The sequence below is a fragment of the Aquila chrysaetos genome, chromosome 14, assembly GCF_900496995.4.
Source record: "Aquila chrysaetos chrysaetos chromosome 14, bAquChr1.4, whole genome shotgun sequence".
Lineage (NCBI taxonomy): Eukaryota > Metazoa > Chordata > Aves > Accipitriformes > Accipitridae > Aquila > Aquila chrysaetos.
In genome coordinates this window covers 12,512,501-12,584,589 of record NC_044017.1, presented here as the reverse complement: position 1 = coordinate 12,584,589, position 72,089 = coordinate 12,512,501, and the positions used below count along the sequence as shown (strand labels likewise).

Below are 72,089 nucleotides of genomic sequence, written 5' to 3'. Positions count from 1 at the left end.
CAGGTTAGTGGAGAGGTAATTAAAACTTCACTTATATAAGTGTTATCCTTCGTATACACTGATATTCAACAAGTCAGCTTCTCATTTTTCTGTAATTTTCAAATAAATGGTCTGTATAATACAGTATTTGTCACTCCTTCATAAATGGACTACAACTTTGGAACAGATAGTCTAGTTTTGCAATAATTTGGTCTGTATCAGTTAGACTGAAAAAGTAATTTGTTTTCTTATGCCTTATCATGACATTGTTCATTTTTTGTGAGAAGTTTTGCATGGTTTTTCATTGCACTTTTTTAAAATGTGTCCATTGACATTAATTTAATGTGTTGGCCATGTGTCAAGTTATAAAAAGACATTTTATTGGAAACTCTTAGCTAACTCAATGTAAATAACAGTCAAATTTATAAAACCAATGATGATGAAAAATCACATAACTAGACAGTTTCTTAGAATGGTAAAAATGTACAGATAAATTATTGTGGATCCATTAGGCTATAAATAGAAGAGGAAAACATTATTTTGAAGCTTCCACTTTTTCTATGTATTAGATTAAAGTGGTCCTTAAACTATTTTTTTTTTGAGATTTGGCTGTACATCATAATGAAGAGCTAATTTGAGTATCAAAACTGGTACAGCTGCATCTGCATGTGTCGTCTGGAGTAAATAGACATGATGAGAAGCACAATAAGCTCTGAATAGGAAAGAATAGGGATCATCCTAAGGAAAAATATCCTTTAGGGTCATATTTTTAGGGTCACAATAGAAAATATGGATAAAAGCTACATTAAAAAAAAGTCCCTCTTGTCCTTCAAAATGACAGCATGCTTATATTTACTTTAGTTAACCACAGAAACTAATCAAGGCTTGAGCTGATAGGCAACCTAACAGTATACCTGCTAAATTAGACCTCATAGATTATATGATGTCAATTTCTGAATCCTTAGGTAATTCTGACATCGATAAAGGCAAATCTTTAAACACCCTGTGTTTGTTCAGACTGGCTGTTAGTGTTCTTAAGAGGAAGTAGGGAGGAATTTACCTACAGGCTTAAGAACATGATTCAGCCCACCTACTAAGCAAGACTGCCAGGTCCTGGAGATACTCACATTTAATTGGCACTTTGCTTTTGTTTCATGAACACTTACTCATATACACACTCTTCTGTTTAGAAGCATCACAGCTCATGCTAGATGCTTACTGCCTACACTTTAATATGATTCAGAGATAAGTACAGAAGTATGAAAAAATCTCTGTAATTCACTTGTGGGTCTTGACATGATAGGCATGGTCTAAAAACACTTAATTCACTCAGACAATAGTAACTTCAGCTCAAAACATAGCCAGAGGCACAAAAAGTAGAGCTTCACCACAACTTACTGTAAGAATTGTGATATATTCTAGTTGTTAGAACACTTAATCAGATTTGGGTTTTGGTTCTCCTAACTCAGTGGGGTGAGCCACTTTCCAGTCCCCCAGGCACTTCATTTTGTCAAGTGTCAGGGAGTGACCAGCATACTAATCTGACACACCCTGGCACCTTCTGTTTCTTACTGTCTTACCAAAGAATTGCGGTTTTTGGTGAGCACTGAAGAGTTTTACGAAAGCACCTAAACCTGTTCTGCAGTAAATACAGAAAAGGAAATACCTCACTTTAGCGATACTATTCTTCAGATTTTTTTCACTACTCCCTGTAACTGCAGAGGGAGCCAAGGTCCTGACTCGGTATTGTATCAAATTAGATGTACAGCTGAACTGTTCCCTGGGGCAGCAGAAGAGTAGAAACATACAGAAAAATAGGCAGATCCCCTGCTGCTTATTTTTCTATAGGGGAGATAATCTTCCAGTAACAGGATAGCACAGTAGCACATTTAAATATTACAGATATGTCTTGCAGCATTGAACTGCCAGCAGTAAGTAGTATGAATCACTTGACTGACTGGTATATGGTTTTTATATAACTTAGGCTCCTATAGATGCTTTCCACATAGAGCATAGACCATAGAGTATAATATTGGCAGAAACTTGACTGAGAACAGAATACAGATAGGCCAGGAGTTAGATAGTTAAAAAAAAAAAAAAAAAAAGGAAGAGTATGATCTTTTTAGGTTTTGAGAATCTCTATATAAATTTTATATATTGACAATAATAGTTTTTTATATTTAAAGATAATCTCTAAAAGTAAATTCTTTGGTACAAAGAGTCTCTCAAGTTTTATTACACTGTACTGAACACATGGTCAGTGTGTTATAGCCTTATAAATATTTCTTTAGATTTTTTGTTAGTAATAATTAATAAAGAATGTTGACTGTTCTCAGTGTAAACAATAACATCAGAGCTTTTATTCAGAAAGACAAAATTGCTAGGAAGTTTACTAAAAGACAGGTTCAAAAAATGGCACTCTGACAACAAGAAGTCACTCAGTGCAAAAGATTGTACTTATATGATGCAATGTAGTTTGACACTTCAAAGTTCCTCAGCCATTAATCACTCTCTTTAAGTTTTTTCCACAGATCACAGTCCACTGGACAACAGGTTATGGAGAGGAGCTGAAGACTATTCACTGTTGTAATTCTGACATTTCTTGAAATTATCTTTTTAAATTAAAAAGAAATTGTATTTCTGCAGATATCTTGCCTATCAACCATTTCCACCACTTTCTAAAACTCATTCAGATGTAGAAGACCAGGCTTAATACTGAAAATATGACAAGGATGACAGTGATAATGGTGTTTAGAGCAGCTGCTTTTTTAAATAAACAAGTCTGGTATTCTTGCCTGTAGATTAATTAATATCACCTGTGAAATGTCTCAAAGGAATTAGGGCATGTTCCTTTAAAAAGGTGTCAAGGTGGATAGCCCAACTGAAGTGCCTCTATATCAATGCATGTTACCCAGTAACAAACAGGAGGAGCTGGAATCCACTGCACTGCTAGAAAGCTACGATCTAATCGCTATTGCTGAAACGTGGTGGGATGAATCACACAACTGGAGCACTGCATCGATGGTTGTAAACTCTTCAGAAGGGACAGGCAAGGAGGGAGGCGTGGCGGGGTTGCCCTCTACGTAAAAAAATGGATTGACTGCACAGAACTGTCTTTGAAGAACAGTGATGAACAAGTTGAGACCTTTGGGTAAAAATTAGGGGCCAAGTCAACAAAGGAAACCTCATGGTTGGTGTTTACTACAGGACGCTTCTACTTAAAAAAAAAAAAAATTTATTTATTTGAAAGTCCCACTGCAATACACAGAGATAAATGGATATTCCAAAAACTGAGCATGTAAAAATAAACATTGTCTCACAAAATTAGCAACAGTCAACATAAAGCTTAGACATCCAGTAGCACATCCAGGGAAAAAAAAAAAAATTATTATCTTCTGCTAAATAATAGAAGACAAAGAGAGATGATCTTTTATAAAATGTAGTAAGTTTAAGGGGTTTATGGTATCTTTGTTTATTCTATTTTTTAAAAATTATTATAACCATTTCATTATATTTATGTAAATTATGCATCCAAAGCTCATTTTTAATAGAGTGGCTTGGTTTAAAACTAACTGCCGAAGATGATTTAGTATGTTGAATATGAGTTACAGATATACAATACTGACAAGTCTACAAAGTTCCCACTATTTTATAACACAGGTTAGTGGTTACATTTAAATATAAGTCCTAAAGATTTTTAATTTTGTACATTAAGCAACCTAAAATATTGTAACAAGCATTTAAATAGCATCAAATGCTTTGCTTTTTTAGATTAAAGAAGCTTTTGAATTTCAGTGGGAGTATCTCAGTATATTATAAGTTGACTAATTCTTTCTTTTATGTTCTTTATTATTTGATAGCATAGTAATAGGCCTTAGGAGACATCCTACTACTGCAATCAGGAAAAAGTGAAATTATTTGATTAATCTGTATGACGGATTTTAATTATAGAACAAAGGTAACATGTTCCCTGTATTCTAAGGAGGGGGAAAAAAAATGTATTACAGTTTAAATTCAGAGTGCCATCTAGTGCTGAATAGAAATGTAAAAAAGTATCCAAATTTAAGGTGAACATATACATCTTTTAAAACAATGTACGTCATCAAGATCTTAAAGCTCATAAAAATAAAAATTAAGTATGCATATGCTTAACATAGTACATTATAGGAAATAATTTTTAAAACTATTATATACTGGCTCTTAAAAAGGCTGCAAAATTTTGTCTGGAAAATATCTAATATGCCACTGTGGTTACACTTCAAAATATCTGACAGCACAACATATGGAATTCAAATATTTCCTTGCCAGTATGCAGAAACCACTTCATATGAATTCATTATGATCTCATATTTGGTTTTCCTTCATTGATCACCTATATCAGATTGTATTAACTTTTTTTTCTGTTGTGGAACACAGTTGCTGTTATGTTGAGTTTGTTTTTTTTCTCCCAGTATCAGTGAAAGGCATTGAAACTATCAATTTCTCTTATTTGGTGTATCTGATGATAGAATTTCTTGGTCAACAAAGTAGATTTCTTGGGAAATCCATATGTAGTGTTGATAAAAAACATAAGAAATCCTCAAGTCTTTGACTGAAATATATCAGTAGGATTGTTTACATTATTTTGTTTGTTTGTTTGTTTGTTTGTTTTAAAGTTTGTTAGTCAAAAGCTATAGCAGAATCCAGGATTCAGAAAAGAAACATTTTTCTGTAAGGTCAGTCACAAAATCTAAAAAAATAGCCATCAAAATATTAGTCTTTCCCTTTTACCAGAAAAGCTCCAAACTAAAGGAATAATGTGTTTGAAAATATCCTCCTACCCTAACGGTGAAGTTTTGGCTGTCTCTCATGTCCTCTGGAAATACCAAATATTCTACGAGCTAAACAGCTGTCATTCTTTCCTGTTGACATTCCATTTTTAATAAGACACCTCAAAAAAGCACTGAATGAAGAACTAGATCTTTTATATATAAAATCCTGCTTTACACAGCTGCAGCTAAATACCATGCTCAACAGATCTGTCTGTAGTCCTTAGAGCAGCAGTTTCACTTTATGAACTTCTCCCCCTTCTGCTTTCCTTCCATTCCTCATCACAGCTCACCAACATGTGCAGTTTTTGTTAAAAATACCTCAAGTTAAAAAGATACAAAAGAATTATGGGTATGTTCTCCATACATTCTACATTTAACCCAATAGTTTACTCCAAGCAAATAAGCAAACCATGTATATTTTTCAAGGAAAATGAAGTTTTTACTGGAAGGATATTTTAGATCACCAATAAGTAAATATCTTGACAGAAATTTTCTTTATTGTACAGTTACGAATGATATCTCCAGTTTAGAACAGCACATGTTTATCTGGAATCTCTTACGGAGTAAATAGACTTGACCAGCACTGCCGCCTTACTGTTAGGAATATGCATTTCAGACTTGATCACACAGCACTATTTACTTAATGTAAAAAGTGAGTGGTCAAGGAAGACTGTAAACTAGGTGCTATAGGAATCCCACCAGAAGAATTTTAAAGGCAGATGCAGTGCATCACTGAATCTGTTTCATAACATTTCTCTACCACTTTCCTTCCTGCACTTGCGAACAATTTATCCTGGTGGAAAAATCCTGTCTCCAAGCAGACTGCCTGTTGGGGCCCAATAGGTGATAGATAATTTGGTATTTATTTATTTTTTAAGTAAAAAATGATAACAAGTGACCTATAGGTTAAACAAACAAACAAAAAAATCTCAAATTAAGACTTTCTTCCATATGTTTGGAACTGATTGCAAGGGAATTGAAACACTCCCATATGATTATCTTCAGCATCAGGAGGAAGTTGTACAGATGGGCTCTATAGATAAACCAGCTGATCATTTCAACTCTTTGGCTCTTATTGCTCCTGTTGCTTGAGAAAGATAAATTACTTCCAAACTGAATCCAATTAGTTTTCAGTGATAAAAATAGTCATTAGTTTCATAATTTCTAAATGGAAAACATCCTCTCCCTCCAAAATACCAAATGGATGTATTTGTGTAAACCATCTTCTCCTTCATCACTCAGCTTGTCATTGTTCATGTAAATAAAAAACAGGAACAAGTTATCCAGTCTTACATCCACCTTACAATATGTTTTATCACAAATATTTTTGTTTATTTTATGCAAAATGCATTTCTTTTCCTCCTAGGCCTCCCGAACACTCCTGATTTCCCATGAGTCGAGGTGAAATTCCTTTTCTGAGTTAAAAAAAATTAGACACCTATTCTCCATTTGGAACATTTGGAATTCTGTTGATAGTCATAAAGAGTTAGCAGCGCATTTATCAACTTATGTTTTAAAATGCCAGTGCGGTAGAAAATATTAATTTGGTAAAAATTACTATTTATATTTAAACAGAACAAAATAATTGATACATAGTAAAATTTTCAGAACTATGGGGGAGGGAGAGTTTCTAGCATAAATTAAGCATGTTGAACATTTGATGTCTAGTCTGGTATTCAAACCTGATTTTATTGCCAACAGAGAGAATTAGACAATTCCAGGTTGCAATTCATTGCCTGAATCTTCCATAGGTATTAACTTTAGAAAACTAAAGCTAGTGAGTTTAATTTTTCTGTAGACATCTTGCTGCTGACTTCTAATAGTGTATGTATCTAATTTAAGTGAAATGGTTCTCATTTTGGAGGACTTCAAAAGTGACAATCATTAATTCTCTCTTTTTAGTTACTGACAGACACTCCAAAGCAGAAGTCTGAGTGGTTGTGGAGTCTCAATCCTTGGAGATATTCAGAAGCCATCTGGACATGATCCTGGGCAACCAGCTTTAGGTGACCTTCCTTGAGCAAAGGGGCTGGACAAGGTGACTTCCAGAGGTCCCTTCCAACCTCAACCATTCTCTGATTCTTTGATTCTGTGAAGTCACCATGCTATGTTGGACAACCATTTTGTGATACGATGAATCACCCTATGAAAATTCTTAGCTCTCCCTACTGATCAAACAGGGAGACTAGGTGGCCAGTTAAGCATAGAAGTCTAGTTTTATCAGGGCTAAAATTAAGTAAAATAATTCACACTCGGTGCATGGGGATTACTATCAACAATACTGGAAAAAGCCACCATTATATACTGAATAATCAGCATATAATGAATGTAATCCAGCTAATAACTAATTATCTATTGAACTAAGAGTGCAGTATGAAACTGTAGGTATTGACACTATCTTAGCAGTGACTGAAAGATTGCATGAAGTACATATTGTATTCCTGGTTCTCCAACCCATATCTGTTTAAGTGCACCATAATCACTTCTTCCTCTAAGGAAGAATAAGGATGTGTGAAAGCAGGAGACCCCTAATGTACATCACCATGTATCAAGGAAGAGATGAACAGGCAGCTGGAAAACACTTAGGGTTTGAAAAGTTTAGATGCAGCCAAAGTTGATCTGGGATCATCATAGACATCCTCTAACTTCTGTACTGGTTTTGGCTAAGGTAGAGTTAATTTTCTTCATAGAGGCTTATATGGTGTTATGTTTAGGATTTGTGACCAAAACAGTATTGATAACACAGGGATGTTTTAGCTATTGCTGAGCAGGGCTTACACAGAGTCAAGGCCTTTTCTGCTTCTCACCCCACCCCACCAGCGAGGAGGCTGGGGGGGCACAAGAAGTTGGGAGGGGACACAGTTGGGACAGCTGACCCCAACTGACCAAAGGGATATCCCAGACCATATGACGTCATGCTCAGCAATAAAAGCTGGGGAAAGAAAAGAGGAAGGCGGTAACATTCAGAGTGATGGCCATTTGTCTTCCCAAGTAACTGCTACACATGATGAAGCCCTCCTTTCCTGGAAATGGCTGAACACCTGCCTGCCAATGGGCAGTAGTGAACAAATTCCTTATTTTGCTTTGCTTGTGTGCACAGTTTTTGCTTTATCTATTAAACTGTCTTTATCTCAATCCATGAGTTTTCACACTTTTACCCTTCTGATTCTCTTCCCTGTCCCACTGCAGGAGAGTGAATGAGGGGCTGTGTGGGGCCGAGCTGCCAACCGGGGTTAAACTACAGCAACTTCCAAATGTGGATTGCTAATACTGAACACATACAAATATATACAGGGAACTTTAGGTAGCAACAAAATCTATTCTGCTGATAGCCCTTTCTTTTACCCCTGAACTGATCAGGCTTTTTGCATCTTAGAATAAGATTCTTTCTTTCTTTCTTTCTTTCTTTCTTTCTTTCTTTCTTTCTTTCTTTCTTTTAAAAAGGGGGATAAAACAGAAATAAGAAACAGAATTTAAAAATTCCCTGTTGTTCCTGCAAAACTGATCCCAAAGTACCAGACCTGACAATCTGCACAGTGTGAGTTAATTGGGCTGTCCTAAGCCAAGAAACTTCAAAATACAAAGACAGCCTCAAAAATGAACAAGAGTATCTTATTCTTGGTGCAAAAGAATATATGGCAGAAGTCAACAAAACATCTAGAAGTGGTTTACAAGGCTGCTGCCTTATTCCTCAAACACATTGAGACCTCAGACTTTTTCCAATGAATGACATTTATAAAATAGCTACATTTTTTTGAAGACAACTTTTTGATAAATCTAAAAGTTGGGTGTTTAGATTTTTTTTTTTTAGTCTTTGGCATATGTGACATCTTTGTTATTCTTACCTGTATAGGACATTAGGGCAAATGTATTTGTTGGCTGTAATGAAAGAAAAAATAGAAGACAAGAATGTCAGTCCAGTCACGTTGACAGTACAAGGAAGAGGAAATCTTTCCAATTCCCTGTTTTTGATGTTAATATTGCTGGCAGTTCATCTCTATTCCTCACAATTATCCTGAAAAGCAGACATAAGAAACAAAGTCAACCAGTAAATTCTTTTCATTCCTGTACAGTCACATATACACACACAGAGATATGCTGACATATTGGCATACATATTAATATATGAATTTATATTATAAATTTACTGAAGTAAGAATAGGCACTTATATTGTTTTTTGAATAGAAGGATTCCTCTTCATTAATTTAAAAGTTGCTTGGTGGCATTAATATGAGCCCAAGAGAAATAACATGTTCCAATTAATTTGACTTAGGTCACTGTTATTTTTTTCCAGCCCTTTAAGTACTGCTCAGGTTAAGTAATAACTAACAAATTTCTGCTTCCTTCACTGTCTACTTAATAGCTGGCATCTGCCTCAAGGTAGTAACTAACAAGCTGGTAATTAAGAGTCCAAATTCAATGAAAACATCAGTTTCAAAGTCTGAACAGAATTATATTTCAGGACTGCATAAAGGCCCCAATCTATGTTGTTACTTTTTTAATAAATTAAAAAAATGACCATACAATGACAATTTTTATTATTTTCTCAATAGGAATTACTGAGCTCTGCAATTACTTTACATTCATTTGTCATCTTGTGAAAGAAACTCAAGTAATATTCCAGAGGTTTTATGTTTTTGAGTCCCATAGGACAATTCATTAACCAAACTATTTTTTTCTGACACCTACAATTTTTCCATTGAAATGCTTCATATCTTATAAAATTAAAAGTAGGTAATATTTTCAAAACATAAAAGTCACTTAATAGTTTACATCTTATTATTAAAAGAAATTGGAGTTTTCAGTAACTTTCAGCTACTTAGACACATATTTATTTAGGTCATCTTTAGCCATGACAAAGTTATTCATCTGAGACAGGGTCTAACTCACCTGTATTGAGTATCTTTCTTAGATGAGGAGTAATCCGTTGGAATTGTCTCTCTTCTCTCTCTTTCTTTCCCCTAAGGACAGATTTTTATCTAGAACGCCTAGGCTTCTGAGGGATAAACTTCATTCTAAGCCTTCTGCTTACCATCACCAGCAAATTTTGTCATCAGTGATAACCTGTAGTTTTGATAAAGAACAATGAATTATGTTGAACTCATTAGCTATTTTTAATCAGGGTTCAATGTACCTGATTTAAAAAAAAATCCTTTTTAGCATCCACATAGTCCTTCTGAGAGGCACTAATTTTTATTTTTACTTCCAATTCTTAATTGATGGAGATAGTTGACCTCCTATTCTGATTTTTTTTTTCAATTTCAGCTTCCTAGTTTATGTTTCTGTTTAGCATTTTTAAGTATTAGAGTTATGATGGTTGATCTTACTATTTGCATCAGACATCCAGTTCTAGTAGAAGCATAACTTTCATCTAACTTTAGTTCTATAAAAGCCTAGACTTTTAGACTTCCTGCACAGTTGATGAAATCCTTCTGAAGAGCAAAGAATCTATCTAACAGAGTGAATTGTTCCTTGTAATTGTTTATATTTCAAAACTTATTCATTTCCTGGCAAATACATTCTGTGGCACATCCCAGAGACTCGATGACAAAAGAAGAATCCTACTGGAGTCTGTTGCAGCTCCCAGCATGCTGAGGGAAACTGCTTTTCTTTCCATGGAAATCAAAAGAAAGATGAAGGACTGATGCATAAGCAAGTTTGTTCTGATGTTAATTTGGAATACAGACATTATATATGTGTAGGTGGTTCAGGAGGTATGAAGCTCTCCAAAGCCCCAGCATATAGGCATAATCTATCTATCCAGTATACACATGCCTACTGCATCTGAGCTATTCATCACATCCTCCCCTTAGAACTGATGAAGTAAAATAAGCTTCCTCACTGTTCAATTCATTTTAGAAGCTAAATGCCCTAACAATGCCTATTTATATGCACTGAGTAAAAATGAAGCCTGGAGTGACTACCTCTGATGTAGATATCTACATTTAGTCAGATGAATCTCACTTGTAATATGTAGAATTAGGTACTTAGATGTTATGAGTCCCACTTTTAAATTTCCTTAGTAATCTATAGGGAATGAACCTCCTACAGAAGTCTTCTAGTCCTGAGAGTCATTCAGAACACCCAATTTAGAGTTTTTCTGTGTATTGGTTTTCAGACCCATCAAGATCTTCCAATGACTACTAATTGACAAACAAAGGCCCAGAAATTTTTATTTACAAATAAAGTCATTCTGTTACTGGCCAAGGGCACCGAAATTTTTAATTTAAAAAATGAAGTCATCCTACTGTAGCCTCTGAACATTCTACAGGATGAATCACTCTACTTACCATTACAAACCTACACACTATGGCAGATCCCCATGCTTTAAAATATTTTATAATATTTGCAGAAATAAAAATAGTTGTTCAGTGTAGTTTTTCTGTAATTTCTTTTACGATTCTTGCATCCAAGATGTCACATCTATTGATTTGAAAATGTTCAATTTTAGCAGACTTTTAAAGCCTTTTAATTTGTTGCAAACATTTTCTATCCTATTTGAATAACATATGATTGATATGCCATCCTGTATTCTAAACAAAAATGGTGTTATATGATATATTTATAACATCCATTTAATTTATTTTTCATTCAACATCAAAACCACCTACATATTATCCTGACCATAGAATGATGCTGGTTTCATATTGATTTTCTGTGTTTATAAATTCCTAGCATTTAACATTGAATAAGATTTTTGTAACTTAAGCAAAATTTTTGTATTTAATGGAGACTGGAACATTTTTAATTTTTTAACATCTCTTCGTAGTCACCTACATTCCTAAACTCAGAACACAAATGTATGCCTTTATAGATATGTTTTCTGAGATTGTGCTTTTGTATCTCTATCTAACCAAAATAGCTATTTTCCTCACTATAAGGGGAGATTATTTTTTGTTTGTAAGGTTTTGGGGGCAGGGAATAGAGGAATAGATGTTATTTCTGTCTTTGAATGGAAGATCTGTGGAATCATTGGGTTTAGTGGAATGTCTTTCACTATTTCCAACTTTTATTACTACTTTTTATCTTATAATATATGGTCTTATGCTATGCTGACATAATTCTTGAATTTTAAAAAATAAATTAAACCAGGCTATGATTACTTAAAACTAAGTAATGATGTAGTGGGTTGACCCTGGCTGGATGCCAGATGCCCACCAAAGCTGCTCTATCACTCCCCCTTCTCAACTGGACAAGGGAGAGAAAATATGACGAAAGGCTTGTAGGTCAAGTTAAGGACAGTTTAATAAAGCAAAAGCAAAGGTCTCGCATGAAAGTAAAGGAAAACTAAAGATTTTATTCTCTACTACCCATCAGTAGGCAATGTCTGGCCACTTCCCGGGAAGCAGGGCTTCAGTACACATAGCAGTTGCTCTGAAAGTCAAAGGTAAAATCATGAATGCCCCCCACTTCCTCCTCCCTTTATTTAGCTTTCATAGCTGAGCTGACGTCATATGGTATGGAATATCCCTTTGGTCAGTTTGGGTCAGCTGTCCTGGCCATGTCCCCTCCCAAGATCTTGCCCAGCCCCAGCCTGCCAGTGAGGGGGAAATGTTGGAGAGACAGCCTTGATGCTGTGCCAGCCCTGCTCAGCAGTAGCCAAACACTGGTGTGTTATCAGCACCTTTCTAGCTACCAATGCAGAGTGCAGCGCTATGAGGGCTGCTATGGGGAAAATCAACTCCATCTCAGCCAGAAATTAATGCTGTTTTTTATGTCAGATTAGAGAAGTTCTTTGATTTACTTTGTTTACAATGCCAGAATTTGAGTTAGGAAACTTTTTCTTTCTTTGTATTGTATCAAGTATATATTGTTATTGTCAACATGAGTTTTCCAGAAAGTTTTCCCATGTCTTAGAGACCACAATATAATTTTTTTTCCCTTCTACATGGCAGATAACAGATGGCCAGTGAACAACTTGGTCCTATTTTAGCAAGATAGGGTGGTTAGGAATGTCTGTATAATGCTGTCCCATTGTTGAACAGAACCTGATTCCTCAAACATTTTAATTTTTAGAAAATAAAACAAATAAGATTGGTTTTCATTTTTCAGAAAGGTCCACATAGCTACACATTAAGAGAAGTATTTTCTTTAGGTTATTTTGATTTTATCATTTTCTAGTTTCATTGGAAAACTCTCAGTTCTTGTAACAGAAAACTTAATAAACCATCATTCTGTAAACCACATTATCCATGCCACCCGTTTTCTGACATTACTGCAATGCCTCCCCCCCTCTATGCACTTCCTTTATCTCTTTTCCAAGTGAAGTATACTTTTATATTTAAAAATGAACTTATTCATTTTTCATATGGAAGCTGTTTTGCATCATCACCTTTTTCATACTTCTGCATACAAGTGTCTTCTTCAGTCCTGCTATAGACTTTAAAATAGCATAAAAATACTTTTTCTGTTCTGAATTACTTCCCTAACAATTCCCAACATCTGAATCTTTTAAGCACTACTGCATTGATTTTTTTGTATACAATATATAACCTCAATTATATATATATATGTGTGTGTGTATATATATATATATATAACAACTAACAATTATAACCTCAAGACATAATTTAATATGGTAATCATCGACTCAGAACCGGTTACTGTGTGTAAAAAGATGGGATTTTTCCACATCACTTTACACTTACCTTCATTTACTTTCATCTGCCATTGTTTTAAGTACCCAGTTGGTATTCTGAAGATATTCTGCAGTTCTTCATAGTTGGCTTCATCTCTGCCTCTTTAATAGCAGCAGATTTTGTCACTTCAGTATTCACCACTTTTTGTAACTTCTGCAGTTATACTGAACAGCCAGACGCAAGAATAGAATCATAGAGTCATTGTTTGGGTTGGAAGGGACCTTTAGAGATCATCTAGTTCCAACTCCCAGCCATAGGCAGCAAGATCTTGCACTGGGTCAGGTTGCTCAAAGCCCCATTCCAACCTGACCTTGAACGCTTCCAATGATGGGGCATCCACAACTTCTCTGGGCAACCTGTTCCAGTGCCTCACCACCCTCATTGTAAAAAAATTCTTCCTTATGTCCACTTTAAACCTAACCACTTTCAGTTTAAAACCATTGCCCCTTGTCCTGTCACTACAGGCCCTGTTAAGAAGTCTTTCTCCTTCTTTGTTATAAGCCTCCTTTAAGTATTGAAAGACCACAATCAGATCACCCCAGAGCCTTCTCTTCTCCAGGCTGAACAACCCCAACTCTCTCAGCTTGTCTTTGTAAGAGAGGTGTTCCAGCCCTCTGACCATTTTCATGTCCCTCCTCTGGACCTGCTCTAACAGATCCATGTCTTTTTTGTACTGGGGGCCAAAGCTGGATGCAGTACTCCAAGAAGGGTCTCACAAGAGCAGAGCAGAAAATAATCACCTCCCTCACCCTGCTGGTCATACTGCTTTTGATGCAGCCCAGGATATGATTGTTTTTCTGGGCTGCAAGTGCACACTGCCAGCTCATGTCCAATTTTTCATCCATCAGTATCCCTAAATCCTTCTCTGCAGGGCTGCTCTCAATCCTTTCCTCTTCCAGTCTGGGCAATTTGGGTTCCCACCTGCCTTTTTTCCCCTGTACTTCTCTGGGCTTCTGGAGATTGGCCTTCGATAGGCTGATGGCTCCCGTAATTAGTTTAAGAGTAGCCAGAGTGGGATATTATTTGGGCTCTTCTATCTGCCATTGTTTCTCTGTGCTTCTTTTATGGATGTGCAGATGAGCTTTTATCACATAATCTAATGTAAAATGCAATTAATTATTGAGGGATTTAATCCTTCACTTCCTATAGGATTTGGAGTAAATACCATATGGCTACAGAAAGATGTTTCTTTTAACTTTTTTTTTTCCTTGATAATTTACTGACCAGAAAAATCTCCCTCCCCAAAAATGAAAAAGAAAAAAAAGTTGCTGAAGTGGTAAAACTTTCTAAGTCTTGTTCCTTGTGAGTAAGGATGGAAAAGAAATACTTATACTTTTTTGCTCTGACTTTATCTTCTCTGAACACTCCTCTCAGGTTTTGATCATCTACTGACCTTATAAAGTTCCCATCAAGCTTTGTTCACCTGATCTGCTTGAAGAATGACTTACTGTTATTTTTTATGCACTCTTCTAGCATTTCCTCAATGCTTTTTTGTCCTGACTTATTGTGTTTTTAAATTTAACCTGTCAGCTTTTAAAATCTTTTATGATTTTTTTAAACTTGAATTTAATAACTTTCTTTCCCTGCTATTTAACTGCGACACTTTCCTTGACACATTTTTCAGACCTTATCCTGAAGTAGTATAAATTGCTTTTGAACCTCCAGTACAGTATCTTCTCAAAGCTCCTGACATTTGATAATGTTTTACTCTTTCCTACATTTACTTTATTGTCTTCTTTATGAGCTTCCTAATTTTCATGCAGTGCACAATTTTTTCCTTGAAATTAAACACAACAGACATAGGGGTTTCTGGCTTTTGGTGATCCTGGAAAGTCATTGACTCTAAGTGCATTGTAGTCACTGTTATAGATGAGATTTGGACAGTAATATTATAAATCTACGGCATTGCCCAGGAGCAGGAACAAATACACACACACACACACACACACAAACATTTGCATTTTCAGGTATCTATCTGCTCCATTCACGGACTGTCTAAAAATTCAGTCAAATTGTCCTTTCTTAGTTTCACCATGTTCACATGATGGTCATCAACATCTGACACTGTGTTTCCTTCCTCCATAGCATGGATGATCTCATTCAGATTCAGTGTGTCACAGTTTCTGTTACAGTTCTCATTGACTAGCTCATAAAATGGTACTAGTATTACTTTTTTTCCTAATTAGGACAGCAATTTAAATGTTGTTGACATGGAATACCCTTGAGCTTATTTTTATAAATAGAAATATTCTTTCACCAGCCAAAGGAAGCTCTTTCCAGCATATACTTTTTACCTAGTGTCCTACAGATCGTGTTCTATATATCATTCTTCAACAAAGTTTCTGTTATATTATGAAGTCATCATCTTAAAACTAGGCATCACAAAATGTACTTCTGTTGTTTACTGGCAGTGTGTTCAGGTGTTTCAAAAAGCCATTCACTTTTGGATGTGGCTGATGTAACTTGCTGGTGTTTCAATCCTAAATATGTATAAGCTTGATAACCAAACAAAAAATGTTCCTGCCTTTTGGCAGATGATACTCTCAGTGCAAAGGGATGTGTTGCCACTTTCCAACAGAGAACATTGACACTGACACTTCAAGTCTCCTTGAAGTTCTTTTCACATGAAGTTGGGTATGTTAGCTTGGAGACAAGACTGTTCCATTCACTGAACATTTCCTTGATGAGTTTCTGCATCTCCCTTGCTCCTTCCTCAGGAGCACTGATATTGTTCTAGATGTTGGTCTGCTGAAATGCATCTTTTGAGGCATTGCAGATCTACCTCTATAACTTCTTGAGCTCCTCTTGATCAGCCACCCTGGTCTCAAGAGTTAGTTCCTTGTTTCAGAAGATATAAGCTAGTTACCTGGGTTCACCTTATTTTCCTGCAGAGAGAATAACACTCATACAGTAACTTGGAAGCATTTCACCTAACATTTAACACCTGCCTGGAATGTTAACCACATTTATTAGTTTAACCTCCTTTTTACTTTCTTGTGTCATTCTTCAGCGAAGAACATGTATATAGCTCTGTAAAAACCAAAAACTCTTTGACGTGAAGTGTCACTCTATTGCCCTCTTTGACTGGGTCCTTCCTGAGGAAGTTGTCATCACAAATACTCATATTTCTTTCTTGTGACTTTTCTTTCCAAGTTTTCATAATAACAGTTAAAGAAGAAATATGTATTTTTCTTTTACCTTGTTTATAATTCTTAGGGTAAGAATATGCTTTTTATTGTATTTTATACACAGTGAGACTGAAGACAATTTTTTTAACTACTATGTAGGAACTTTATATAATTAAATTTTTAACCTTTTGTCAGGGGGTGAAAAGCAGGGCTGCACCAGGAGGGGGAATAAGATGGGAGCTGATGGTGACCCCAGCACAGGCAATGCCTTCACTGACCAGGGTGAAGTCCCACAGCAAGGGATGAACCAGGGTCCAAGTGTCCCGATCCAATGTCGGGGAAGGTTTCGATATGATCCCAAGAGCAAGATTAAGACACAAACGAGGTCAAATGCTGTATACCCAAAAGAGCTTTTATTATCAAAAGCTTCAAAAGTAGAAAATAGTAGCGATAGGATAGAATGGAAGAAAAGGCAGAAATCAAGCAAGCAGTCGGGATAGAGTTGCAAGAATAGTCACCACCATGGATCCAGCGGCGTCCCATTGGTCCTGTCTGCAATTCTTCGGTGATGGGTGCACACCACAGCTTGTCTCCATGGTCTTTTAGAGGGCATAGTCCAATGATGCATGCACATACGTACTGTTCATGCACTGTTCACGTGCTGCAGGTTTTGTCTATCACACGACCTCCGCATGATCAACACCAGAAACCAGTATCTTATCTCAAAGACTACAGTTTCCATGAGAATGTTAGTCTCCACATTCTTCGCTGGCTCTGGCCTGTCTCCTCCCCTGGATGCCTCCGTGGCCTGGAAATCGTCCTTATGGACAGAGGAGTGCCCTGCTTAAACAAGCCATCTCTGGGATAAGTGGCTGGAGATAAACGGTGCACAGTTCAGTCTCCCACAGCAACCAATCTTTGAGACAGATAGCTGGAGATTACAATTCAGTCTCTCACACCAAGTCAGGCTGGGAGTGGCCTGTCAGGAGTGGGATAGAAATGGGGCCAGAGACAAGTTGTGGTGCAGGCCCAAGGGGCTCGTTCAGGAGACAAACTCCTCATGGCACTGGGCGCAGGCCTGGCCAGAGGCAGGGCCAGAGATGGGACTGGGCACGGGCACCCCTGGAGCATCGCTGGGGCCAGTCTGGAGGTTGACTGATCCTGACACCTTTCTTTGAGCAGTGAAAACATCAAAGTCTCAAAACCAAAACAATCTGAAAATACAGTAGACTAAAAGCTCCTCTGCAATTTAAGATAACAATACCATATAAATAGGACCAAACTTCATGAATAAAAGAACTATACAACTGTAAACTATTATTATCTTCAAAACCACCAGCTTTATGCTTCAGCAATGCTGATTTTTTCCATCCTGTTTATAACAAGCGGAGTTTGCATTAATTCATGAGGAAGGATACCATCTAACTCATGGCTTTAAGTGTAGCTCAGATATTAATCTCATGTTGCCTACATATAATTTCTAAAACCTGGAGGAAAATGTTCACTACTTTCTTCCAACTCTGAAAAAAAGCTGAATTATTAAAGGAGTAACATTTATTTTACTGTATTTTGGGTTTTTTTCCAATAACAAAGAAGTTATTACAGAATGCTTGTTAAATAACATGTTAAGAATGATGGAGGAATTTAGATTTGATTTCACATACTAGTCCATATAATAGTAAGTCAGATTTGAGCTTCATCTCAGGTAAAACAAATTTGTTATTTGAAAAAAAAATGGGGGGATTGACCTTTGCTGGCTGCCAGGTACCCACCAAGCCTATTTATCGCTCCCTCTCCTCAACAAAAGAGGGTGAAAAAAATATGATAAAAGCTTGTGGGTCCCAATAATAACAGGGAGATCACTTATCAATTACTGTCATGGGCATAACAGACTCCACTTGGGGAAATTAATTTAATTTATTGCCATTGATTGTAACAGAGTAGGATAGTGAGAAATAAAACAAAACTAAAAACACCTTCCCTCCCCACCCCTCCCTTCTTCCCAGGCTCAGCTTTACACCTAACTCTTCTAGCTTCTTCCCTGAGCGGCAGAGGGGGATGAGGAATGGGTGTTGTGGTCAGTCCAGAACACTTTGTCTCTGCTGCTCCTCCCTCTTCATGCTCTTCCCCTGTTCCAGCGTGGGATCCCACCCCTGGGAGACAGTCCTTCATAGACTTCTCCAATGTGGGTCCTTCCAACGGGGTTCTTAGAAAACTGCTCAAGCATGGGTCCTTTCCATGGGGTACAATTCTTCAGGAATGGACTTATCCAGCATTGGTACCCCACAGGGTCACAGGTCCTGCTGGAAAACCTGCTCCTACATGGGCTCCTCTCCAAGGGCCACAGCTCCTGCCAGGAGCCTGCTCCTGCATGGGCTCTCCACAGGCTGCAGTCTCCTTCAGGGCACGTCCACCTGCCCCAGCATGGTCTTCCCCACGGGCTGCAGGGGAATCTCTTCTCCAGCGCCTGGAGCACCTCCTCCTCCTCCTTCTGCACTGACCTGGGGGTCTGCAGGGCTGTTTCTCTCACATTGTACTCACTCATCTTTCCCCCAGCTGCTGCACAGTGGTTTTTACCCTTTCCTAAATATGTTATTATGAGGCACCACCAGTGTCACTGATTGGCTCAGCTTTGTCCAGCGGCCAGTCTGTTTTGGAGCCTAAAGGAAGTGGCTGTGTCCAACATGGGGACAGGTCCTGACCTCTTCTCACAAACCAACACCTGCAGCCCCCTGCTACCAAAATCTTGCCATGTAAAGCCAATATAATATCTTAATCACAACATTCAATGGATGTATTTTAAAAAACTACCTATTTTGTCTATAGTATTATATATTTATTTTTTCTGTCTACAATACGTTTTAAGTGTAACATAATGTTCTACTTAAAAGCTATAATGTGTAATACTATCCACAGACTATAGGTATAAGATATTATTTATTTTTATATATATATGTTGTATCTAGAAATGCATCTACAGGTAGGAACCTTTGATACTAGATCAAAATTAGACCCTGAGTGTAAACCAGCCACCACCATACTGGTCTGCTCAGAAGGGATTCAGCTGCTTACACATAAGTGCCTAATGTAGTTTGTGATACTCTAGGCTATGCAATATGCCTGAACGGGACCAAGCTGTATGGCATAGCACTTAAATGAAATCTGCACCCTTGTGAAGCAGAAACTTGGAGGTCAATATATCCTACAGTACCTCAAGTGAGGTACTAAAGTACCACAAGTGAGGTGCCTAAAAATAGGCACCTATATTTATGGACTTCAGTTCCACTTTTTCTCACCAATAGCAATAAAGAAAAAGGTCCGATGTGCTAAGTCAGATTACACATCCAGCTTTCAGAGGTTCAGAATTGGTGCCGATGAATCCTCCCCTCCAGGATTTGGTCTATCTTAAGATAGAGCAATTCAGTCTCTAGAAGTCCTTCATTCCACCAATTGTTCTTTCTCCCCTAAGTTTAGGTAAAAAGGATAGAATAGATGCTAAACTAGTCAGCCTATAGCCAAAGCTAGGTGACAAGAATCCAACCCAAGAGAACAACTTGTGGAATGAAGTACTACTGCTTGAGCAAAGGAATTGGAAAATTACTTTCACTGCACTTGCCTATGATGCTGGTGTCTATAAGACAAATTTTCAATCTTCAGTTGGGCTAAACTCCTATTAAATTAGAGTGAGATTATGCAATAACAGCTGAGAAAATAAGAGAAAGAGAGAGACTGACTGAGGAAAAGAGTTGATAAGGATATATAAATTTCCCTGATTAACAAACATCCCGTACTCTCTTTTTACAAAATATACTCCATATCCTTTTGAGGGTAGGAGGAATGAGGGATCTGGTACAAACTTGCTCCTCCTTGGAACAGAAAATATAGCAGATTAGGAGAAAAAGTATGACTTATATTCTGAATTTTTGTAAAATAAAGAAATCAGACATTTATTGACAGCACATCCTTTAAGGACTATTTTCTGGAAATTACATGGTTGCTCTCTAAGTATTCAGCAGCATTCCTATGCTTTGTGTAATATGAGAGCCACTTTCAATTATTTTCAAACTGGAATTACCTAAAAATGACAAACTTTTTTCACTGCTTTGTTCTAAGAAAAAAATTTTTAAATGTATCTTAAAGGTATGAATTTTCTTTTAACAATATAGCCATTTGGGGAGGGGGAGGATGCTTAGTCTATATTCTTTTAAAACGTATCAATCATCTGCCTCTTTCCTTATAGTAAAAGGAAAGTATGGATAAAAGGGGTGATATTACTTTAATAAATACTAATTGCAACCTGTGGATACCATCTGTGGCAGGGAATAATACAGCAGTTTCATTTCTCATGCTGTAATGAGCTGTTAAAGGTGGAACAAAGCTAGTTATCACCAGTTTTTTCAACTTGGCTAGCTGCCAGTGTTTTTGACATAAAGTAATTCAATCATTTAATAATCTGAGGTTGCAGTCTGCTTAAACCCAATCCATTTTAGGGTGGGTTTTAGATGACTGAGTCCAAAATAACAATCATTTAATCTGTCTTCTTTTCAAGACTTCCTAGATGTACAGGCCTCTAATTTCATTGGACATTTTCTTATTTAGCCCGAAAGTTCACTGAACATCTAACTGTAGTCACACATGACTGTTCTGGAGAGACAGATGCCAATATTTCAGTTGGAGCTGACCAAAAGGTTTGATGTGGTTAGGGCTACAGCCAAGCTTGTGACTACTTTTTAGAGAATAGATTCATGGAAGTGAAAGAATTGAATCCTAGACTTATCTTCAGGAAGGTTGAACCTACATCTTCTACATGTTAAAAAGGTGTCTTAGCTACCAGACCATGAAAAACAATCTGTCTGCCTCAGCTGCTTGAAGCTGGACCATTACAAAGCCAAGAACCTGAAGAACAGCAGGCAGGCAGAAGGGAGAGGTTGAGAGGGAAAGGGAGAGGAGAGGAGAGGAGAGGAGAGGAGAGGAGAGGAGAGGAGAGGAGAGGAGAGGAGAGGAGAGGAGAGGAGAGGAGAGGAGAGGAGAGGAGAGGAGAGGAGAGGAGAAGAGAAAAGCCTACAATTTTTCAAACTTAAAAGGAAAATCAATAAGTATAATAAAATGTAGACTGATAATGTCTTGATGAAGGACCAACAGTGCTTTGATGTTTTCCTACTCTTTTCTTCCTGTCCATAATGACAACATATCAGAAAGTTGACAGTGGAAGCTTCAGGTATTAAATCACTGAAAAACCTTGGTCTTCAATAGTCCTTGAATTAAATTTACCAAAAAGGTAAAACTCAAAGTTAGAAGAATGGTCCAACCTCCCATTGTGTCAGATAGTCTTATTGCATTATTAAGGAATTTTATCAAAATAAAGGGACCTTTTGAATAGTTGACAAAGGCTGGGACTTGGTTCTTACAATAATTTGAAGATTTGGTTTATGCACATATCCATATTTATGTCATCAGAATGTTTACAAAATGTTTGAAAAGACTGAAATAGATTTTGGTTTGGGTTTTTTTTTGTTGTGGGTTTTTTTGTTGTTTTTTTTTTTTTTTAATTTCTGCAATTGTATACTAACACTGTTCTCTGGTGCAGCCTCTGCATTAACAGATAACCAAACCCTGATGATAGGCTCTTTAAGAAATCAAACGTTGCGCATGTGTCGTGCATGTTCAAACCATGAGAAGCCAAGGCTAGCAGCAGCAGTTGCCATGTACTGAGAGGCATGTGAGTCTTATGAGGTACCCAATGGGGAGTGTCTGAGGGGCTTTCTGAGCCCCTGACACCCTTGGGCTGTGTGTGGGGAGGGACCAGGCAGCAGCAAGGATGATCATCTGCTGAAGGACACCAAGACTCTGGGGGACTGTGGCCTCACCAACCAGACCACCTGCCCCCAGTCATAATCTTCCTTCAGGCAGCTCAAGCAATGGTGACCACCCGACAGACAGCTATGTCTTCTGCATCCCCAGTGGTATTAGCACCCACTGAGACCGATGCAGCTATCCAGACAGAGATCCCAAGGGAACATGCAGTCATCCAGGTCTCTGGCTGAAGAGTGTGCCTGAGGTTTCCACTGGTATCTGAGGGCAGCAGCGAGAACGCCTGTGAGAGGTGTGCCCAGGTAGAACTGCTCTGCTTGGGGCAGAGCTTTGGAGGGAAGTGGACAGGTTGAGGAGCATCTGGGAGTCCGAGAAGGTGACTGACTGGTAGAACCACACTTTGTTGCCACTGGACATCTACCTTGCCTTCCCAGGTGTCCTTACACAACAGATACGAGGCTCTGGAATTGGAAGAATTGTCTTGGGAATCTGGAGAGGTCCCAGTCCACTGGAAGCTAACAAACATTATTTCAATTTTCAAGAAGGACAAGAAGGAAGACCCTGGTAATTATAAGCCAGTCAGACTCATTTTGGTGCCTTGTGAAATTATGGAGAAGATTATTCTGGGAGTTATTGCTCCGGCCCTCTGATCATCTTCATGGCCCTCCTCTGGATACATGGTTTAACTTTTAGGTTGCTCTGTGTGGAGTCAGGAGTTGGACTCAATGGTCCTTGTAGGTCCCTTCCAACTCAGGACATTCCATGATCCAATTATTCCAGTTAATATTTGTTAGAGTGACTATTTCAAATGGAATTCCTACACTTAATCAAACCAAGATACAGGTATAGGAGCCAAGGAGATTAGTGGAATCAATATTTTTCTGCAATCACAAACAAACTATGAAGTCACCTTGCAGAATGCTTGCCATTGTTAAGTTTAGCAAAACTAGGACTGAAAGAGTTAGACATCTGCTTCCATCCACTGTAAAAAATACTATGCCATAAAATCTATACAGTTTCACGTATAAGCAGGGATCTCCCCACATGATAGCTTAGGCTTCTGAGAAAGGAAATGGAAGTGATAAACATAAGAAGTACTGGACATGCTAAACTTTTCAAAATTAAGTACCTATTATTCATTGATCTTCATAATCACTTCATAATATCTCATGACTACTTCTGATAATATAGCATATAGCAAAGACTTAAATGTCATGAAGGTAACAACAACTCAAACACTAAAAGAAATGTCATCTTGTACAATGCCCCAAAGGTAATGAAAGCAAGATGAACACTGAATGATAGGAAAGAAATATTAAGGAAAAGAAAATCATCAAGAATAGTCAGCATGGCTTCACAAAGGGGAAAACATGCTTGACCAACTTGATAAGCTTCTATGATGAAATGACTGGCTTGGTAGATGAGGGGAGAGTAGTTGATATTGTCTACTTGGACTTCAGTAAGGCCTCAGTGTCAACTGCCTCTCATAAGATTCTCAGAGACAAACTGTTCATGTATGGGCTGGATGAGCAGACAGGGAGGTGGGTTGTAAACTGGCTGAAAGGCTAGGACAAGAGGGTGGTGATCAGTAGAACAAAGTCTAGTTGGAGGTCAGTAACTAGCCATGTACCCCAGGAGTGAATGCTAGCTCCAGTCCTGTTTAACAGCTTCATTAATGATCTCGAAGACGGGGCAGAGTATACCCTCAGAAAGTTTGCATATGATACATAATTGATGATGGACAACCTGCTTGTTCTAGGTGAACCTGCTTGAGCATGGAGTCAGACAAGATGACCTCCAGAGGTCCCTTCCAACCTCAATGACTGTGATTCTGTGACCACCCCTATCTTTAAATGATTTCTTGCCAAATATGTGGTGCCATTGTCAGACATCAGAGGGAAAGAAAATTTATATGGTATAAAGAACTTCTCAGTTTTTAACAGTGGGATTTTTTTCCTTATCAATTAACTCCATTCTGGAAGCATCACTGCTTTTTCATTCATTTCCTTTCCCCTCCTTTTCTTACTTCACAGTCCTCATGCTCCATATTCTCATTAATTTCCTCTTCCTCTGCTCTCCAAACTACTTTCTGATTCTCATATTTCATTCTCTTCCACATCTGCACTGCTGCAAAATTTTGTCTGAATCCTATCCAACAGTCCTCTCTTTCGGGCTTTCTTATTTTTCTCTGCTCTCCAAAACTTTATACCTTGGATCTTCCATGCCACCTGCAGCTGTTGCTGGGTCTGTGCTACTTAAATACTATCCTGTAGGTCATATATGATATGTATATCATATATATGGTATATACTTATGATACTATACCATAGCATAATAAAAACAGTAATGTAATTGGTTTTCTAATATAAACTAACAAAATAAATTAATATAAGGCAGTTCAACAGATAATGGAGTAGGCACTGGAGGTCTTCAGTAAGATTAAGTAAAATCAGTAAGACAGGGACACAGGCTTCCTGAAGCCAAGATTTTTGCTTTTGCACTGCATAGTGATTTAAATTCAACAGCAGAACTACATTAGAACACCTTTTAGCCCAGGGGTTCATCCACTCTTTCGAGATGTGAGTCCAAACCATTGCAGATTTAGGGATGCCTACTATCCAAGTACTCTAACCATAGCTAATTATTCAGACACGGGCTGTCATGATATGCTTTTTCTTAAACTGGATCAGAATAACCTAATCTTGAGACTGTTTCTTGACTCTAAAATATGTAATTTAACTATTCAGTTAAGCAAGAAAAGATGTCTGCCTGGAAAATTCAATAGACATTAGATCTCTGGCATGTTTCAAACTTGTCATCAGATCAGGTAGGTTTTTCTGGATCTCTCACCTGATCTTAAAACACCCTTCAAGCTTTTAGGGTTTGACTCATTGGCCTAAATGTAGGTGTTTAGTGCAATTTAAGATGCTTTAGGATATCTAAGACATTTTCACAGAACTGTCAGATATGACACAGGTCTTACAAGAGACTTGAACTGTTCTGGAATGGCAGAGGAAAATGGAGTTGAATGTTTTAGGGGACCTTAACTCTCACTGTGTTTAGGTAGATGAATTTAGCTTTTAAATGGTCAATGAATATGTGTCTCTTACTAGCCTGTTTGAAAATGGAGATGAGTACTTTATTCCCCATGGGACATCTAAGAATAAAAACATTAAAGATAATGAGTTGCTCAGATACTATGTAAATGAAGCACTTAAAAGTGCCTAAAACACTAAATTGTGTAGGTATCTCTTGCAATATTTGATGCTGACTGGAAAGGCTGGCAGTAAAGATTAAGACAAAGTGCTAACATAGTAGCAGAAGTCTATGATCAACAAAGTCAAATTTCAAAGCCCACGAGGATTGAATCTCTTAATGCTTTCAAAGACTGAATGTGTTCTAAATAAGTAGATGGCCTAGCCCATTATAAAATTTTACCCATACTATTATAAAGGGTGAGTTTCTCTAAAAAAAGGTGTTAAGAGATCATTAACCCTTAGTAGAACTATAAAATAATAAAATGCAAAAGAAAATATTTGGGAAAAGATGTGCCATATCTTTCCACAAACTAAGCAAACAGGGAAAAACCTACTTCTTTGACAGTGTGGTCCAAGAAAGATTTTGTAATGAAAAGACTACAGAAAGGACAAGTACATTATTGGTAGTCAGAGGATAGAGAAAAGTATTTCAGATAACCACAGAACTTACTTTTCTGTATTTACTTATTTGCTTGATTTATATAAAGAGATTTCTAGTGACTCTTCCTAGTCAATAAAAGATAGTAGCCATTGGTAACATACATGCATAGTAACTGTACAACGAGAAAGGAGAAAATAGTAATCAAAAAAGGTAAGACGGGAAATTTAGGAAAAAAAGGAAGCATAGCTAATTCAGTTAATAGAACACCACTATTTATTGTGAATCAGATTCATCCTTCCTACCATTAGACAAGTGTCAATGCTCTTTATGTAATCAATAAAGAGGGAGAAGTATCTTCAGAAAGCAATTTGGGTCTTAAATGGAGTGTCCCTCATGAGATTTTTTATTTCTTTCTACTGACTGTAAAGTGAGTGTGGAGTACTAGTCATGTAACAGGCTTCTCAATTTAAAGAAATAACTTTAAGTGCAAAAAAATCATGTTTATATAGATGTTGCTTAGAATCCTACAATGTACAGAAATAATAAATTAGAAGATTTGAATACATACAAATTTAGCTACTTCATTTCTTGAAAAATGAGTTATATCTATTTTTAATAAACACTTCAGTAATATTTTTGTTATAATTTTTAATTTAAGCCAGCTCACATTTGTGCTTCTGGAGCACTTTTATTCTGGCAAAGGCAGAACTCAGCTCAGGATTAAGACTTCAGTACACATTTGCTGAGAAAATATATAAACTTTATTTAAGGAATGTAACTGCCTTGATCATAGAAGTCATGTATGCTTTTTGATGGTTATTTAACCTAGGTGGAGATTCATGTCACCCAATTTACCTATGAGCAGAATGGAATCAGTGACCAACTCTCTGCTGGTACCCCCAGTTGTTTACTGTACCAGGAATCTACACAAGTATTTACACTAAACATCTACCCTTACAATGGAAAAAGTAAGACAAACTGCTGTAGGACTCTGTAGAAATCTGTAGGATTGTTTTAGTTTGAATCAGAAGTGCACTTTTTAAGTCTTCTGAATTTGCCCACATATCATTCTGTTGAGAAAAGGGGCCAAAGCAATACAGTAGTCGCTGCCAGAACCCCTGTTCACTGTTCTGTGCCAGAACAACTCCTTTTACATTGTACTTCCCAAAGAAAGGGGGACAAAGTCATGCCTGTTCCTGCCTCTATGGTTTAATCAGCACTTTCTGACTCTCTCATTGCAGGTGCCCTGCTGCTCTGGCTGGTGGATTTACTCATGCACCCCTGAGCTGGAGTGAGGAAGGACAGCCCTGCACTGCCCTCACACCCATCCAACACACTTGGACAAACATTTTCATGTATCATTCAAAATATTCTACTTTTTTTTTCTATGATTACATCTTCAAGATCCTTTTTACTTTCCAGTCACAAGAGAAAAAAACAAACAAACAAAACCCTCACCTACAGATGTCCCAAAGGGCTGACTCATACATTGGTCTAGTCCACGGCTTTATTCTCACAGAACACTGAAATAAAAGATATCCAGGTCTGGTGACTCAGGCATATGTTCATCTGAGGAATGGTATTACTGCTTATACAAGAATACAGTTGAATCAGTCTTTTTTATTATTATTATTGTTTTCCATCAGAAATGGATGATAATTGCTCAGTAGTAAGGTATTATAAATGTGAGATCTATTCACTGTGAATCATATATGAGAAGTATAATACATACTTGTTGCAAGAAGTTGGGGTAGAGAAGAGATCCAGATGATAAAATGGCTCATATACTTGCACTACTGAAAATGAAGTTTGTGCATATAATGGAAATGGCAATATTTTATTTTAAGAGCAGGACAGATGCAGCCCCTCTGTCAAGAGCATAGCTCTGTAGAGCAGACACAGAATAAGGACACCCTTCCCCGGACCAGATGTGTAAATCTGCAGTGCATTAGCATGTAGGGTAACAATATAGATGGATTGGGTTTACATGGCAAGGTTTTGGTAGCAGCAGGGCTGCAGGGGTGGCTTCTGTGAGAAGATGCCAGAAGCTTCCCCCATGTCCGAGAGAGACAGTTCCAGCCAGATCCAAGACAGACCCGCTGCTGGCCAAAGCTGAGCACATTTGTGGTGTTGATAGTGCCTCTGTGATAACATATTTAAGAAAGGGTAAAAAATGCTGCTCAAAAGCAGTTAAAAATCAGGATGCCAGTACACTGCCCCGTCTTTTCTCTCTTCTCTCTACTCTGCTTCTGACACAAGGGGATGCTACAAGTGAAGTATCTAACAAGTCGTGAGCCCACAATGCAGAAACAGCCCTAAAATGAATCATTTCCAAGAGACAGAACTTTCCCCCAAGAAAAGCAGTATTGGCATAGCCTCAGAATTTTAAATTTCACAGCCACCAATGGCTGAATAAATTGCTAGGGAAAAACACAAAGCCAGACAGACACACAACACAGACAGTATGGTTAAGTTAGTCTAATTTTCAAGGGAAAGAGGAATAAAAACAATATTTAGGCAAGGCATTAAAGAAAGAAAACTTCTATTCTATGCACAGTTCCATTAGTTACCTGAACAGCAGTAAAGCAGTAATTCTTTCTTGTTAAATCCATTACAATCTAGCAAATCATGGCTGTGATGTTAAACATTATAAGAAGAATTTTGTCCAACTGAATTTGGGAATTTTTTTTTTTTTTTTTTAGAATAATTTAGATTGGAAAAGACCTTTAAGATTGAGTCCAACCATTAACTAAACCATGTCCCTAAGTGCCACATCTACATGTCTTTTAAATATCTCCAGGGATGGTGACTCAACCACTTCCCTGGACAGCCAATTCCAGTGCATGATAACCCTTTCAGTGAAGAATTTTTTCCTAATACCCAATCTAAACCTCCCCTGGTGCAACTATTTCCTCTCCTATTGCTCGTTACTTGGGAAAAGAGAATGACACCCACCTTGCTACAACCTCCTGTCAGGCAGTTGTAGAGAGCGATAAGATCTCCCCTCAGCCTCCTTTTCTCCAGGCTAAACAACCCCAGTTCCCTCAGCTGCTCCTCGTAAGACTTGTTCTGTCACTGTCTTCAGCAAAGACAAGACTGTACATCTGAACACAATTCAGCATTGAGATTCTACATGAAATTTTTGAGGAATAATTCAGAGCTCATGCATTTATTACATCATTAATTCTTTTATCTGGATGAGGGTCAAAGTTATCAGCACTCATACTGGCTTGTTCTGAAAAATTTGTCATCTTCTGGTGTAGAGGGTGATAAATCAGAGCATGTGCAGGCATTTCTTCTTCTGTTGAGCAGGTATCTGAAGGCTGAGGCAGTGCATTTCAACAGAGGAACTTTAATGTCAATAGAAAACCACATGGCAAATATAATAAAAGTATCATAGGGTATTTTGTAACTTCACTCAGACATCCTTAATGTTCCTGACTCTGTGTTTGCAGGTCTTTATTTATAGGTTAAATAAAGTTTTAAAGTCTTTATTAGGTTTAAATTTGGCAGTATAAATTATATAACTGTTATATGGTTATTATTAATGGAATGCTTTGTCCTTTCATCTTTCTAGTTTTTTTCCCAGTACAGTGGTTGGGAGCATAATGGGCTGGCATGCAATTATTTGTTACTAATGGCTACTTACCCACCTGGGAACTTGTAAATAGCCATTTTATAATTACAAATATGTTTTATGCCTTAAATGTGCACCTGCCGATGACTGAGCCAAATTGCAGTACATGGGTCACATTCATTCTTCGTGTTCATTATGAATTAAAAGTAAAATCAGTGTGAATTTAAGCCTAGACAGCAGATGGCATTCAATGGTACAAGCACACTGCACCATATGTCTGCAAAATGCTTTCAAAAAGTACTTGGCAGTTCTCAACATTATAAAATAAAATTAGATAGTAAAAATAATATATAATTTGGAACTCATTTAACTAAAAATATTTTAATTAATCAATTGAAATTTAGTCCTACTCGCATTTGGTGTGATGAGAATTACATTATCAAAAGATGTTTAAAAAGATAGATGTCTTTTTTATATTCAAAAAGCCATATTCTCATTTCCTTAGTTTTTACTGAAAATCTAAACTTTTGTGTGGAAAGCTCATGAAGAAAATGAACTCCTATTAATACTGGCAAAAATCTCATAATTTTGTTTAGCTGTCATATCTCTGTGCTAATTCTGCTTACATTTAGAGCTAGTTCTGCTTACATTTAGTGTTTTCTTGCCCATACCCTATGCACTTCACTATGGTATTTCAGAGCATCATGGCAAGTATAAGGATTGCAACCTTTTTTTTAAGTGACAATTTAAATTCTTTAAAAACAGATGGGGCTGAAACATTTTTCTGGTCTTATGTTAAATCCTAATCATCATAAGGTCTAAATCATTCTTTTTTGCTATAAAATGAATGTGTAACAACCTTGTTAGCAAAAAAGTACAAATCACACTAAAGAATGTAAGTCAGTCCATCGATAAAGTTCAAAGTTAAGCCTCACAGAACCAGTGAGGAAGGCTGGTGATCAGAGGAGCAAATGGAACCAGCTAAACTCAAATTACAAAAGATGCATTTGGAAGACAGAGAGAGTGAAATATAAAAGGAAAGAGTCATTAGTCTGGATTGAGTAAGTGGTATGGCAGACATCCTTCAGAGAAAACAAAACGTTGCTCTATTGTCATAGACCTTTTAAAACATCTCTTATTTCCTGCAGCATTAATAATTTATAAATGGAATGGCACATAGTCATACAGATGCTAGATGGCAAAAAAAAAAAAATTCTTCAGACTTAAAGTCTGGGGCATTGTTGTGGCCACTGTAAGTGGATTAACACCCCATAAAATCAAACAGTACCTTGCAAAGCTACACAACAAAATAATCATAAAACTTTAATATGCATAAACTAATGTCTTCTGTGTTAAAGACAATAATATAAAACTGTATGTACTCTATTTAATGCTTTAAAATAGGAAGTTTACTTAGAGATTATATTTTGCTAAAAGACTATTCTCATATCAATGGGAGCACTTTGTGTTAGGTGCTTTGTACACAAAGGAAAGTTCGAAAAGGTCTTGTCTAAAGAAACGTGAACATTTGTATGAATAAGTGTGGATAGATCAACACATAGATAAAGATACAGATATCTTTTTACAACTTCTAATGACAATTTATTTATGAAAGTCTGGCTTGGAAAGGTCCTTGAAATATAAAGCCAAATGTAAATCACTTAAGTAATCTTTGTTACAATGCTGAAGTAGAAATGAGCAAAATCAGTGGGTGAGAAAATGAAATGAAAAAGGTAAATTCCATGTAATCTTGACTTAGAAAAATGTAAATTTGTAAGAAAGTCCTATGATTTAATTAGGTTTTGTTGACTAGTTCAGCAGTTTTAAAGGTCTCCTTTAAGGTGAATGCAGATTGTGTATTCTATATTTTCCCAATGGTACAGAGGAGCTCATTAGTGTCAGTAATGTACATTTATTAATAGATTTATGTTGCTTTTCAAGCAATTCAAGCATATAAAGGAATGCATTCTACCTGGCACATTTCTTTGAGCTGCTGCAGAGACAGACTGATTTGCATCTTCAGTTCTCACAAGATGTGACAGGTTGTGAATGCTTAAACTGACAGCAGACTGTGAGTAATAGCTAACTTTCCTCTTACATTCCTATTGTCTGCCTAGGAAATCACAGACTGTCGAAGTCAGAGAGTAAACAAAAGATGGCATTTGCACAAACTGTCCTGTAAGGCATATACCCAATTTTTCTTATCAGAAATAATAAGTACCTGGGACAGACACAAATGGTCAACATGGCCTTCAATCTTGTCATTACCACACCTCCACTGGAGAGAAAGAGTTTTCAAAGTTTCACGAAATCTTTTGGTTGTCTCCTGTCAGTGCCACCCTGTATAAAAAGGAAACAGCCTTTTTCTGAAGTATTGCAGAAATGATACTTAGTGAGTAGTTCATGTGGTATATTTTGCAAAAGAAATACCCTGTTATTGCTGAATTATCACCTTTACTCTAGGGACATTCATAGTAAAAATAGGAGCTGTGATACAAAAAGTAGTGAAAATGGCAGCATCTAATTAGATGTCAATGAAAGTGAGTACATACAGATTCCTGTCTTTCCCTTCTTAAATTGCTAATCCAACAAAAAGTAGTGGTTTATTCTTTGGGAACATGCAATTCTTGATCTCACTTCGAAGCTGACATTGTATTCCCTCTTGTGCCTTTGCTCTCAGTCATCCTCTAGCTCTTTTAACACCACCCAAAAAAGCCTTGAACTCTGAAATGCACTATAGACCCCAGGGTCACCATCCAAATATGTATCCTATGACCTAATCTGATTGCTTGTATAATAATTTCATTATCTAATGAAAGCTAATTAATTAATTTGTTCTTGAAGTCCATTAAGTGGACTTGAATTATAGTGTATTTTAATATATATCAAAGTATAGCGAATGTCAGAGAAACTCATTCTAGCACTAGTGAATCAAGAGTAAGTATTGGCATATTATTCCACTGTTACTTGTGGTCGCTCATGCCAGAAAATGGGTAAATAACTTTAGCTTAACTTTGTCTAATTTCTGCTTCCAGGCAGGGAAATTATTATACCATTGCCTTCCAAAAATAAGTCCTTCATTTCCGTTTCCATTATTCTTTAAAATAACTTGATTTTTAATTTGTTTTAACCAATAAAGCCTTCTTTCTTGACTATAGACATTTAAGGCTTGACATCATTGCATGGAAAATCCTTGGTTATCATCTGAGACAACCTATCAGGACTGGTGCATAAAACACAGAAATACATATCATTCTGGATCAGCAGCCAGGAAAGTTTCCCTATAGCAACTCAAACAGCACTAACTGTCCATTTTTAGATGATTGAATTATATTCCGTGAGGTCAGGAGAGCTGTTCAAATCACTCTCAAGTGGTATGAACTCCTATATTTGTTCTGCTAAATATCTCTCTAGACTCTTGACTGACTGTGTTGACAATGTGTAGGATTCAGTTGCCTAGACATAGGCATCTAACACCATTTTGGGCCCTCTGGAGTATTGCCTTCCATGTTACTCCAGAAGGAGGTGTATCTCTTGGACATACAACATCCAGCTCTGTACAGACACCTTGGTAAAACCCAGAGCATCTCAGGTAACACTACATGCCTATGTTTAGGCAATCAAATCCCCCAGATTTCCATTGTCTTGCAGCTTAGACACTGAGGTTAGCTGGGGACACCTACATTATACATCAGTATATAAGTGTTTGTAAGTGAAGTCCAATCCCACTCAGAATAATATAAGCTGTCCCTAATCAATGTTCCTCTTTAAACTACTTTCTACAGATAACTTGGCTTAGAACTGTTTAAAGTTTCATGAAATTGTTCAAGCAGTTTCGGGGCCTGCATCTATTTTTTTAATCTCAGAATTCCATTCAATATATCAAAGACATTGTCACATAAGGAATATAGTTACTTAGCTAACAGTACCCACAGAAATATGAAAAAAGTGTCAGGCAGTATTTCAAAAAATTCTTCCTTTGTTTCATCTTTTAAAGGCAATGAAATATTAGTGGAAGGATTATGTAGAAAACACAGATTTTTCTCTCTCAAATCTGAGGTCTATAGTCAGCCACAGAAATGTTTGAAAGAGTGATACTAGCATTGTCTTAACTGGCAACGTCAAGTCAATATTTACTCTACAATCACTACCAATTTTCTGTTTTGTTATCTTACCCTCTGTCTCCTCTTCAACTAAGTCTGTGCCACCTATGCATTCAGGTCAATATTTTACTTTGTGATTTTTTTATGCTTAGAGCAGTCTTTTTCAAACCACTGCTGCCATACCTGCCATAATCTTCCTTTCTCGACTTCTGCAAATCCTGTAAAATTGCAAATTTTAACAGTAATAAATGTAAAGCTATCACTGTACTTCCTGACTCTTGGGTTTCTAAAAGCTGCCTTGATTCATGACATAATTTAAAGTAGCTATAGTGGTGATGTTAATAAGGCTGGGTTGCAACAATATCTAGGAAGCATTATATTGGTTGATTAAAATAGAGTACCCTCCCAGTCAAGCACATGAGAGAGAGGAAAGAAAAAGGTGATAATAAACTTTCGACCAGCTGTTGCTGGACAAATCCCCAACAATCTGTTTAGGGCAGAGTTACTACCTGTGCATCACCGTGCCCCAAGAAAATAGGAATAGACCCACTGGCTAGTTTGCAAATGGATTATTAGTCTATTTCTGGAAATGTACCTTAAAAAACATTTTATCAATATATTCTAAGAATATATATCCATGACAACTCTCACCAGCACAGTTGTCTCCCACTGCATTTGCACTAGTACAGGGAATCTTTGATCTTTCAGCAACCCTATCTGTTTGATGTTCTCACCTCAGCTACTTTGTCTGCATGAGTCCCCAAATTACAGAGTTTTGTTCTTCTGACCGTTCTGGGCAACTGATTCTCTCTGGGTCCTAAGATTATCATTGCTTCAACGTCCAGCTATTCTAGATGCTCAGTCTCATTTCTAATAATATTTTGGTTTTATAGGCTAGCATTTACACTGCTCTGGATCTTTTAACCCTAGTTTTTTCTGTATTAAGTTCTCTAGGTCCTTTCTGAAACACTCCTGCCATGTATTAATTTCCCTTGAGTGTTTTGGGTCTGCTACGCGATTTCCTTCACTCTGCCAGTGGAATTATGATTTAACATACCCTATCTTTTTAAGAAGAGAGGGTTGTGCAGGGAGTATAAGTAAGCAATGCTTCCTCTAGGAGATGATTTGAATTTTTTTTTTCCTTTTTTTTTTTTTCCCCCTAAGACCTTGGGAAGTAATGAGAAACATGTATGTATTAGAAAGGTAGTTAAGAGGACCATGTAATAAAAATTGTGGAATAGAGCTTGCTATAGAGAATTTGTATGAATTAACATTAAGAAATACCTTAACTAGCACAATGTTAAACTCAGTCTTGTGCTTAGGTAGAATGAGGACAAAGTTATTAAGAAAATGCTGATCCATTTTTAAACATCACTGACCTTTCCAAGAATCATGTTTTGCACTGGGTTTATTCTGTGTTTTCTTACACAGTGCTTTTCTATAATGTATGTAAGGATAGAAAGGATCAGATTAATGTAGGCATAACTTACTCATTATTCATCAGCTAGACATTTTCTGTTCCTGGGTAATCTCCAGTCTGGTTTCTTACTGAAAAATGTCCTCAATTTAAATTCCTTAGCATATAAGACTCCACAGAGTCTTTACTGTAAAATATATATATATATATATTAAAAAAATACACGTGGATTAAATTGTTTTCCAAGCAGTAGAAGACCTAGAAGACATAACAATTTCCCACAAACAATTATTGCTGGTTACACTGGTGGTAGTACAGTGTTAAAATAAGATATTTACAACTCTGCTTTACATTTTTTAATTAACAGCTTACAACACAGTACCATAAATACATCTGGTTTCAATTAGCCTGGGAGATGAAAGGTGATTGCAGGTTTTTAAAGTTCATTAAAGAGGTGACTTCATCTTTTTAATTAATTCAGTCATGACACACTGCAATCTATAACTGGTAATGTGATCCAATTGGGATTTATTATTAGCCTTTCCTGTACCTTAACATTTTTTGTAATTGTAAGCACTATTTAAATTCATGTTTAAAGTTGAATTGCACTGAAAAAAAGTCCTTTCCCGTCTCGTTCCCTCTCGCTTCTCCTTTGATTACATTTCACGTGACAAATTATATGGTGGCTTCTGAAGTTTCCTAGATTTATTGCAGTATCTGAAGAGAGAAATTCTCTTTTCTGTGATTATTGAGAACAACAGCTGGAACGACAAAAATCACAATTTAGCCTCATGCAGTTGGTCTCAGATACCAAGTTGTCTCAAATGGCACTGACATCTATGTGTAGGCAAATAAAACCTTCTCCAACGAAAACAGAAGCATAAGATTTCCCATGTTTTCAGTGGAAGGAAAGCTAACTATTTAAAATCCAGTTTGGGACTCAGAAGATAGGTACATCATAAAAATACAATGCAATGTCTTAGGCAATGAATAATGCTGTTGTTTATTGGATTTATGGTTTGCTTTGTAGTCCTAAAGCACTTCACCCACTGTAGCTGTGGTGCATTGACCTTGGCTGACCACCAGGTGCTCGGCAGGCTGCTCTCTCTCTCCCTCTTCTCAGCAGAACAGTGGAAGAAAATATGATGAAAAGCTCGTGGGTTGAGATAATAACAGGGAGATCACTTACCAGTTACCGCCACAGGCAAAACAGACTCTACTTGGGGAAATCAATTTAATTTATTGCCAATTAATTGTAACAGAGTAGGATAGCGAGAAATAACACAAAGCTAAAAACACCTTCCCTCCACCTCTCCCTTTTCCCAGGCTCAACTTCATGCCTAACTCCTCTGTCTTCTTCCCCCAAGCACCACAGGGGAATGAGGGATGGGGGTTGTGGACAGTCCAGAACACTTTGTCTCTGCTGCTCCTTCCTACTCACGCTCCTCCCCTGTTCCAGCGTGGGGTGCCGCCCATGGGATACAGTCCTTCATGAACTTCTCTAACCTGGGTCCTTTCCACAGGCTGCAGTTCTTCAAGAACTGTGACAGCATGGGTCCTTTCCATGGGGTGCAGTCCTTCAGGAACGAACTGCTCCAGCATGAATCTCCACATGGGCCACAGTTCCTCTCAGATAACCTGCTCCTGCGTGGATTCTTCTCCAAAGGCTGTAGCTCCTGCCAGGAGCGTGCTCCTGCATGGGCTCTCCATGGGCTATAGTTTCCTTCAGGGCATACCCACCTGCTCTGGCGTGGGGTCCTCCACAGGCTGCAGTGTAGATATCTGCTCCACCATGGTTCTCCATGGGCTGTAGGGGAACAACCTGTGTCACTATGGTCTCCACCATGAGCTTCAGGCGAATCTCTGCTCTGGTGCCTGGAGCACCTCCTCCCCCTCCTTCTTCATTGACCTTGGGGTCTGCAGAGGTTTTTCTCTCAGATTTTCTCAATCAACTCTCCCACAGCTGCTGCACTGCATTTTTTACCCTTTCTTAAATACGTTATTACAGAGGCACTACCAACATCGCTGATTGGGTCAGCTTTGGTCAGCAGTGGATTCATCTTGGAGCCAGCTGGAACTAGCTCTGTCCTACATGGGGGCAGCTTCTAGTGCCTTCTCCCAGAAGCCACCCCTGCAGCCTCCCTGCTACCAAAACCTTGCCACATAACCCCAATAAAATAGCCTATAAAACTACTTGATAAAAATGCTGACAATTATATAATAATAAATAATAACAATTAATTGAAATAATTTGGGTCCTGGTTGCACATTTTTAGGATGGATCACCTCCTTTTTTTTTTTTAATAAGAAGCTGATGTTCTCATGTGCAGTAAATACAATAAATTTTGCTTTGAGAAAAAAACTGTAAATTATGCAACAATTTGCTACAGTAATGGTGGGTTTGGCAACTCAGTAATAGGCACACCATGAATGTGTACTAACAATTTGTCCATTGGTAACAGAAAAATTTACTGAGACACAATGGACAAAAGTTGTAAAAGACAAAGAAAACTGGACTAATATGAGTAGTAAAAAGTTGTTACACATACCAATACTTTCTCCTCTGTGATCATTAATGTGACATGAGGCAGAATGGATAACAACTGTGTATTTTCTATGCTCCAGGTATCTTTCCTTACAGACTTCCATGAGAATGGTCTGAGGCAAACACACCAAACCTACAAAAGACATCACACAACAATAATATCATGACATCATCAGAAACTTTCCCTCAGGGGAATCTGAGTCCTTCAGTTAGTTGTTTAGGCTTATAGGGTCAGACTTACATTACTTTCCTTGGTCTCTTTTACCCTTGATACCTCTAAGAACTGAACTACCCTCTGAAGGTCTCAATCTTTCCTTTAAAATCTCCATTTCAATATCTCAATTGAAAATTGAGATTGCTTTACATTACTTATTGTCTATTTAATTTGTGTCTTAGCCACTTTACTTATGTGCCTAATATTATATAGGCTGAGTTTGTTCTTGGCCTCCAAAACTGAAACCCTACCCATTTAGTTTTCTGCATTTTGTTTCATTTCAAAAATAATATGCTGCAACTCCCCATAAGAATATTGATTTTAATCATAGTCACATTAATGTGCCTCACATTTTGAGGAAGTAAATAATCATCACACACCCCATGCAGAGCCAAATGCAGGATTCTTCCTTTCAAACCACAAAAACCTTTGAAGTTATACATGCAAAGCTAACCATTGTGGTTTCTAATTATTTTTAAAACTGTCTGCATGAATTTAGCTCAGAAATTTCACCATGGAGTCAAGCTTCTAAAAGGTGGATACTTCAGGTCTGAGTATCACATACCTAAGAGCCATATTCAGGTTAGCAATAATGAGGTCTAAGACGGTTATAATGGATATAGTGGTGTTGGGAGAATTTATTAAACTACGCAGTTTTTAGGGCTGTCTTGCACAACAGCACATGCATTACTACACCAAAAAATCAACATTAAGTACTATATTACTACATATGCTAACTATATATTCATACTATACACACTATATGCTATAATCTCTGTGTAGAAACTATCTAACTACATATACCTTATATACTATGTGTACAAACTATATACACATATAAAACTATCCAAATTTTTGTCCTTTTTTGTTCTATTATAAATGTTTTGGCCTGACACACCACTGCTTCATTTGGATTCTTGAGATTCTGGCTCTGTTTGCCTCATCACTTTGACTGTACCTTTTTGGGAAACCAGGAAATACAAACTGTCTGACAGTAGAAAGAGACAGGCTGAAGGCAAGAGTGCAAATTGGTAAAGGCATTTTTTCAGTTTAAAACCATTGCCCCTTGTTCTGTCACTTCAGACTCTGGTAAAAAGTCTTTCTCCATCTTTCTTATAAGCCCCTTTTAAGTACTGAAACGTTGCAATAAGGTATCCCCAGAGCCTTCTCTTCTCCAGGCTGAACAACCCCAGCTCTCAGCCTTTCTTTGTAGGAGAGCTGTTCCAGTCCTCCAACAATTTTTGTGGACCGTCTCTGGACTCACTTTAAAAGACCCATGTCTGTCTTGTACTGGGGACCCCAAAGTTGGATGACCCAGGTGAGGTCTCACAAGAGCAGAGCGGGGAGAATGACCTCCCTCAACCTACTGGCCACACTGCTTTTTATGCAACCCAGGATATGACTGGCTTTCTGGGTTGCAAACACACATTGCCAGCTCATGTCCAATTTTTCATCCACCAGGACCTTGCACTTGGCCTTGTTGAACTTCATGAGGTTCACATGGGCCCACTCCTCAAGCCTGTCAAGCTCCCTCTGGATGGCAAGCCTTTCTCTCAAGCAAATCAACTGCACCACTCAGCTTGCTGTCGTCTTCAAACTTGCTGAGAGTGCACTCAATCTCACTGTCTATATTGTTGATGAAGTATTAAATAGTATTGGTCCCAGTACAGAAACTTGAGGGACACCACTCATTACTGATGTCCCTTTGGACATTGAGCCATTGACCATAATGGTTCTTTGGATGCAGCCTTCCAGCCAATCTCCTTACTCATCTAACAGTCCACCAATCAAACCCGTATCTCTCTGATTCAGGGGTAAGAATCTTCTTTGTTAAGCATTGTAAAAAAAGAGCATTCCTATGTGGGGAGGGGCAGTGAGAGTCTCTGAGTCCCAAGAAGGAACTTTATGGTGGTGGGTGCCCTGTATCTCTGGAAAGCAGCAGTTTGCTGAGGAGACAAAGGTTTTAACCCCTCATAGAAATTAGACAAAGTAGAAAGTTTAAGGCAATTGAGAGGGAATGAAAAACATAATAACAGGAATATGATATTTTTGAAGTTGTGAAACTTGATAGTATTGTGATACTTTTTTCAGTACTGGTGGTATGAAATTTTAAAGTGGAATAATCCTCTCTTTGAAGTGTCTCTCCAAAGTCTGCAGAGAAGCCTTGTCTAGGTATAGAGCAAAAAATATCAAAATTCAGTGGAGAGCCTTTGTACAAATCTCTAGACATATTTCTTTCTGAAATCAACAGGAATTTTATTAGTACTACATCAATTTCCCAGCAAGTAAACAGATGACCATGTGGCTTCTGAAGCATCTGTGTGCAAAAGTGATGATGAATGTTGGAGGACACTTAGCAACATAATCAATTTTGTGATAGAAAGTCACCGTAGAATTGGAGGCACTGTGACCTTAGATCACCTATCTTTTGGTAAACAGATTAAAGAGAAACTTTAGCGGCATTTCACCATTTATGAGAAAAAAGTGGCTGCTTCATTCACTCAGCCATTTGTTAAAATTGAGACAAAAGTAAAATTCACCACAATCATTTGACTAAGCTAACTGATTACTCAAAATATATGTCACTTCTCACTAGCTAAAACAATTTAGAATTGAGAAATGAAAATAAGAACAGCAAAAAAACCCAAAACATAGCTGTGGTGTTCTCTGTCTGCCTAAACACTCTGTAATGGAACTAATCTGAGGTTCACTTCTGAAGATCTGACATTTTTCTGAAGTTAAGTGCAATGAACCATTATAAGTTTGTTTCTTATTATGCAGTTTGGAAAGAAGCGATGAAGCACTTTGTTCTTGCTTTGAAGAAAACTCTGGGGGCACATAAAGCAACTGACAGATTCTTGCTTACCACATTGTTTGGTTAATTTTAGTTGAACTACACAATCACAACAAGTTAGAAAAAAAACAGAACTACAAGATTGCTCAACTATTTTTAAGTGATGATCCCATTTGCTTATTCTTAAGTTTAATTTCCAGAAAGCGGTAGAAATAATGTGTTAACACAGCATTTTGCTAATAGCTGAAAGTGTCACTTAGATGGCTTTACCCTTGATAAAAGTGTAGAACATTTGCAAAATGGTATGTGGGTGTCTGATAAGACTAATGGTGAAGTAGTACTAAATATGAATAAGAGTATAGTAATATGGCCTTATAATGGAAAATAAGTGAAGAAAAAGTAGCGCTCCTACACATTACCCTCAAAAGATGGTACATGGCTTTCATGCAAGTATTCATAATATATTTGTGTGTGTATATATATGTGTACATGCATACAGAGAAACATATATATTCATGCATGTGCATGTACATATGTATATACACTACAAAACAGGTATCAGATAAGTTGGTCTACATGGTATAAACAATTATGGTAATGACAAGAGAATCAGTAAAGTTGCCTTTTAAAAATACAACTGAAGAGGAAAAGCATTTAATTAGTCAGTAGTACAAGTATAAATATCATAACTACAACAGCTGCAGTGTAGGTAACATTAATAATAGAAGTTAGAATAATACCGCTTATATAACACTTTTCATGTGCAAAACAGACTGCAAAGCAGTTTACAAAAAGACTACAATATCATTATCCCCAGTCTACAGAAAATGAGGTATAGAGATGTGAAGCACCTTGGGAACAAGAGACAGAACAGGAATAACACATAGGTCTCTTGATTTCCAATTCAATGCACAGCTACTTTGTGCCTTAAGAGCTATTCATTCAGTTTCTGCCATAACTTTTAAAATTAACCACAACTACTCTTAAAAAAGAATCATGTAAATTTAATCAAATTACTCTAACAGTTCTTGTACATTTTAAAGAGACAACTCAAATGACAAAATGCAGGATTGCAAAACTTTTTTTTAAAATAGTCACAGTTTTTCACAATCTGACAGTTGTTGGCTTATTTTCACTTTCACCCTGCCACCAAGATAAGCAGCTCACATAATACGATAAGAATATGAAACTAAACATCTAACTTCAAACAGAAATTTTATAGAACATTTTACCCTGTATTAAGATTCAAGCACAACTTCTTTGCCACAATTCAGAGGTAACTTTGCAAAGCTCACTCTATACATCCCAATGTATATACTGCAGCTATTAAAATTTATGAAAGGATGGCTGAGCTCAATTGATCTTTGTTTTTTAGGAAAATAGTGTGCTAGACCTTCCATCCATAGAGCTCTGTGGCTGTTCAGGAAAAATTTATACCACATTTTGATGAAGCCATTATATTCTAGGCATAGAAAACAGTAGACCGGTTTAGATGTAATGCTCAAACAGTATTTTGTCTCACAAAGCAAGTAATATCTTTTAGCTTCTTTGTTACAAGAATCTCTAGTGTAATTTCCTTTAATAGATACTTTTATTCAGATTAGAACACACATTTCCTAATAGGTTTTAATTATTTGGTGACTTCTAGTAAGTGTGACAAACGTATGCTGCTTCTTGCAGTGCTTACATGTTCCAAAGCAGAGCATGGTGTTTTGTCAGATATGCCTACCTGAAATACATTTCAGTGGGCTTTACAGACTGAAGATGCTCAGGAATAAACTTTCTCCCTATGGAGATGTTATTAAGTAAATTGATCCTTCTTGAATTTCTATAAGGTTTCTTACCACCTTTAATTTTTAATATCCAGTGATGCTCGGCGTAAGTTCAGCTTTTCTTCTGTAATACTATTCTTATGGGTTTATACATTCTGTGTTCACTCCCTGGGTTTTTATCTCTTAAGTGTAATTTATTACTTTGGATTTAAGTGTCACACTTTCTTCATCCTGATTTCTTGATTTGCCAAACATATTCGTTTCTAAATGAACTTTATTTGGTTAAATATTTCCAGGTAGGTTGAAAAGTATTTCTTGGTAAGAACTTCATGCTTTGTTTTCTTTTCCCAGAATATAATATTCAGCTTCTTGCTAAGAACAAAATAAGCATACCAAAAAATTGAGTCTGCCATTAGAAAGCACACTTCTAATGCACTTCAAAGTGCAGTACTATATACACATAGTACTATATTTTTGTAGGTAGTTTGTAAGTGTTTGAAAAACGTTTTTAACTTCTTGGAATTTCTGCATCTTCCAACTGTAATGTTTAAATAGATTTGCTTGCTTTTATTTTGGATAACAAGGAACAAACTTTTGGTAGTGTTCAGCCTAGGCTGATTAGAAAAATAGGTTTTCTGGCATGTGAAATATTTCAGAATTAAAAATATATTTTTATTTTTTATTTTCTCCCACAGAAAATAAAAATTTGATTTTTTAAAAGAAATGCTGTCCATTGGCAAATTATTCTAACAGAAAATTTCTGATTATCTTTACTTTGCATCCAGAAGTATTCTTTTTCTCAGTAAGTGATCTACATTAAAGCATACCTGAATTTTTTTTTCTCTTGGTTCCAAATAATTTTTGTAACACATGCACCAAAATATCCAATTCATTGTTCTTTTATTTTTTAAAAAGTGTTACAACTAGTGGAATTTGACTATTGAAAAGTACTGTGGTGACTTTGCATGTTGCAGGCCACATGTTATCTTTCTGAGATTAGGACTCATTAGTCTGCTTGTTTTGTTTTCAACAGATAACTCCACTTAGAGATAAAATAATAAAATAATAAAATAAAATAAAATAAAATAAAATAAAATAAAATAATTTTTTTCACTTGTGAATTTTACCTGGAAAAGAAATTTAAAACATACAGTACAAATGTATTGTATGTCCTCCCATTGTTTTGCATTCCTAAATGATCTGTTACCTGACATTTGCAAACACTTATGACATGCCTTCATGTGCCTTAGTTTATTTTTCTGCCTCACAGATCACAGATCGCTTGTGTTCAGAAAGTTACAGACATGATTTGCTCCCAGATTCCAGCAAAATGTGTCAATACACAAACTCACTACATTTTTGTTGTTCCTTTCCTAATGGCTTCTTTTTTTGAAGTTTCGACACAGTGCCTCGCAGGCACTGTCATTATTTTCTCTAACTATCAAACATTTAGGGAATACAAAGAGACACAATCATATTGTAAGAAAACACCATCATCTGCTATTGTGCATGCTTCTGTCAATATTGTAAAAAGAACAGGTTACCTAGAAACATACCAACTTTCCATGTTTTTAACCTCCACATTAAAAATATCAAAGTCATTCTGACCTGCCTTGAAACTTTGATAAACATAGGATTTTTTCTAATTTTTTCTTTCTTTCATCTCTCACTGACAACCAGACCTCAGGGATGAATTCTAAAGGTGCAGAATACCTGCATTTTCCATTGATATCAAAGTACAGATCATGGGAATTTATTTTTAATATATCATTCCTTTAATTTGCAGCTTAATTTTTACACATCTTATTCAACAGTTTTAACTGTTAAGCCAAAAGCTAGCATAAAAGGCGGTAAGCAGTACTTTATACTAACACAATGCAGAAGTTAAAATGTATATGAAAAACATTGCAAGTTGGAGTCATCAGGAATCTCATAGGACTATATCTGTGGTGTGAAGGTACTTTCTATCATATTATGTCTGCTCCACAAAGCAACAGTGAGGAATGTCAGCTTCTCAGTTTTCTTAATTCATCTCCCTAGGAATTCATATAAAGTCAAAGTAATCAGGAGAACTCCTTCCTGGAGTCTGGTCTGATATAAATCAATATGCATTGATGTATTATTTTTTTCCTGCTTTCCTCATCTTTCTCTACCTCAGTATTTGCTCCCTACCAGCCCTTCACAATTGTATACCCTTGTAAGGTCCTGTACTTATGTCTTCTATTAATCCGTCTCCTGACTAACGGTTTTAGACACATTTTTTCCCCTTCATTGATGTAATGAGTTCCCATTAAAAGTTTTATGTCCAGGTATCTCCACCATCTTCCTGTTTTTAAAAGAGGTCCATAATTTACTATCAGTTAAAAGCTGATGAGGTTTCTCAGCCAGTGGTAAGCAACATGACACACAAATATGTTGTCTTACATGACTGTCAAATTCTTTTTGGTAAAGCTGTCAACTTCTGGAAGCTAAAACTTGGGGGTTGCAATAACATAGAAAGAAAATGAACTAAAAAAAAAAGTAAAGAGTTTAATACCACTTATAATGTAGAGATACTACAGGTAAAATATTCTTATAGGAATTTCTGTCATTTAAAAGCAGTAGAAAGAGGGCCTTCAAAAGTTAGCCTTCATCAGTCACTGAATCTTATTGCTGTTCAGCTTTGGAAGGATTAGCATAGGTCATATCATATGAAAATTTGCACAGTAAAGTAGTGCCAATAAGGATTCAAAAAATGAAAATGGAGAAAAAATTCTCCAAACACTACTATTCTGGAATTTGCTTTAGAAGGATACAATAGGATATTTCATACACTTTCAGTAAGTTTGTTTCTCCAAAACAGTAGTAGAAACAACATAGAATCATAGAACAGCCCAGGTTGGAAGGGACCTTGAAAGACCATCTGATTCAACATTTTGTGGGAAAGAGAACCTAGGTGAGATTATCTAGCACCCTGTCCAGTTGCTTCTTTAAAACCTCCAGTGATGGGGACTCCATCATATCCCTGGAAAGGTTGTTCCAGTGACTGATTGTTCTCACTGTGAAAAATTCCTTTCTTATGTCAGGATGAAACCTCTCCTTATGCAACTTGCACCCATTGCCTCTTATGCTTGTCATGTGGTTCCTTGGGAAGAAAGAACCTCCCTCCTCTCTGTAGCCACCTCTAAGTACTGGAAAACTGTGATGATGTCTCCCCGAGCCTTCTCTTTTACACGGTCAAAAGACCTAACTCCTTCAGTCTTTCCTTACAGGGCAAGTTCTCCAGCCCTTTGATCATTCTGATGGCCTTTCTTTGGACCCTCTCCAGTCCGTCTGCATCTTGGTTGAATTGTGGGGACCAGAACTGGACACAGTACTCCGGGTGTGGCCTGACAAGCTCTGAGTGCGCAATGATCATGTCTCTCTCTCTGCTAGTAATGGCCCCATGGATGCAGCCTGGGACCTAATTTGCCTTTGTTGCTGCAGCAGTGCACTCCTGGCTCATATTCAACTTGTCCACCAGGACCGCCAGGTCCCTTTCAGCAAGGCTGCTCCCCAGCCGCACAGATCCTAGTCTGTACTGGGCTCTTTGGTTACGCTATCCCAGGTGTCGAACCTTACACTTGTCTTTGTTAAACTTCATACTGTTCTTGCTTGCCCACTCTTCCAGCCTGTCCAGGCCTCTCTGTAAGACGACTCTCCCTTCTGACATCTCCACGGTACCACCCAGTTTAATTTCGTCTGCAAACATGGTGAGCGTGCTTTCAATCCCATCAGCTGAATTATCCATGACATCCATGTGATCAATAAAATTTCTAATGCCTACATATTGATAGTTAAATTATTCTCATCTTTCTGCTCCCTGAAAGCCTGATGAGTCTCTCTTATCTTGGTTCTGTAAATTAGTTACTAAAACATTGGAAGTCCTCGTTACAATTTTCTTATTCTAGACTGTGATTACTGACAACTATAGGCTGACTATGAGGAAATCACCGCAAAATTTTCTGAAGAGTTGCAGGGTATTTTCCCTGAGAATTGAAGAATACTAAAGACATGAAAAATTGTTGCAGACTGCTGTAAAACTGGGAGATGTGTCCAGCAGCAAATACCTGTATCCACCAACTAATGTTTTATATCAAATTATGTTCCAGAACATTACAGCAAAATAGGGAAAACTCATGGAAATCCTGTTCTTGCTCTTGGCACTTTAATAGCAGTTGCACATTGTCATGACTGCATGTTTAACACCAGGTGCCAAAAATTCATAGTTCTACCGACAATTGTGTGCCATATGATCCATCTAAACTCTTGGGTAGTTTTTAAGCATAATACTCTTGTGACAGTTTTCACCTTGCCACTGATGTTACCCTTCCAAATTAAGCGAGCCCTTCAAGTGATCCCTCCTTCACATTGATCTTATTGAAAGAGAAAGCTGTAAACTAGCTTTCAGTGTCTTTTTCTTCAATGCTGTGATTAAAAAAAATCCATAACTATTATCAGCATTTGCCTCTTCTCAGTCAGATTGGCAAATTCCATTAACTTTACTGGATGTCACTGACATCAATCTATTTGGATTGAAGTACTGAATAAAAATGGCTGTTTATCGCATCTTGATACCATTGTGCACAGATGCATATCCAGGACTCAGGAATATTGGTTCATTTGACTTAGCTCTAGTTTCTTCTGAAGAAATAGGATCAGTATGGCAGAAAAAAAAAAAAACATTTTGAGGTTAGCTTGGAATGAAGTGAATAAGTGTTTTGGTTTTTTGGTTTTGTGGGTTTTTTTCCCCACAATGACAAACTGACATTCACTTTGACAGGACTCTTTTAAAGTTTATAAATAGTGTAGACAAAATTCACTCACTGACTGAATAAATAAATACATAGCTTTCTCCTGGATATTTTGGTATTTTTGGTGTGAGTGGCTGTCTCAACTTTTTTGCATGAATACTAGAGGACTGTGAGTTAAATTTCTTGCAGGATTTTCCACTTCAACAGCTTCTCAACAGTTGGATGTTCTTTTTTGCTATTCTGTGCCCCGTACACATTGCTGTTTTCTGGAAAAAAAACTTAACAAAAAAACCCCAAACCCAACAACACACAAATAAACAAACACACCCACACCCACACCCCTTTCACCTCAGTTTAATGAAATGTATTGTTTGGATGCTGCTCACAAAGACTGACTGCCAGAAGACTCGCAAGAACAGAATGTGCAAAGCAGGTGGCTGGCTTTGCATCAAATATCATTGATCAACTCCACAGTAATCCTGATGTCAACTAATATTTACATCAGTCTGTCACACCTGTGACTGATTGTGGCTCAGCTGTAGCCAAATAAAAACATTTATGAAAAGAAACAAAATAAAGCTACAGCTGCTATGGTACAAAACACACACACACAGAGACCCCCAAAACCAAAACAACCACCTAAGACATAGTACCTAAAACCAGGATGATTGCAGGCAGCAAATATAATTATTTTTGTTCAGAAATTAAAGATCTGGGATCACTGCCAGCGCACAAAATATGCTATATAATGCAATGAAGTGAGAATGTCTTTATCCCAGTTGTACCAGCAAAAAAAGTAGCCATAGCTATACATTCAATTCCCTTTCCCTCATTCTTCCACTGAGCACTGTTACACTTGATATATTTTAACAACCCATCATGGTTTGACCCCAGCCAGCAACTAAGCACGACTCACTCACTCCTCCCCCACCCAGTGGGATGCTAAGGAGAATCGAAAACAAGTAAAACTCGTGGGTTGAGATAAGAACAGTTTAATAATTGAAATTAAAAAATGAATAGGAAGATAAGAGAGAGTGAAATATAACCCTGCACAATGCAATTGTTCACCACCTGCTGACCACTGCTCAGCCAGTTCCCAAACAGCAAACTGCCTCTCCCAGCCAACTCCCCCCAGTTTATATACTGGACATGATGTCCCATGGTATGGAATACCATGTTGGCCAGTTGGGGTCAGCTGTCCTGGCTGTGTCCCCTCCCGACTTCTTGTGCCCCTCCAGCCTTCTTGCTGGCTGGGCATGAGAAGCTGAAAAATCCTTGACTTAGTCGAAACACTACTTTGCAACAACTGAAACCATCAGTGTGTTATCAACATTCTTCTCATATTAAATCCAAACCACAACATTATACCACCTACTAGGAAGAAAATTAACTCTCTCCCAGACAAAACCAGGACACAACCTAAACTTCTTCAACTCTAGCTCCAAATCTTGTCCAGATTAGTTGTTTTTTTCATCCCTATCTACATGTTTCAGAAAAATGACCATCAGGTAATGAGTTGTGCAATCAGACAATTAAAAAATAAATAGAGCTATTTTAAATTTTTTGTTGGTGACATGAAATAATTCCTATTCATTTCAGTGTCTCTGAGAAAATAGTAGCCATTTATTGTTATAATAAGTGGATATGGAAGTGATTTACAATCCTAGTTTGCCAAGATCGTTTCATCTTTTAATATATTCTTCTCCCAACCTGTTGGCTTTAAGTTACTACCATTTCTGCCAGAGTTTTAAGGCTCAGACCTGAATTGGAACAAGCCATGACATTTTTATCTCATAAAGTTTTAATATTCATCCTACACTGAAAACATAAAACATATATAGAAAAGAAGGAGGAGGGATCTTTTCCTCAAAATAATTAATAATAATGATAATGATAATGATGATAATAATAATAATAATAATAATAATAATAATAATAAAAGCTGCAGTTCCAATTAAAGAGATGAAAACATTTGTGCACTTAGGTAATGCTTGTGAGCTTGGGACCTATTTTTATGAATCATCATATGTAGGAAATATTTACCTGTAAAAATATTACAGAGCTATGCTTCAGGAACCGTCACTCCGAATGAGTGATGAAACATGTCATGACCTGGTACGTGACCAGGTTCTAGTTCTCCCTCAAGCCAACAGAAAGCCTTCCTCTGAATTCTTTCATCTGTAAATTGTCATTGTAATACCAAAAAGTAGTGTATAAATCTGAAAATTAACTTGAAATTGGGGAAAACAAACTAGTGGGAATGAACAAAATATGTAGAGTTCACTGATAAGACAGCTGCAAATTTCTTTTTTGTATTAAAAATTTTGCTAATAGATTGAATTTTGTTCACTTAAATGTTTCCCTGCTATTTTAGCTTTCAGGTCAAATCCTAATAATTTTATTCTAGTAGTTATCGCATTAACTTAATTGACATAAATACAACTCTGCTTCTAACTCCATGCTGAGTTTAATGCAGAATTTATACACAGAGTTTATCAGTTCAAAGGTGCTTGCCTTGAAGGAAACATGCTGCTCTGACTTGTCTTTTGTTTTCTGTTCTGTTACAAGCAGGTCAATTAACCATTGTTTTCAAGGTTCCCTGAAACTGATTTTAGGACCAGATTTTAGATGCTTATGATTTATTCAGACTTTAATCAATTAAATTGTTACTTCAAGCTGAAATTTTGATGATGCTGGGGCTATTTTTAACTTCTAGCAAAAAATACTTCAGCTATTGCATGAACCTAAGGAATTTTTTTTATTATTTTTTCTTAATGCTAATAGGAATTCTGGCAATCTGTTCTCTGGAATGCTGTTATAGCACCAAGCCACAGGATAGGGACTTAAAATTTGGCAGAGAACTGACTTTTGCATAATGGATTTTTCTTTTGCCATTCTTGTGAAAAATCTGTCCTTGTTTGACCTAGTTATAAGATAAAGAAACACTGTAGTTTGCATATTCTTAGTAGACAGTTGCTAGAGGTTAAGTGTTAAAACCTCCGTAAGTTTCAGTAAGTACTCTAAGGCCTCCTACAGCTATTAGGAATGTCTAAGGTGCCACTTGACATCTGGCCAAGCATTACAGGTGCAAATCCATTACTTTTTCTCTAGTGGCCATTATGGGTGAATCTGAAACCAGGCAACAGAAGAGAAATCAGGAGAGAAATCAAAGGCTTGTCTTTCGTGTGTGTTCAGTAATTCCCTGTCAGAGAAGGACAATGCTAACTTAGAACATACAAATGCCTAAATAAAAATATGCAATTCTACAAGTCTACCACCAGCTGCTACTCGGCTCCGGAGAGCTTTAACTGAGGCTTAGTGTCTCTCAGACCTTTGGGGTTTATTCAGTTGCTTTAACTTCAGTTTCCACTGCCATTTGAGACATGTAGAATCTGGACATCTGCACAAGGGAAGCAGATATGTCTGAAGACAACCAAGAGAACTGTGCCTTTCTAGCCTGGCAGCTGGAAACCAGATGGATACCTTATGACTTTTAAAAGGCCAGACATTTATATTTAGGGAATGAAATCAACCTGTTAACAGTTGAGAATGTTTGAGAGACTCCTCAAATGGATAGACCTAAGTTGTTCTTTGCTCATACCTTGCCTAGACCGGGATCCCTTTACCTAAACTTATAGATGGGGGTAATCCAATAAGCATCCTCACAGCAAACTTTAGAAAGAGATGAGTAAGCCCTTTATAGATTGCCTTTTTTTCAAAAGGCAAATTATGAAAGAAACCATTGTATCTAAAGCATTTGCAAAAATATGGAATCCCTAAAAGTTAATCTTTTAAGGTAGGTGGGTGGGATTTGGCCTGTACACTTTCTTGGAATAACCGCTACTTCATGTTGTGGCTTTTGTGTATGTTGGAGAAAGTGTATTGTTCGTTTACCTACGTAGAAACCATGCAGAAACTGTGATGCTGTTTTTTCCTTGTTAAGGATTTTACTTGGGAGGAAACACTGCTCTTAAGGTTATTTCTTTAATTCAATCAACTGTTGTTTAAAAAATAATATATCTCAAAGAACTGCAAAAAAAAAAAGTGAACAGTGATAACAACCAATATCTGCCTTATTGCACTATTTTAGCAGGACAAATTGACGGATTTAGCCTCTTCTAATCTGATTCATCTGACTGAAATCGACTGAGATGTAAGCTAGCACAAGATTTTAAATCATTAGTAATGAGAATGATATTCATACTTAAATATTTAATGATAATAACAATAATAAAATAATAATTAAAAGAAACCAAAATAAGAAACAGCTGTTGCATTAAATTCCAAAAAAGAGTATTGAATATAAGCATGAAAAAATCCAAACAATAGTGGAACTCATCAGCTTATTTTCATGGGTTTAACGAAAATGTTGCAGAGAAAGCAAAAATTCATAGTAGCCCTGATCTTTGCACTCTACCTATTACTCGTCATCAGTATTTCAAACAGGATTTAACATATTTTATCTAGGGCACAACTAGTTTCACAGTGCAATGCAAATTTTGCATGCATAATAATTTCCCTTCAATATATTATGACCATTGCCTTTACATTTTGCAATGATTTACATTAAAGAATTCAAAACACACATACCCCAAACCCCAAAACCATTATATTTAGGGAACTTAGCAACATTAGAAGTGAACTGGAAAATCATACAGTCATGAAATGGTTTGGGTTGGAAGGGACCTTCAAAGATCATCTAGTCCAACCCCCCAGCCATGGTCAGGGACACCTTCCACTAGACCAGGTTGCTCAAAGCCCCATCCAACCTGGCCTTGAACACTGCCAGGGGTGGGGCATCCACAACGTCTCTGGGCAACCTGTTCCAGTGCCTCACCATCGTCAACATAAAAAATTTCTTCCTTATATCCAATCTAAATCTGGCCTCTTTCACTTGAAAACCATTGCCCTTGCCTTGTCATTATAGGCCCTTGTAAAAAGTCTCTCTCCATCTTTCTTATAGTCCCCTTTAAGTATTGAAAGGCTACAATACAGTCTCCCCAGAGCCTCAACTCTCTCAACCTTTCTTAATAGGAGAGATTTTCCAGCCCTCTGACCATTTTTGTGCCTGTCCTCTGGACCTGCACTAACAGGTTCATGTCTTTCTTGTAATGGGGGCCCTGAACTCGATACAGTACTCCAGGTGGGGTCTCATGAGAGTACAGTAGAGTAGAGGGGGAGAATCACCTCCTTCAACCTGCTGGTTACGCTTCTTTTGATGCATCCCAGGATATAGTTGGCTTTCTGGGTTGCAAGTGCACATTGCCAGCTGAAGTCCAATTTTTCATGCACCAGTATCCGCACGTCCTTCTCCACAGGGCTGCTCTCAACCCATTCATCCCCCAGTCTGTACTGATAATGGGGATTGCTGTGACCCAGGTGCAGGACCTTGCACTTGGCCTTATTGAAGTTCATGATGTTTGCATGGGTCCACTCCTCAGGGCTATCAAGGTCTCTCTGGATGGCATCTCATTCCTCTAACAAATCAGCTGCACCATTCAGTTTGGTGTCATCCACAAACTTGCTGAAGGTGCGCTCATTCCTACTGTCTATGTCATTAATAAAGATATCAAACAGTACTGGTCCCAGTATGGACCCTTGAGAGACATCACTCGTTACTGGTTTCCATTTGGACATTGAGATGTTGACTGAAATTCTTTAGATACAGTCATCCAGCCAATTCCTTAGCCATCTAACAGTCCACCTATGAAATGCGTATCTCCAATTTAGAGAGATGTTGTGTGGGATGGTGTCAAAGGCCTTACAGACCTGAACGAGGATGACATCAGTAACTCTTCCTTTATCCAGCAACACAGTCACGCCATCATAGAAGGCCACCAGATTAGTCAGGCACGATTTGCCCTTGGTGAAGCCATGTTGGCCATCTCCAATAACCTCCCTGTCTTCCATATGCTTTGATATAGCTTCCAGGAGGATCTGTTCCATGATCTTACTGGGAACAGAGGTGAGGATGACCGGTTGCCAGTTCTCAAGGTCCTCCATTTTAGCCTTTTTAAAAAAAAGGCTTGAGAGATGTGGGAAGAGAGATTGGCATTGGAAACTGAGGCATAAAAATTGTTGAGTACCTCAGCCTTCTGCATGTCGGTTGTCACCAGTTCTCCTGTCTTATTTATTGGAGGGATGCATTTTCTATACCCTTCCTTTTCTGACCAATGTAACTAGAAGCCCTTATTATTCTTTGCATCCCTTCCCAAATTCATCTCCAGCTGTGCGTTAGCTTTCCTCATCCCATCCCTACATATCTGGGCATGCCATCCCTACACATTCTTTCCAGGATACTTGCCCCTGATTCCACTGCCTGGGCATTTCCTTCTTATACCTTAGTGTGACCAAGAGGTCCTCACTCAGTCATGCTGGTCTCCTGCCTTCCTTGCCCCATTTCTTATACGTGGGAATTGAGAACTCTTGTGCTCTAAGAAAAATGTCCTTAAAGAGCTGCCAGCTCTGTTCAGCTCCTTTGCTGCTGAAGGCGGTTTCCCAGGGAGTCCCATCCACTAATTCCTTAAACAACCGAAAGTTTGCTTTCCTAAAATTCAGGGTGCTGACTCTACCTGGACTATATCCCTGAAGATTGTGAATTCCACCAGGCCATGATCACTACAGCCCAGGCTGCCACCAGGCTTGACCTCTTTAATTAGCTGTTCCATGTTGGTGAGCAACAGGTCCAGTAATGCTTCTCCTCTGGTCAGGCTATCACCTGGATTAAGAAGTTAACCTTAATGCACTCCAAGAGCCCCCTGGATCGCTTACAGCTTGCTGTGCCGCTCTTCCAGCACATGTCAGGGTGACTGAAGTCCCCCACAGCCTGTGAGCATGATGCTTCCTGCAGCTGAAGTAAGAATGCTTCATCTACAGGCTCACCTTGGTTGGGTGGCCTGTAGTAAACGCCAGCCATGAGGTCTCCTTTGTTGACTTGGCCCCTAATTTTTACCCAAAGGTCTCAACTTGTTCATCACTGTTCTTCAAAGACAGTTCTGTGCAGTCAATCCATTTTTTTACGTAGAGGGCAACCCCGCCACGCCTCCCTCCTTGCCTGTCCCTTCTGAAGAGTTTACAACCATCGATGCAGTGCTCCAGTTGTGTGATTCATCCCACCACGTTTCAGCAATAGCGATTAGATCGTAGCTTTCTAGCAGTGCAGTGGATTCCAGCTCCTCCTGTTTGTGACCCATGCTGTGTGCAGTGGTACAGAGGCACTTCAGCTGGGCTATGGACTGTGTCACCTTTTTAGAGGTATATTTTTAAGACATGTTCTCCTTGAAATTCCACTGCTTGGAGTTGAAAAGACAGACAACTCCAGTACATACCCAAGTTTATTTTTGCTTTTGTCATCACACAAAATGTAAGAAGCTTTGCATCTATGGGACTTATATTTAGGAGCAGATCTGAAACAAATTTTGAATTTATCATTGTATTAGTCTGTTGAAAGCCAGAGTCTGTGAAAGACTAGATCTAATAGACCACTGAAAATCTTGTAATACCAATAATAAAATCAGTCCCATTAAGTACAGGGTATAGCATTTGAACTTTAGAATGAATATAATTTTGTTATATTTTATTATTCTCATGTTTAAAACCTTAGAATCTTAGAAACTTAAAAATCTGGAAGTTAATCTTGTATAGAATTTACTGGCAATGAGAAATATAATCGGTAGGAACAAGATATAAGATCCCTTTATCAAAAATTTAATTACTATTGGAAATTTGCTTTGCTAATTTATACAATCAGTATGAAATGTCATGAAAAGCTTCTGGCTACAGTTAGCTGTCTGAAGAGAAAATAAGAGGTATCACATTAGAGTTGATCTGCAATTCAGAAATATCTTCCTGTGGCAAAATCTGAGATGTCAAAATTTGATTCAGTCTTATAGTATGCCAAGAAGTTAAATCTTAATTGTTTATTTAAATTGAAATATCCACAAACTATTTCATTTTGCCACCATCAACAGTTAAAATATCCTTTTAAATGTTTTTATAGAAATAACACCATTGCATTCATAGTATTTTAGTCATAAAAGGAGTCATGAAAATGATGATAGTCATATGTTTCCACCGAATGTTCAAGAATAGAAGAAACACCATTTTCTGAAGGATGTTCTACAAAAAAAAAAAAAAAAAAAATCACCATATCTATACCTTCCTGAGAAAGAGTTTCACTTTATTATTAATTTATGGTTATTACTGAGTGAATATTTTTCCTTCTGTGGGACTTCAATTTTGTGTTGTTATAATTTCATTAGGGCTCATAAAAAGATTGGTTTGAAGAAAATCCCTGTCAACACAGCTGGCTGAGCCAGAACGCAGCAGATTTTGTCTTCCCTGTATGCAGTAAAGAAAAAGATACTATTTAGAATTCCAATAGGTTTCAGTCAGATTTCCTGAAGCAGAGACCCTGAATCTGCAAAAAGTTAAGGATTTTTCTTACTTCTACAAACTATCCATATAGTCATTGACTCAAAGATTATTCCATTTGCCTGAGCTCACTTATTTTCTTTTCAGAGACCCTCTTAAAATGGTCAGTACAGTAGTGGACTTTTCCCCTTCTCTGGCCTTTGTGTTTTTTCATGATGGTAGCCATTTAATAGATTTAGTGGATAACAGGGGGAGACAATAGATTTAGTGTATTATGTAGTGGAAAAAGTAGGGGGAAATTCGAGCCATAATAATAATAACAACAATAATTCTTATTATATTTAATAAGAATGTATTATTTATAATAATAATAATAATAATAATAATAATAATAATAATAATAATAATAATAATACTTATTCATAAGGACTCTCACAGAGGTTTTCAAGAGTTCATTTGTCCAAAAACATTGCCTCTGGTAAAAGTATCTAGTAAAAGATATTTAGGGAAGGCAAATAACTGTAGGACATATTCTCAGTGCTTAGGTCACTTGGCAAGAAGATGAAAGGGTCTGAGTCCTGCTCATAGCCATGTTTATACATGTTACTTTAAAAACAAAAGCAAAATTGGGATAAACCAGGGAAAAGATCCTTACTCTGTCTTCTCCCAGCTGATGGAGCTACTAGATAGCAGAGTCATGTTGATTTTCACTTGTTTTACTTCAGCTCCTGCCACTCCAGGATTCTTAGCTGCAGCCAGTCATCTGACTACTCAGCAGTAAAAGTGGAGAAAAAGGACTCCACCCAGAATCTTTTAAGGCCAGATATAGTACTAGAAGTGAAAAGATTGTTTTGGCTGAAAAATCACTGAACCTGACTCCCTACTTTGAAGGTAAAAGGTCCAATCAATAGGATAATTCATTTCCCGCATCTGGGCTTTTTTATGAAAATGGCTGTGATTGTACCACTTTATGCTTGACACAAGGCTACCTGAATGTGTGCTGAAGGTCTGTTCCATTAAGCCCACTGGCTAAATCCCCCAAAAGAAGGATAGACAGGCAGGTCTGTGCATGAGAACTGATTTTACACAGGAAATTCCTCCCCAGATTTTGTCTTCTGTATCTGTGAACACACTCCTATTGTAGGTACCATAGGTACCACAAGGAAGAATACAGAAATACAGTGTGAATTTATACATGCTGTCATTGCATCTTACTCAAAACAAGGTAAACCAAGTAAATTAATCCATGCAGAACTCAACTAATTGGTTTCTGCTATTAGCTCTAGCTCTTTGATACATTGATACTTGGCATTAATGAACTGTAAACATACCTTAAGGATCTACTGATTTTGATGTGAGATGGGTATAGTTCAAGAAACTAGATATATTCCTTCCTGCTCCCTTCCCTAATAAGAAAGCAGGTCTTAGCAGTTAAACAGACTCAGAAATCATACACGATTATATTTTGATCTTCAGCATACTCACCCAAAGCTGAAACAGGATTCAGCTCCAGATTGTAAATACCTAAATTTAGTTGTCTACAATCTGGAGCTGTATCCCATCATTAAATATAGATTTGTGCAATCTGGAATCCCACCCCATGTTACAGAAAAGTAAAATTCAGACTGCCAACCAACAAAAATTATTAAGATACTGGAAGGAAGGATTGATGAGCTAAGGTTAAAGCACCCACATGGCATAATTTAACAAGTTAGTGATTGAGAGGATGACACAAAAGCAAAATGAGGATTTAAGCAAATGGTAGAGAAAATTACTTCAGCACATATATTTATATATATAAGTAGAAATTATGGAACCAACACTGAAGTTATCTATAAAGAAAAATTCACATCATGTTAATACAGAAAAGAAAATTAAGAAAAGGACTCTTGAGAATGAGGATGAGGAAAAAATCTTGGAAAAAAATTCAATATGGGAAAAAAATCAACCTAGGGGTATACTCACTTCAAGCAGCTTTTCATTGGATCCTGCCATATGCTCTACCACAATAAGATGATTGATATGTTTATTTTAAATTCCTGTATGCATAGTAATTTCCAAGTGTAAAAATAAATACTCCTTTCATCTTTTTCAAATTACAGAAAATGGTGGGAAAATCATATTCTAAAAGGATTTAGTGGGGTTAGGTACCCATGTGGATTTAAGCATAAGGTAGATATCTCCCTCCTCTGGCACTAATGTATCTTTGTGCACATTCTTAAATCTAGAACTGTTTTGTCAAATGCAACGTAGGAACTGCAGGTGAAACTGAACTGTACGATTTTGGTAAATAAATTTGAATTTTGCCATTACTAATGAAAGGCCATACACTTTTCATTAACTTACTGAAAAAGGCATTAGGACTTGTCTGGTCTTGTCTTGGCCTGAGATGTTTTTGGCTTGGTTTAGAAATAATAGCAATTGCCTAACAGTGAAGGCAATATATCCTAAATTTCTTCTGGCTTAGCACTAGTTTATGGCAATACCAAATGTGGCATGAACTGTCTGTGGTCTCAGATTGAGATGTGGTGTGGAACGGTAAGACACAGGGTGATAATAGAAATCACAGACTGCAAAGATAATTCACAACCGTCCTCTTTTTACAAGTAACAAGATCCCGAATGTAAAATAATATGCAAAACTATGACTTAGATGTTGACCCAAAATGTATCAAAGAGAAATTAATTAGAAACATGATCAATTATAGATATAACTGTTGCAATTGAGTGTGTATATATGTATGTCAGAGAATTAGAGATTGTTGTAATTCATTGATGCTTGGTGGGGTGAGATTGAGGTTGCTTTGCCAGTCCCAGCAAGTGCCCTATCCTGTTCCTTCACTTTTTTTTTTTTTATTTCTTTTCTTTTTTCCCTTACTTAGCTGCTGCTCCTTTCCTTAAAGCAAAAGCTGTTTTTTTCCCATCTCTTTAAATTAAGCTTCTTCAGTGACCAGCACTTGACCATAACTGATCTGTTTATGGTTCTGGAGCCTCTGCTTTTGACCTGTGTCATTGTTGTGGTTTAACCCCAGCCAGCAACTAAGCACCACGCAGCCACTCACTCACTTCCCCCCACCCAGTGGGACGGGGGAGACAATTGGGAAAAAAAAGTAAAACTCGTGGGTTGAGATAAGAACAGTTTAACAGGACAAAAAGGAAGAAAATAATAATGATAATGATCATGATAATAATAATAAAATTACAATAATAACAATAAAAGAATTGCAATATACAAAATAAGTGTTGCACAATGAATTGCTCACCACTCACCAACTGATGGCCAGTTAGTCCCTGAGCAGCAATCCCACGCCCCAGGCCAACTCCCCCCAGTTTATATACTGGGCATGACGTCACATGGTATGGAATATCCCTTTGGCCAGTTTGGGTCAGCTGTCCTGGCTGTGTCCTGTACCAACTTCATGTGCCTCTCCAGCCTTCTTGCTGGCCAGGCATCAGAAGCTGAAAAGTCCTTGACTTAGTCTGAACACTACCTGGCAACAACTGAAAACATCAGGGTGTTATCAACATTCTTCTCATACTGAACCCAAAACATAACACTGTACCAGCTACTAGAAAGAAAATTAACTCTATCCCAGCCAAAACCAGGACAGTCATATTTTCAAGGTCTTTGCCATTGTCTGACTCTTAAACTGCCCATTTTAGCAAGAGACACCCAGTACCAAGCTCACACAGCCAGTTCCCATATTAAACTGAAAAGAGCTGGCCAGGACTGGGGCCTTGCACAGTCAGCCTAAGGCACAGTCAGCCTAAGGCACAGTCAGCCTAAGGCACAGTCAGTATAAGGCCTGTGTTCCTTTATTAGCAATGGCAATCCTATTTTTTATGGGGCCACTGGGTACAAAAATGCTACTTGAGTTATACTATATTGGCGGGCTTATCTTGAGGATCACAAGAAGCTTCTATTAGATTTTGCTTGGTACACTTCTAATTTAGGAGTGCAGGAGGCTTCTGCTTTACCTACAAACCATAGAATATCCTGACTAATATTCCCTCAGTTATAAAAAGAACTAAGTTCAACATTGACTTTATGCTTCAGGTCTGAAACTCTCTTGCACTTTGACATAAAAAGGAGTGAGGAAGATTCTTCTGAAGATGAAGGTTTGACATGATCTTTTTTTTTTTTTTTCCTGTTCCAATGATTTAGCTAAAGATAAGGACATGTCAGGTCATAAAAATGAGATATGGTTACTTAATGAAATACAGAAAGCTTCCATATCTGAATTTGTGTACAGTTCGGTTTACTTCAACAAAAGAGATTTAAGCAAATGTATTTTTCTTTGGAGTGGCAAGGAACATCAATATTGTCATTAATATGTGTGTCTCATAGGCTATACCTCATTAAGCCATTCTAACTATCTCATATTTAACTGTCTTTTTAAACTTTTAAGTCAAATTTCCATGAGACAATAACACCCTTCTTAGGACATGACCAAAAATTCTGTGTCTGTATTATACACAGAACAAGTACCCATTCACCTTTATCATTCAAATTTGTTACCACATGTTCAAAGGGATCATCACAGGCTGGTAGATGCCAGATCAGTTACTATCAATCCACACCACCATAATTTTATGCCAGATCAGGAGTGGTGTTTCCACACAACACTGATATAATTTTCTTTGGTTTCTTCAGAAAAAATATCATCCTATGTTTAAATATGGTTCGTGTTAATTTTATACTGATAGGTGGTCTGACACTATACATATCCAACATATATTATCATGGAACTCCATAATGAATTTTTTTTCCACTCTGATTTTTAAAGGCCATTGTTTTTCCCTAGTAACATATCCATGTGTGAGTTTTAAAGGCCTTCCTACAAAATGTGCATAAATTTTTTTTTTACACTGGTTTTATGTGATTTGTTCTTTCACTAGGTAAATAATCATACTGCTTTATTGTGGGGTTTTTTATATGTGGATATATGGCCTTAACAGAATATTCACCATCACATTTCAATGACTTGAAAGCAGTAACTGAAAATGGTGAACATTAATGTGCAGTTTTTTATGATCAATGTCATGTCTGCCTTGTTCTTGTTATCATGCATTATAAAAATTTATGTGCAATAACAAGGAAAAGGTAAAACTAACACATTATATATAAATGATCCCCAAATTAAAATAAAAATACAGATTTGCATATAATAATTTATAATTTTCCCCTACTTTTTATTCTTTCAAATTCTATGCCTAGGTAAAAAAAACAAAAAACAACCCCCTTTGTGTTGTTAACACGTATTTTGGACTGAAAACTGAGATGAATGATAATTTCACGTTTGTTTTAGAAACAAAATTATTTAAAGTATTTGTGGGTGCTTATTGAATCTTTTACTTAAATTCAAAACATTCATGTAATTTTGGTTAAGTCAACAGTATACTATACCTATTTTATATTTTTCACTTTTGGACTGAAGTAGACAATGATGTTCAGAATATGTTTAAATTTTAATGATTAGGCCCTCTGAAAGGGTTAATTTGGTTATCTTGAAATTTTCTTATTCAAAAAGGTCAACCATTTCTAGAGACAATGAATGATGTTTCCTGGGAAAAAAAATTATTTGCTCTGGTATGTACTTTATTTACTGTAAAGTGGATTAGTCCATAATTAATTTTAAAAATTAATTGACAAATCCTATAGTGCAAAATAACCCAAAAGCTTAATGATGGAAATACTGAAAAAAAACCCAACAAATGAACTATGACCATCAAAATAAAGTCCTTCCCTTTTTTCATTGTTTGAAGATCATGTCTTTAGAGTGATTCAAATAGCTGATGCATTTAAATAACTTTTGAAGGAAAAAGTATTATTTGCTTGCACAGCTGCACTTTGCCCTCCTCTTCGCATCACAGGAATCATCCTGATATTTCTGGGTGTCTTCAGCTTTTGAAAGGATCTGAAACAGGCTTTTTTTTTTCAGAATCTGCTGTCATATATTTGTCGCTACAAAAAAAGGTGAAGGTAGAAAGAAAGTGTTTGAGGTTATCTTTACAAGTATCCTAAAGGATGCTTTGTATGCTATTTGTTTTCATTCCTTACCATACACTATCCCCAAGGTATATTAGAAAGACAGGAGAATAAACAGAATATAGTCATCCAGCATAAAGTAATCATGGAATCATAGAATCATAGAATGGTTTGGGTTGGAAGGGACCTTAACAGGTTTCGGTTGGAAGGGATCATCTAGTTCCACCCCCTATGCCACTAGACCAGGCTGCTCAAAGCCCCATCCAACCTGGCCTTGAACACTGCCAGGGATGGGGCATCCACAGCTGCTCTGGGCAACCTGTTCCAGTGCCTCACCACACTCACAAAGAACTTCTGCCTTACATGTAATCTAAACCTACCCTCTCCGTTTAAAGCCATTACCCCTTGTCCTATCACTACATGCCCTTGTAAAAAGTCCCTCTCTGGCTTTCTCATAGGCCCCCTTTAGGTACTGGAAGGCTGCTATAAGGTCTCCCTGGAGCCTTCTCTTCTCAACCCCAACTCTCTCAGCCTGTCTTCACAGGAGGGGTGCTCCAGCTCCCTGATCATCTTTGTGGCCCTCCTCTGGACTCACTCCAACAGGTCCATGTCCTTCTTACCTTCTGATGGGGGCCCCAGAGCTGACCGCAGTACTCCAGGCAGGGTCTCATGAGAGGAGAGTAGAAGAGGAGAATCACCTCCCTCGAATTTTTTTGATGCAGCCCAGGATATGGATTTTATAGGAAGTTCTCTTCTTAGGTTACAGAGGAGAAATCCAAAGAATGCCATTGACATTGAACGTCTAGAATGGCTCCACAATTTCTCCAAGAAGATGACGTCATCCCTGTCTTCACTGTGACATTTCCTATTAATGATGATTATACTGTTTAAAAATTATTAGGAATGTTTAAGAAATTGAATTTGAACCAGAGCTTTTTTAATATCTGTTTCTCTTCATAATAATTTGTACATCCTTAATTCTTTTGTACTTCAGAAATAAGCACTAACCACTGCTTATTTTCCCATATACTTTACTACAGTTCTAAATTTGTGTTCTGAGTTTTCAGTATCTGGCAAAGGTAGGATAAATATGAAATCCCTATTCTTTATATTTATGTTCCAGTGTCATGGTTATCACAGCAATATTTTAATAACTTGTATTACAAGCCAGAAGCTATCGGGTGTTCAGATTTAGGAATCTGAGCCCTATCTCTATAAAATGCCTATTTTCTCAGCACTAGGAAAATTTAAAAAGTTGCAAAAAACAGATGTACAGTACCTTCACCCAATATAAGTTTATCTACAGTATAATATACAGTATTGTGGTATTTAAGTCTCTTTTTCACTAGTCAACTTGTAAGAAATGAATAATAATTAATTAAATAATGGCTTTTAGAACTAAAAATCAAAGATGGTAAATCTGTCATCTTTTCCCTATCAAAATTGTGAATAAGGAGTGGCACTTGTCACTAATTATAACACCAAACTCTCAGTTGTTGCTGTTGCAAAGGCTTCTTTTACACTTAGGAATTATAAATGCATTCATTTTTAAAAGGAAGCACTGATATGGATTTTTTTTATCTTTTTATCCTTAGAAATCATGAAACTTTTTGCAATGTAGGATCTGATCTTCAAAGCATTACTCATCTGAGAAATCCTTGCTATGCAAATAATTACATTCACTTGTAAAGTCACTGGCTGCATGAGTAAAATGTATATGATTGACCTTTTCTATAATGCTATTGCTTATTTCACAAAATGCAGCAAGAATTTTAGAGTTTAAGGCTGCATCGTGTCAATCGGGATTTTTCCATTGATTTCAGTAGAAGCCAAGCAGGGTCTCAGATGCCAAAAGAATATTAACCCTAATCTATATTACTGGCTTACAGCAAACTTTGACCCCCCTCAGTCTGGAACTTTGCCTCTTGAAAGTGTAGCAATTTGATCTCTATTGAACATGGTGAACTTTGCTGTCACATCTCACCTGGAAGATAGGAGCTTTTACTGTTCGAAGACAGAACACAGCAGGTTAAGCACAAAACTAATTTCAGTCTGTTGAGCAAAAATTTAATATTTATTATCCCCTGTTAAATTTCACAATATGAATCAAGAGTACGCTCAGGGCTCTGAAAAAAGGCAGTTATACATGCTCATATTCAGACTTCTTGTTCTTTTCAGCAGCTGTTGATCCTTTGTACATTTCTACACTTAAGAACATGCAGTTGACAGCGTATTTTCATGATATGTGTGATAAAGAAGGGAAAAAAGTCATTCTGGTTCAACTGATGCAGAAGTTTGAGGCACTACACGAGCATCTAACATTACATAGTGCTTTAATTGTACCATTTTTAATAATCTCAGAAAGGAACTTTCATTCAGTCTTAACACTTTTAAACTATAATGCTGAGAATATTGTTTAATCTTACAAATCTTCAAGTCTCACAATGACCATTATCAAGGCCTAATCATTTCAAACTTCATTAAACTGTAGGTTCCCTTTGAGATAACCTAGGCAAACTGAATATTGGTTTCCTTATCAGTATTCTGTTTTCCTTCACAGCAAAGAATTCATGAGTTATAGTCTGTCAAGGACAGAATTCCTGCTCTGCACAAAATAGGAGTTTTGAATTATGTAATTTAGAAGATCGCCAAAAGTGCTTTGCTTGATACCATGTGGAGAGGAGTCCATACATTATTTACTATAGAAGAGGAAAAAATTTATTTTTCTTTTAAGATTTCTTCTTGATTAATGTTCCTAATATTACATTGATCAGATTATGCTGAAGGTTGTAGAAGCTACACATCACTTTACTTGACATATCTAAAAAAACCTTAACACTGCTGGAAACACTAAATAAAGGACAACTTATATTTTGTGCTTTACACATCCTTCTGTGAAGAAGTTACAAGTATTTGTGTGTGTACAGTATATAAACCCTATGTTTATGCCAAATCAAACATATACAGCATGTATTCTTTTAAATTAAATAATGAAAATATAAATAAATAAATAAATAAAGTCAGCGTTTCATGTTATGTAGGGTCTTCCCAGGGAAATAGGAGACCCCATCCAAAACCACACTGAATATGGACTTTTCGTTTGCTTTTTTATTTGCTTTTTTGTTTAAAGCAATAAAGTATTCTCAGCAACTTTTCTGGAAATATATGATTTAAAACATGTTTCAGCACTGTTCTGTATCAAGGTTAAAAACCAGAAGAATCCAACTATGCAGTAGAAAACAAAATTCAATGAATGTAAAATTCAGTCCTCCAGTCAAATTTCTGAATGATGTAACAGCTATCTCACTACCTCCATACTATTTGGATTTATTTAAGAATTTTTTTCATTCTCCTTTTTTGTCTCTGGACGTTAGTAGGGGAAGCAGAAAGACCACTAAAAAAACCCCCAAACTTCCTGACTTAAATGGTCCAGTCAGAATGAATGATTTAAGGAAAATTTTCATCGCTGCTTGAATTATTGGGACAGCAAGTGCTAAGCCACTCTCAGAGAAAGGTATATGCACAGTTCTATCAAAAACCAGCAGGTGTCCAATGCAGTTGACAATTTCAGAATTTAGCTGTAGAATTCTAAAAAATGCCTGAATATATATAGAGAGATTTTTCTAGTTCTTATACTTTGATGGTATTAACTGAGCAATGAAAAACATGTTAAGCATATCAAGGTGACCACCTTGGGAAATTAAAAAGGAACACATTCATGTCTTTTGTGTTGGCAACCTACTATTTCCCCCCCACACACACTACATTCTGAAGAAGCATTTGAGGAGTTTAATTGAAACTGTCTCAAGTATTCAGCAGGAGATAGCATACATGGACTATTTCATCCCAAATGTTTGAGACTTGGGAAAATTCTAAGCAGTGGAAAACAGGAACATGAAATCTGAGATTCCAGGAAAATTAAAAATATACATTCCTACTTACCTCACCAATGATTAACAAGAACAATAATTAATTTGCCAGGAAATTGTTTGCTGGCAGGAAGATTTATTTTAGTCATCATTTGAAACTGCGCCAAAATAATCCCATAAAACTGATGGAGGAAAAAAGCTCCCCTGAAGCCCTCAAATCTCTTTTCTATGTCCTTTAAAATATTCAGTACTTCTGATTTTAGGAAGTGCACATCTGATCCCTGATGTTTTTTGTCTAATTAGTCATTATTAACATTTTTGTGATCATGGTATTTTAGTTAAAAATAACAATATGCTCAACTATTTCTGAAGTTAGATAAGGCACTGGTAAAAAAAGGCAATCAAGAAAATTCTCAAGTTAGTTGTATTACAAAACACATAAAACCCAGGAGACTGATCCCTCCATGTTCATATTCTCTGTGGTTGTCTGCTAAACAACTACCTGCTAATGAGCGAGTGATCTACTGTTCCCCTGCAGTGGGGACACTTACCTAGCTAGTGAGCGGGACCACAGTGCCCAGCAAGTAGGGCGAGCTATTGGGGATCTGGCTGTTTGCAGGGCACTTTGCTTGGCAGCGGGTGCAAAGGGGATCCCAAAACTCTGCTGCAGACGGGGTGGGACTGCACAGCAATGGTGGTGTCCTCGCCAGGGTCAGTGCCCAGCCTTGGCTGGAGGAAGCACCCTGGCACACCGGAGGCCATGGGTCAGACAGAGTGTCAGAGGGAGGATGCTGCCTCCCAGGGCTTATGTCTGTTGCTTTACCTGGGGCAGGGCAGAGTGAGAGTGATGGTGGCCTCACCTGTGAGGGGAGGCAATCAGACTGTGTAGCATCGGTGAGGATAAGTAGTAGGAGGTTTGTGTGATCTTCCTGGAGACTGCAGAGACAAGAGGTTGAGCTACAGAATGCAAAGGAGGAGGAACAATGAAAGACTACACTTGAATGAATGTGGATGGACACTCCCAAGATCAAGATGGATGGGAACTTCTGTTCTCTGGCAGCAAGAGAAATGCTCCCCGGCCTTCAGAGCTGAATTTACAGAATTGGTACACTGCACTAATAGCCAAGGAAAGGGAACAGACTAAGTAGATTTCAGAGCCAGCTGGACCTGAACCAAGCATTAGTGCCAAGAGGAAGCAGCAGGCAACAGTGTTCTGAGACTGTTCTTCTGCAGGAGATGAAAGCACCCACCTGCTAACCAGAACTGCTGCCACAGGTTTGTTCTTGGCTGGAGTTTGGATTCAGAATGTTGCATAGAGGCTGACAAGGCTCATCCATGTGTGCATCAGTAATACTCCCAAGGGAGACCTGGAGCAATCAAGAGTGAGTACAGAGCAGTGAAGGCAAAGGTGGTTTTCTCCTTCTTCCTATGGATGATGGGAAAGCCTCAGGTAGGAGTGGATTCATCCTGAGAGATAACAAGTAGATGTGTGGCTGTTGTCACAAGCAGTGCTTTGATTTTTGTGACAGGGATTTCTGAGGAATAAGAACTGCTAGCGAGACATGAGATCTACTTGTCAAAGTGTGTAGTATGAGCATTCTCGCCAACCGGACTTGCCAGATTGGTGATGAAGGGTTTGAACTATTCATATCAGCAATGGTGGTAAGAGCTTGCAGTTAAGTGAGGGAAGGGTACATGCAGCAAGGTGATGGGTGTAAGTGAGGTCTTGTAAAGGATAAAGCAGGTTAGAAGGTGGCCCACCTGTAGTGCATGTGCACAAATGCACACAGCCTGGGAAATTAACAGGAGGAGCTGAAGTTCCATGTGTGGATGAAGAACTGTGACAGTGCTGGCCTTGGAGGTTTTCAAGACTCAGCTGGATAAAGCCCTAAGCAACCTGGTCTGAATTCAGTGTTGACCTTTCTTTGAGCGGAAGTTGGATTAGAAACCTCCTGACATCCATTCCAACCTGGATGATTCTGTAGTTCTCTTATTCTGATAATCTACAGTAGTCTACTGAAATGCCAAGGCCTTTGTTTGCTAAACAGAATAGTCAATACAATAACTTCAGTTTCTTTAGTTCAGTGCAGTGAGAAAATAGCATAATACTGTGCAAAAGCATGCAAGCTATCTACAGAAAGCCAAATAGTTTTGTCAGTGCATGCTTTGCTTCAACTAATAAACTTATTCTTGTACATAGCTTCTTGGGTTTGAGATTAAAATTTTAGTCCAAGAAATAAAGATCTTAAATGAAGTCAAGGCTATAGCACAGATGGATGGAAACACTTCTGCATCAGAACTCCGTATTAGACAAGATTATTTAGAACTGTGATATAGGCTTTACACTGGTTACTACCTCTCCTCAAACAAAATAACAGATTGTTTACAATTCCAGTAGAAGTTATTCTTGTATGAACTTTGCAAGAACAGCTCAAGTGGCTGGCCCCCCAGCGATATAATCACTTGCAAATGCAATGTAAATTGTGGCTTTACAGTTTATCTCACTTCAGCTTTCAACATCAGTTAAAACTCCACCATTCAATGTTCTTTCTTTGTGAAGCAGTGTTTGTACCACATTAAACCCCTCTCAGTTCAATTTAAAGTCTCACATCCAGGATGGACACTCCTGGCTTTCTGCAGATACACATGAATTGCATTATTAGAAATCAGTGATGATCCTCCACTATTTTAAGCAATAAAAAGTCCTGCCAATGACTTTGGGTGAGCTAAAATAAACTGAGTTCTGTGAAAGTGGGAAGATAACTGAGAAAAGTTTGATCAGGATTAGAAGTTTACCATTACCAAAACTAAAACATCTGTTCTAAGCTAAGTTGAAACTGACCTTTATAAGCTCAATCATCTTTATTGGAATCAGCTTGAATAGACAGTTTCTGGTTAGACGGTATACTTAAAAACACCTAATACTATGCATATGAGTTGTCCCAGATGCTACAGCAAGAACATTCACATCATGACAGCAAAGCAGATATTTAAGTGCTTTCAGAGTATGGCAGGAAGTTGGTATAAATGTTGCATATCTGCTTCTGAAATAAAAATTGTTAATTTCCTCAAACAAGTAGACAGAAAAAATGAATATTGAGAGGCCAGTGAGAGTAGCAACATTGCTAAATTGCTAAAAAAATCCAAACCCCAAACCAACCTTCCCCTCCCCCCCAACTTGCTAATTGTGTAACATGATCAGTTTGGAAACAGAAAACTGTATTTATTGGAAGCACAGAAGTACAGAGATTTGGCTCTACTATCTACTTAACGTGTTACAAAAAAATAAATTAATCACTAGAAAAGTAATCAACATACAGGCTTTACTTTCTTATTGAGCTGAAAATAGGAAGCTATATTTCAATTTTCTAAGGATAGAAGCCATACAATTTGAGATCACCCTAAGCTATCCTGCTTCATTTATTTGAGTTAATACAGTCAGTGGAGTATGGAGAACTATTCTGCTGGCCAGATCTGGATTCCAAATTTAAGCAAAGCAGAAATGCTCTTCAGCTTCTACTGACTGAATGAAGGGAGTGGATTCTGCCCCTCTACTCCGCTCTCATGAGACCCCACCTGGAGTACTGTGTTCAGCTCTGGGGATCCCAACAGAAGGTAAGAAGGACATGGACCTGTTGGAGTGGGTCCAGAGAAGGGCCACAAAGATGGTCAGAGGGGGCTGGAGCACCTCTCCTATGAAGACAGGCTGACAGAGTTGGGGTTGTTCAGCCTGGAGAAAAAAAGGCTCTGGGGAGACCCTATAGCAGCCTTCCAGTACCTAAAGGAGGCCTACAAGAAAGCCAGAGAGGGACTTTTTACAAGGGCATGTAATGATAGGACAAGGGGTAATGGCTTTAAACTGAAAGAGGGCAGATTTAGATTAGATATAAGGAAGTTCTTCACCGTGAGTGTGGTGAGGCACTGGAACAGGTTGCCCAGAGAAGTTGTGGATGCCCCATGCCTGGAAGCATTCAAGACCAGGTTGGACGGGGCTTTGAGCAACCTGGTCTAGTGGAAGGTGTCCCTGCCCATAGCAAGGGGGTTGGAACCAGATGATCTTTAAGGTCCCTTCCAACCCAAACCATTCTATGATTCTATGACCGTAATCACTTCCTCACAAAAAGGCTAACATTTGAGATGCCATAACAGACCTAAGGAAGACATTAGGAAACTCCCTTAAGGAAGCACTTGTCTAGATGGCAGCTAGAGGAGGACATCTAGGGGTTTAAAATGAAAGAGATGCCTATATTTAGACAACTGCATCTTATTCTGGATTTCCATTGCCTATAATAGGAGTAGCATGTATCTCGCAGGTTGCCTTCTCCCTTATAAAATGGTAAATTTTGGTGACCATGATCTGCAGCTGAAGAGCACTCAGGCACAAGTATGATATGAGAAAGGTATCTACTTATGTCCTCAAAAGATAATTAGGTAAACATCTCTGTAATTTGAATAAAGAAGCATTGGACATGTATTTACACTTACAAGCAACTCGCCAAGGGTAAAGCCTACCTAAAAGCACTGCTCAAATAAATGAGACCTTGAGTACATCTGCCCAGCTCTAACTGACTGGATTAAGCTGATATAAGCTGAAAACCAAAGCAGCAGAAGATTTAACTTTGTTATGCAATTGTTGCTAACATCAAACTTCTTATAACAAATTTGAGACAGGACACAGAGGGTGACAACCTCTGTTGAAATCATGGTGACAACCATTAAAGTGGCATTAGAGATGAAGAAAGTAAAAGAAAATGGGAAAAGAAAAAAAAAAATTTGGCCCCACAATTTAAGAAGGAGGTTAAGGTACTTGAATGCATCCAGAGGAGGGCAACAAAGCTGGGTGAAAGCCCTTAATAATACGCTTTATCTTTCGGTCACCCCTCAACTGGTCAGGCAGTTGGACTAGGTGATCATTGTATGTCACTTTCAACTGAAAATACTGTATTGTATTGTGTTGTGTTGTATTCTAATCTATTCTAATTCTTTTCAGTGCTACATTAGTGAGGCCATTGGCAGTGTATGCTGCGATCTAATGCAGAAAGCAATATATCGCCTCGTGGAGGAAACCCATCCACTGACATCTGACTCATGTCAAAGACGGACTCCTTCTGTGCAGGGGCCAGGCCATCAGGCAATACTTGGACAGGTCAAGCAGTTGGTGCAAGTACTCTGTGGACCTAGGGTAGACTGGAGGGGCTGGACCTTGGTCTGTGAGAATGTGAAATGTGTGTGCCATGGAATAGAAATCTTTACCCATCCTGCCTAATAAATAAATTTAAAATTATATGTCATCGAGTGTTACAGTTCTTTTTTTGCATCTCCCACCAAAATTCCCCCATGACATCAGAGTGAGTAGGTTACCCTGCCAAAAGAGTCAGCATTCACAGCCTTTCAGGGATGCTATTCTGCTTACAAATACATCAGCCTTCTACAAAGGCCCTTCTGGAATTTGCATGAAATGAAACCACACAGCTCCATCTCCTAAACTTAATGTTCAAAGAAATGTTTAAAGATTGGCTAATGAAGGCCACTGTAGCCTTGTCAAGTAGGTAGCTATTATTAATCACATTTTTCAGATGCTGAAATTGAGATATGAAGTAGTAAACTGGCTGAGGGCCACACAAGTCATTGGCAAAGGCAGATAAGAACACAGGTGTTTCTGGCCTCCTGCCCCCCCCCCAAATCCATAAACCCAAGCTCTCTCTATGAATGGATGATGTTATACCAGCCTGTGAGTATAGAGCTCTTGTAGCTGGTAGAAAAATTAAGAAAAAAAAGAAAAAGAAATGTTTGTCATTCTGATGTTGAGATTCTGTAACTGTTCCATTATATGTGTTGAAATTCAGTGTTCTACAGCTCCTAATACAAAACTCTTCATTCATTTCCTTTTTTTTTTTTTTTTTTATTCTTTTTTCTTTTCCTTTGGAGAGCTTTTCAGCCTAGCAACCAGAAGTCTACAAAGATATTAAAATAGGGGGAAATAAGTCAAGTATATTTTTTCAGCCCACTGAGCAAACAGCACAGTGCTCTAATAGCTCCTTAGGGCTCCATCCTGCAATGAAGTATGTGGATGACATGTCTATCAGTATTTCAAAACATAGCTGCCATGCTTGTGTGTATGTACAACAGAAATGTTATCCAGCCCTGTAAACAATAAAAACAAATAACTGCATATAAGCAAATATATAAACTTAAGATTTTTTCTTTTTAAAAAAATTGCTTATGCTTTCTTTAAGGAATAAAACCACAATGTGTTACTAGTCATGTATAATTGTCATATTTTAGTTCCATTAGAACCAAAGTTAAAAAATGTATTTTTTTTTTTTTATTATTTTTGTTGGATGCAGAGACGTGTATAGATGTGCTAGGATACCTTAATCAAAACCTATTTTTAACTCCATACTTCTACAGAATTTTTAGACCCAAAGTTAAATGAATACTATAACAAACAGATAAAAGAGATAAAAATTCCGTATCATAAAATACAGAAAAGAGTTTAAAGGACATAATTCTTAATATAGTTCTCTATGTTGCAAAGTAATCTCATTAAAACCCTATATTCAACTGTTCCCTAATGATTTTATGCCTATTAAATTCCATTTAAAAATTTCAGTGAAGGAAAATGCATGACATCAACAGATTTATATTTAATATTTC

At 37.4% G+C, this 72,089-nt stretch overlaps 1 long non-coding RNA gene across 1 annotated transcript; it reads right to left on the bottom strand.

The window, feature by feature from the left end:
• Positions 1-19,067: 19,067 nt before the first annotated feature.
• Positions 19,068-37,270, bottom strand: LOC121233797. The gene is made up of 3 exons (XR_005933964.1): positions 37,059-37,270; positions 31,558-31,568; positions 19,068-19,081 (listed from the first exon to the last, which is right to left on the bottom strand). It is a non-coding gene; the product is annotated as an uncharacterized LOC121233797 (long non-coding RNA).
• Between the last annotated feature and the right edge of the window lie 34,819 nt (positions 37,271-72,089).